Source organism: Budorcas taxicolor, chromosome 11 (assembly GCF_023091745.1).
Source record: "Budorcas taxicolor isolate Tak-1 chromosome 11, Takin1.1, whole genome shotgun sequence".
In the NCBI taxonomy this organism is placed as follows: Eukaryota; Metazoa; Chordata; class Mammalia; order Artiodactyla; family Bovidae; genus Budorcas; species Budorcas taxicolor.
In genome coordinates this window covers 68,035,188-68,107,276 of record NC_068920.1, presented here as the reverse complement: position 1 = coordinate 68,107,276, position 72,089 = coordinate 68,035,188, and positions in this window count along the sequence as shown.

Below are 72,089 nucleotides of genomic sequence, written 5' to 3'. Positions count from 1 at the left end.
ATTGTATTCCAGTAATTGCCAGTGGCTTTCCAAATGGAAACCGAATGATCTTAGTACAATTACACTCAGGAGAGTACACAGAACAGCCTCCAGTTCTACATTATAGCACTTTAACAATGCTGATATTAAGTATCTTTCTTTATTTTAAGGAAAAGAAAAGATTAAAAAGGTCAATCTGGATTTTAAAAATATTAAAAAGTAGTGTTCAAATGGTATACAGTATTCCTCATCAACTCTGGATGACTTTCTTATTTAAGTTGTGTTAGGATATTGCAGTTTGGAACATTCAGAAAGGTGAAATGAAGTTTCTCTCTCTACCCCTTTCGTTAACTAATATCAATATTTTCCTTTCCTGCACATGTCCCTCTCTATCCCCTCTTAGCTATAGAAGGCAGAGTTTTAAAGTGATGGGAGAAGGGTCAGGTGGTAGAAGACTTCAGAAAATGAGCTATACGCTGAGTTTTCACTTTCCTCCCAGCAGCCCGATCATGTTTGATTCCTTTCTTCATACTTCCTGGCTATTTCTCCTAGCATGTTCTGTGCATTAGCTACTAGCCTTAGGAGAGAGCCATTTGTTTTCATAAGGGTTAATTCTGATTTCATACATCATCTTGCTAATTCTCAGGACTATGGGTTAACAGGCAAGCAGGCTCTGATCTTCTAACCATCTCTGCAGTCAGTTCTAATTTATTAGAAGCAAATATTTCGCATATTATAAGAAGCCTATTTTGCCTATTTTTGCAAACCTTAGTAATATACTACCCCCTTTCTCTTGGCAGCCGTTTGGCAGACAGCCTCTCCACCGTGGGGCTCCATGGTGAAGGTTTCAATAAAGCCGGCTGTCTCCTCCCCTCTAGTGGTTACCAGCCCGTCTTGCAGGGGAGGAAAGCAGAAGCCGTAGAGGATGCTCAGAGGGACGTGTGTGCAATTCTTTTGGTTCAAAGAGAAAAGGGAAAAAGTGGGAACCCAAGCAGCCTATCACTGCAGAAAATGGAACTTATCAAGCATTTAAAACAGTATGTTAGTGGCGGCTACAGCTTAATCAACACCAACCTGCTGACATAGATTTGCAATTCGAGCTGGTTATTAGTGATTGCATTAACAGCATGTCACAACTTGAATCTGGTTTAATAAAAGAAGCTGACTGATGCAAGAGAACCATAAACAACATATAATAAGACTTTTCTTCTTCCCCAGCCGGAAACGAAATCTCACATAGCTAGAACAGGAAAGAGCAAGGACGACTCCACTTGCCCTTTGAAGGATTGTCCCAAAGCAGCTTTCAACTCACTCCCGGGGAACTTTATACTAGGCCAGCACAGAAGCCTCTCTGTAGAAACACCGTCCAAGACAATATCAACCAAATTAGTGGCAAACTCCTCTGCATGTTACATCAGTTGTGTTGGCACATTCCAAGCGATAATGGCCTTTGTCATATCATTACTTTAAAACCCATGAAACTTAGGCGCACTCCATCCCCTTAGGATTGTTTCTGAACTCAGAGTTGCCTAGACAATTGAGAAATGAAAGTGTTAGCTGTTCAGTCATCTCCGACTCTTTGTGACCTCGTGAACTATAGCCTACCAGGCTCCTTTGTCCGTGGAACTCTCCAGGCAAGAATACTGGGGTGGGTAGCCACTCTCTTCTCCAGGGGATCTTCCCAACTCAGGGATTGAACCTGAGTCTCCTGCACTGCAGGCAGATTCTTTACCATCTGAGTCTCCAGGGAAGCCCCTTTAGACACTTATTTGAAAGTAAATGTATTGAATCTGACACAGAAATTCAAAGGATGTACCTTCTTGCTTCCTACAAAAATATATGAATGCTAGGACTTTAAGAGTTGTAAAGCCTTAAAAGGCTACATTTAGAAGACCCCCTATATCCAGTGCAACACACGAGTATAATTACTTCTACTGAATTTAACTCTTCTGCTGTTCTAGAAATGTTTTGCTATTTTTCATTAGAAAAGAAATATTAAGTCTTCTTCTGGGCTTATATCATATCCCAATACACTGGTTTTCACACAATAAGAGGGATGACAAATATGGACCACACACTACCTGGAATTTCTTGGCTTAGGGATCCCACACAATGGATCAGATTCTTTGGTAAAGGGAAGAGAGAAATGGACACAGGACTTACCTATTTAGAAAAGTCCAGTTCCTCTTCTTTTTAGGAACAGACACATTGGAGAATTAGTTTACATAACTATTTAAGCAACTGAAGAGAATTCAGTTATCTATATAAGGAAGACTTTTATTATTGGTTAAAGCAGAGTGATACTCTTTAACGTATATTTAAGATTTATCTTATTAAAATTGATTTAGGTATATATTGCCATGAAATGGAGAACATCAAGGGTTTTTTCCACAGTGTCATGAACAATATGTAACTATAAGCTACAAATAAGGTAGAATTTTCTCTCTACAGAGTCATCAGAATCCTAGTCTGAAATCTGTCCAAATGTCTACAGGTGGCTAACTAGGGGAAAACGGAGTGCACTTATCTCCCGCTCCACTGAGAAAGATCCTACAGGGGCTGACCTGATCTCATCAGAGACTGAAGTAAGGCAGTTCCTTGGGGATAAAATTAGATCTGAGTGAATCTCAGAGTTGAAGCTTGGGGAGATAAAATAAATCAGATATAGAAAGATGCACATGATCTGTCACAATAGACATTTCTTTCTTTTATAGAAAGGAAATCAATAAGAAATCTGAATAATGATCATTTCCTCGCTAACACAGATATAGAGTTAGAATAATCATTTTGTCTCATTTTGCTTTCAGTGGGTTTTTATGTTCATGACCTGATGATGGCTTGCAGAACCTTAAAATACAGATGAGGAGACAGTGGCTCAGAGAGATGAGTGACCCGCCTGAAACAAATGGTAACAGAAATTCCTCTCTGTTTTGTCTTGCTAAGAAAGGAGCAAAATCGAATGGTGACAGAATGTAGCTCACATCCCAGGTTTCTACTGCTGTTTTCTGCCACAAGAAGCAGCTTGAGTCTCCACAAGTCAGATTATGGTTATCTGAGGTAGATTTTTAATTGCAAGAATTTTCCAATACCCAATAGACAGGCAGAATTGTATCAACTGGTGAATGAGCAGAAAATATAAACACATTTTAATATTTTTCTTAGCAAAACAAAATAGAAAGGGATTTCTGAAATAATCCTCCTGAATTTGAAAGGAGAAAAAAATTTTAAGTTAATTTCTATTAACTATAGATTTGAATAAACTACATTTTCTTTCCACCATCATTTATCAAGAGAAATTGACTGTAAATGTGACTTCACTTGCTTGATCTTTAAGGGTGTGTTAGTTGCTCAGTTGTGTGTGACTCTCTGCGACCACATGGGCTGTAGTCTGCCAGGCTCCCCTGTCCATGGGATTTCCCAGACAAGAATACTGGAATGGGTAGCCATTTCCTTCTCCAGGGTATCTTCCCTACCCAGGGATTGAGTATATTAAATTGATTTTTCCTCATTTTCTTAATCTGTGCAATAAAGTTATGTTGTTCTGAAATTTCTCTATTTCTCTTTTTGTAATAGAAGAAAGGAACCGTTGTGGGTAACAGAAAAGCACGTATTTGGGAAAATTAATGAATGAACCCCGTTACTACTTGTGACACCTTAATTCGAAGTTGTCTAATCCAACACATCCAATATGGACCTGGCTTTATCTCTATCCTTTTTGGAAGTAGATTTCGCCTTTCTCCGAAGTAAACAGTTGAGCCTTAACTTTAGATTGGGAGTTTATCAGAGAACATGATTAAATGTATTCTACACTTTGGAAGTTAGACAAGGCTGTGGTCCTAGTGTGATAAGATGCTCAAGGTGATGTTCAAGCTGGTTTTAGAAAAGGCAGAGGAACCAGAGATCAAATTGCCAACATCCGCTGGATCATCGAAAAAGCAAGAGAGTTCCAGAAAAAACATCTATTTCTGCTTTATTGACTATGCCAAAGCCTTTGACTGTGTGGATCACAATAAACTGTGGAAAATTCTGAAAGAGGTGGGAATACCAGACCACCTGACCTGCCTCTTGAGAAATCTGTATGCAGGTCAGGAAGCAACAGTTAGAAGTGGACATGGAACAACAGACTGGTTCCAAATAGGAAAAGGTGTACATCAAGGCTGTATATTGTCACCCTGCTTATTTAACTTATATGCAGAATACATCATGAGAAACGCTGGACTGGAAGAAACAAAAGCTGGAATCAAGATTGCCGGCAGAAATATCAATAACCTCAGATATGCAGATGACACCATCCTTATGGCAGAAAGTGAAGAGGAATTAAAAAGCCTCTTGGTGAAAGTGAAAGAGGAGAGTGAAAAAGTTGGCTTAAAGCTCAACATTCAGAAAATGAAGATCATGGCATCTGGTCCCATCACTTCATGGGAAATAGATGGGAAAACAGTGGAAACAGTGTCAGACTTGATTTTTTTGGGCTCCAAAATCACTGCAGATGGTGATTGCAGCCATGAAATTAAAAGACACTTACTCCTTGGAAAAAAAGTTATGACCAACCTAGATAGTATATTCAAAAGCAGAGATTACTTTGCCAACTAAGGTCCATCTAGTCAAGGCTATGGTTTTTCCTGCGGTCATGTATGGATGTGAGAGTTGGACTGTGAAGAAGGCTGAGTGCCGAAGAATTGATGATTTTGAACTGTGGTGTTGGAGAAGACTCTTGAGAGTCCCTTGGACTGCAAGGAGATCCAACCAGTCCATTCTGAAGGAGATCAGCCCTGGGATTTCTTTGGAAGGAATGATGCTAAGGCTGAAACTCCAGTACTTTGACCACCTCATGCAAAGAGTTGACTCATTGGAAAAGACTCGGATGCTGGGAGGGATTGGGGGCAGGAGGAGAAGGGGATGATCCAGGATGAGATGGCTGGATGGCATCACGGACTCGATGGACGTGAGTCTGAGTGAACTCCGGGAGATGGTGATGGACAGGGAGGCCTGGCGTGCTGCGATTCATGGGGTCCGCAAAGAGTCGGACACGACTGAGCGACTGAACTGAACTGAACTGAACTGACACTTTGGGAATCTGCTTCTGTCTCAAATGTATTTGCTCAACTAATATTTACTTAGTGTCAGGTGATGGGGTCCATAACTGGAGATGTAGTGATGAACCAAAAGAAAATAATTGTTCACATGGAGACTACAATTTACAGGGAAGAGTCAAATAATCACACAAGTTCAAATGGAGATGTTTTACAAAGGGAACATGGAGGGAAGGGAGGACAGAGAATAGTGATATGAGGTCTTATAGAGGTGGAGAAGTATTCAAGCGTCCTGCAATATTAGTGAAATATAAGCTCAAGAAGTATTGAAATCCTCCAGATGAGTAGAAATTCGTTAGGAGAGGTGTGTTTGCCTCTGTATGTCTGGGAGGGAAGGGAGAGAGAGAGAGAGAGAGAGAGAGAGAGAGAGAGAGAGAGAGAGGAGGGAGAGAGAGGGGAGAGGAGTGGGGAGAGACGGGAGAGAGAAAGGGGGGAGAGAGAGAGGAGAGAGAGGGGAGAGAGAGAGAGAGAGGTGGCATGTGCATGTGCTCAGTGCCATCAGCTGGATTCTCCAGGCAAACTGGAGTGGGTTTCTACATCTTCCTCCAGGGGATCTTCTTGACTCAGGGATTGAACCCATGTTTCCTGAAAAAGCTGGCTTAAAACTCAACGTTCAAACAATGAAGATTATGGCATCCAGTCCCACCATTTCATGGCAAATAGATGGGGAAAATACGGAAACAGTGACAGACTCTATTTTGGGGGGGGCTCCAAAATCACTGCAAATGGTGACTGCAGACGTGAAATTAAAAGATGCCTGCTCCTTGGAAGAAAAGTTATGACCAACCTAGACAGCAAATTAAAAAGCAGAGACATTACTTTGCTGACAAAGGTCCATACAGTCAAACCTGTGGTTTTTCCAGTAGTCATGTATGGATGTGAGAGCTGAACCATAAAGAAGGCTGAGCACCAAAGAACTGATGCTTTTGAACTGTGGTGTCAGAGAAGACTCTTGAGAATCCCCTGGACTGCAAGGAGATCACACCAGTCAATTCTAAAGGAAATCAAACCTGAAAATTCATGGGAAGGTCTGATGCTGAAGCTGAAACGCCAATACTTTGGCCAACTGATACAAAGAGCAAACTCAAGGAAAGGATCTGGATGCTGGGAAAGATTGAAGGCAGGAGGAGAAGGGGACAACAGATGATGAGATGGTTGGATGGCATCATCAACTCAATAGACATGAGTTTGAGCAAACTCTGGGAGATGGTGAAAGACAGCAAAGCTGGCATGCTGCAGTCTGTGGGGTCTCAAACATGACTGGGTGACTGAACAATATGTTTTATGATATTGTGTTAGCTTCTGCTGTAGAAGGAAGTGAATCATCTATGTGTATGCATATAGCCCCTTCTTCATCAGACTCCTTCCCACCCCATACCCTACCCCTCTAGGTCATCACAGAGCAGCGAGCTGAGCTCCCTACACTATACAGCAGCTTCCCGCTGGCTGTTTTATGCAAGGTAGTGTACATTTGTCAATCCCAATCTCCCAATTCATCCCACTCCGCTCAGCACAGACACATGTTCACACACCTGTTTCCCTCAGTCTGCACCTCTATTCCTACCCTGCAAATAGGTTCGCCTGTACCATTTTTCTGGACTACTCATATATGTATTAACATATGATATTTGCTGTTTTTTTAAAAGCCATTTAAAACTTACAGAGAATTTTTGCCTGCATTTGATCTTATAACAACCCTGCAAGGTGGTCAGGATGGACACAATTTCTCTCTGCAAAAAAGACAAATGCATGGAGTAACTGAGATGGTGAGCCACGGTACCAAACTTGTACCAATATGCTCTTCACCACATAATAATGTTCTCAAAGTAGACATCTAATTCGTATAAACTGCAAAGAAAATGCACTAAAAGGAGATGGCTTTCTTGTAAAGGAGATTTTTTTTCTTTATTTTGATAGATTTATTGTTTTGCCATCTCCACATTCTGCAGCTTGGCCTGGTGTAAAGATTAATGAGAGAATGTTTATTAAATATTTTTCAAAGAGTCACTGGAAAGTCTACATGAGTTCAAAGCTTCTATTTGTTTTCATCATCGCATTGTGGTTTGGGGCCATCTAAGCTTGACTTGGATGTTTTCACTTCAAAAGATTGGGTGTGTATGATTTTTCTGATGCAAATTAAAAAAAAAAAGATTAAAAGTTGTCTAATGTCTAGAACCTGGTTTAAATTATTTAGACAGAAAGGGAAACCCAAAATGTTCATCTCACATTCAGATTTTGAAGTTAACCTCCATCTAATTTCATACAAATAATCCACCACGTACATCAAAATATGCTTACCACATTTTAGTGAAGTGCACTTTTTGGATAAAAATGCCAGAATAATGGAATATTGTAAAAATCTAAGAGGTAACTATAGTTATAGAAATATTGGCTGAGACTGTTGTGTGGCTGTCATAAAAAATTGTTTCACTTTCATTCATTCACTTGGAAATAAGAACTTAGAACTTCTAAAGTACATTGTGTCTGGATCAGAGGGAGAGTTCAACATTAAATTCACTCACTTCTCTTAGAGTCCTGACCTATAGTGTGGCACTCAGAAATCAAGATCCAGGCGCTAGGCGTCCTCATTGCTCTTGGAATGACATTTCTTCTAGGCTCTGTCATCGTACTGAAAGCAAAATATATACACATATGTACAGCCAGTCACTCATATACATCCACACCTATATATCTACATGTATTTACTGAAATAGAAGACGATGAGTTAACACCGATACCTCTATTGGGATGAATATCTCAGTGTTCATTCTAGGTTTTACTCTTTGTGTGCAACTGCCTTTTCAAAGAGTGAGAAAACTGGTGTTATTCTCCTTGATATACTCATTTGATCTGAAAGTGAAAGTGTTAGTCATTCAGTCGTGTCCAACTCTATACAACCCCAGGGAGAGCCTGCCAGGCTCCTCTACCCATGGAATCCTCCAGGCAAGACTACTGGAGTGGTTTGCCATTCCTTTCTCCAGGGGATCTTCCCAACGCAGGGACTGAACCCAGGTCTCCTGCATTGCAGGCAGATTCTTTACCATCTGAGCCACCAGGGAAGCCCCATTTGATCTATGTCCCTGTATCCAACTCATTCATCTCCACCGTGTCCATGTCTCTCCTTTCCGTACTCAGACATGCTAGCTGGTTTATTCCCCCAATTCCTTCCTTGCTCTCTGGGTGCCAGTCTTAGGCTACTCAAGCGTCAACACCCTCTGTCATCATCAACATCTTTAAACAAGTTAAGAATTATAATTTGGGATGTTGAGCATGGCGAGTGAAGTGAAATCGCTCAGTCGTGTCCGACTCTTTGCGACCCCATGGATTGTAGCCTGCCAGGCTCCTCTATACATGGAATTCTCCAGGCAAGAATACTGGAGTGGGTTGCCATTTCCTTCTCCAGGGGATCTTCCTGACCCAGGGATTGAACCTGGGTCTCCTGCATTGTAGTCAGACGCTTTACCATCTGAGCCACCAGGGAAGTCAGCAGGTTTCCTAAACTGAACGGAGAAGAAACTGGCACCCGCAACCCCAGTAAAACATTTAAGACAAATATTCAGGCAAGTGTGTGCTGCGTTTGGTCACTCAGCCGTGTCGGACTCTTTGCGACCTCATGCACTGTAGCCCATCAGACTCCTCAGTCTATGGCGATTCTCCAGGCAAGAATACTGGAGTGGGTTGCCATGCTCTCCTCCAGGGAATCTTCCCAACCCAGGGATTGAACCGAGGTCTCCCACAATGCAGGCAGATTCTTTACTGTCTGAGCCACCAGGGAAGCCCATTCAGGCAAGAAGTAATAAAAACAGAAAGGTGAGGGGGACAGGTTTAGGATACATATATCTGATGAAATATTCCTAAGAATAGTGAAGGTGATGCAGGGATGGATGAAAATACTAAGGTTTGTAATTTGAGAGATAAAGTGAATTTCTTATAACTGTGGATATAGGATACAGTTAAAACCATCATTCATTTGCTAGGATTTTGATTTAGAGATGGAAAGAAGAAAATGACCGGTTTAGATTTAGATATGCTGGGTGTTAAATATTGGCAAGAAAGTGTTTTCTGTCACAGAGAACCAGATAGAACCCTGGATGTGTTGAGAGGAGGAATAAATGAATGAGAGAAATGTCTTGTGTCAAAAGGAAAGAGAGTGTTTTAGTTTTGCCCATTTGAGTTTTCCTCATTGTTAATGTTGGTTTATTTGTGGTTTTCATGACTGAATTTCTTCCTTCATGTAAAGATGGCTGTAGAGTATCCTCTCTACATCCAACAGGATGCTTTTCTCTCACTCTCCCTAAGCCTATTCCATCTTCATTTACTGCCTCTCTCAGGGGTGGCTAAGGAGCCAGATTTGAAGGTGGGGCAGAAGGAAAAAGGACAAGACGACGAGAGACATTCTAGTTACATTTTTCCTTTTCCAGTCCTGTATGTTTCCACTTCTATCCATTTCCCTGTTGTTGCTGTAACACATTATCAACATCACAAACTTTGAGTCTTATAAACACATTAACACGGGTCTTCTGAGCTAAAATCAAGGTGTTGGCAGAGTTTCAGTCCTTCTGGGGCCTCTAAGGGAGGGTCTGTTCCCTTGCTTTTCCTGGTTTCTGCAGATCACTCACATTCCCTGGCTTGTGGCCCCCTCCTCCATTTTCAACGTGTGTCTCTCCAACTTCTGCTGCCTTTGCACATCTCATCTCTATGATGACCCTCATGCCCTCCTCTTACGAGGGTCCTAATTATTACATGAGGCCCAATTGGATGATCCAGGATAACCTCTCCTTTCAATATATTTAAGTGAATCGTATCTCTCTTTTACCTGTAAGGTCCCATTTTCACTGGTCTTGATGATAGAAAGTGGGATTCTTTGGGAAGCACCAGTATGCTGTCTGTTAACTGCACTTGGCATCGTGAAAAAGTACTCTGAACAAATACTTAGCACTGAGCCACTCAGTACTTCAAGTGCAATTGAACAAATACTTAGCACTGAGCCACTCAGTACTTCAAGTGCAATTGAACAAATACTTAGCACTGAGCCACTCAGTACTTCAAGTGCAATTTCTCTTTGAATCCTCAAAATACGTCTATGTGACAGGCAACATTATTACGTGTTATCTTACAGATAAAGACACACAGAGTTTACGTGACTTGCCGATATTTGTACAGCTAGTAAATACTAGAACTCAGAAACTCACCCAGACGTGTGACTTAAAAAGCTATACTTACAAAGAATGGCTATAGATACTGACATCACTGACTCAATGGGTGTTAGGTTGGGCAAACTGAGGAAGATAGTGGTGGAAAGAGAAGCCTTCAGTTCAGTTCAGTTCAGTCGCTCAGTCGTGTCCGACTCTTTGCGACCCCATGAATCGCAGCACACCAGGCCTCCCTGTTCATCACCATCTCCTGGAGTTCACTCACTCGTGTCCATCGAGTCCGTGACGCCATCCAGCCATCTCATCCTGGGTCATGCGGTCCCATCACTTCATGGGAAATAGATGGGGAAACAGTGGAAACAGTGTCAGACTTGATTTTTTGGGGCTCCAGAATCACTGCAGATGGTGACTGCAGCCATGAAATTAAAAGACGCTTACTCCTTGGAAGAAAAGTTATGACCAACCTAGATAGCTTATTCAAAAGCAGAGACATTACTTTGCCTACTAAGGTCCGTCTAGTCAAGGCTATGGTTTTTCCTGTGGTCATGTATGGATGTGAGAGTTGGACTATGAAGAAGGCTGAGCGCCAAAGAATTGATGCTTTTGAAGTGTGGTGTTGGAGAAGACTCTTGAGAGTCCCTTGGACTGCAAGGAGATCCAACCAGTCCATTCTGAAGGAGATCAGCCCTGGGATTTCTTTGGAAGGAATGATGCTAAAGCTGAAACTCCAGTACTTTGGCCACCTCATGTGAAGAGTTGACTCATTGGAAAAGACTCGGATGCTGGGAGGGATTGGGGGCAGGAGGAGAAGGGGACGACCTGCAATTCATGGGGTTGCAAAGAGTCAGACATGACTTAGCAACTGAACAACAGCATAGATACTAGAAACAGGAAGTGTTATATTTATTTGCACACTACAGATAATGATTAAAATATTTAAAGAAATCATAGGAGAACAATTTGCATTGTTGCATATGACAGAAACCAACACAACATTGCAAATTTTAAAACAACAAACAGATTAACTTTTAAAAAGCAGAGAGATGGTAGCAGAAGAGTGACTGGGAGCTTTCTGGGTGCAACTTGCAGGATCTTGCTCCTGGACAGTAATTCTGATTACCCGTGGAAGTAAGCCTCTGATGTGTATAGTGGGCATGGCTATTATAACTCAGACGATGAAAAACCTGCAGAAAACAAGGAGTCACACATATGGTAAAAGGAAAGAGCATAAGACGGTAGACCTTAGAACAAACAAGGGAAAGAGGGAGTATAGCTTGGAGATCGCAAAAAAGGGGAAATTGGAGATGATGCTCTTCTTGGCACTGCAAGTAGTCAGTCAGTCAGTTCAGTCGCTCAGTCATGTCGCAGCCCCAAAGACTGCAGCACGCCAGGCTTCCATGTCCATCACCAACTCCTGGAACTTGCTCCAACTCATGTACATCAAGTTGGTGATGCCATCCAACCATCTCATCCTCTGCCATCTGCTTCTCCTCCTGCCTTCAATCTTTCCCAGCATCAGGGTCTTTTCTAATAAGTCAGGTGTTTGCATCAGGTGGCCAAAAAATTGGAGTTTCAGCTTTAGCATCAGTCCTTTCAATGAATATTCAGGACTGATTTCTTTTAGGATGGTCTAGTGTGATCTCCTTGCATTCCAAGGATTCTCAAGAGTCTTCTGCAACACCACAGTTCAAACACATCAATTCTTCAGTGCTCAGCTTTCTTTATAGTTCAACTCTCACATCCATACATGACTACTGGAAAAAACTATAGCTTTGACAAGATGGGCCTTTGTTGGCAAAGTAGTGTCTCTGATTTTTAATATGCTTTCTAGGTTGGTCATAGCTTTTCTTCAAAGTAACAAGCATCTTTTAATTTCATGGCTGCAGTCACCATCTGCAGTGTTTCTGGAGCCCCCCAAAATAAAGTCTGACACTGTTTCCACTGTTTCCCCATCTATTTCCCATGAACTGATGGAACCAGATGCCATGATCTTAGTTTTCTGAATGTTGAGCTTTAAGCCAGCTTTTTCATTCTCCTCTTTCCCTTGCATCAAGAGGCTCTTAGTTCCTCTTCACTTTCTGCCATAAGGGTGGTGTCATCTGCCTATCTGAGGTTATTGATAATTCTCCCAGCAATCTTGATTCCAGCTTGATCCCAGCTGCAAGCCATTCCTGACCCTAACATTCGTGTAACTGGGTGTAATGATTTAGGAACAGAATGGCTGACAGTGGTGGATGGATTCTCCAGGGAGGCAATATTGTCAAAGATAACTTTTAAAGTTCCACTTACTTCTTTCCATGTATGAGACATGAACAAATTAAAAAAATATTCTTTATTTGTTGTTCTGAGAATCTACTCTCTTGCTTAGGTATGATAATAGTTGGAATTTCTGAAATTAAGCTCATTATTTCTTTCTCTCATCAGAACACACCAACATGTTAATGAGATAGATGTGAAAAGAAACCAAAACATAACTGGAAACAAAAGATGGTTTTCAGTTTGCTTCTCCCTTTAATGACCCGAACTCCTGATTTCTCAGAGGGGACAGAACATCCTTTCCTGCACACAGATAACTTCAGGGAGAAATAGATGTCTGTACCCATTACAAACTCTTCTGTAAGCAGAACTCTTGGGCAAGCCAAGTGACATTTATTGAATCCCTACTATATAGCACACAGGTTACTGTGCCTGTGTGTGTGATTAGCCACTCTTTGTGACCCTGTGGACTGTGGCCCTCTAGGCTCCTTTGTCCATGGGGATTCTGCAGGTAAGAATACTAGATTGGGTTGCCATGCCCTCTCCAAGGGCCCTTCCCAACCCAGGGATGGAATGCAGGTCTCCTGCACTGCAGGCAGATTACTGTAGTGTATGCAAATTTCCTTTCTTTCAACGCTATGAGTTCTTTGGTGATTTCAACCTGGTAAAACACCATGGCTTTCCAGATGGCGTTAGTGGTAAAGAAGCTGCCTGTCAGTGCAAGAGACATAAGAGACACGGGTCTGATCCCTGGGTTTGGGAGATCCCTTGGCATAGGAAGTGGCAACCCATTCCAGCATTCTTGCCTGAAGAATCCCATGGACAGGGGAGCCTGCTGGGCTATAGTCCATGGGGTCGCAAAGAGTCAAACATGATTGAGCACAAATCACCATCCTCTGATGTGCTTGTTGGATTTCCTGAAACTTAAATTGGGTATTTTCTGAGAACGGTCACTGAGTAGGCCAAAGCTGAATGACTGAGATCATCAGGACTAATGTTACCCAGGGCTTTAGTCAGTATTTACGCTTGGCTTCAATTCATACGTTTTGGATACTGTAGAATAACATAGAACAGCATTAGCATTAGGGACTTCTCTGGAGGCTTAGACTCCATGCTCCTAATGCAGAGGGCCAGGGTTCGATCACTGCTCAGGGATCTATTAATAGATCCCATATGCTACAGATAAGAGTTCAAATGTGGTAACAACAACAACAACAACAAAAGGCACATGTCTCAGTGAAGATCAAAGAGCCGGTGTGCCGCAGCTAAGAGCTGGGGCAGCCAAATTAAAAAGAAATGTTTTTAAAGGACAAGAACTAGCCTCTGATACGCCTTAACTGTATCTGGCTGATTGACTCTTTTCTGTACATTCTTTCATCACTCAGCTTTGGGACTATGAGCAGATAATATTGCTTCTCTAAGCTCCAGAGCAAAGAATTGGTGCTTTTGAACTGTGGTGTTGGAAAAGACTCTTGAGAGTCCTTTGGACTGCAAGGAGATCAAACCAGTCAGTCCTAAAGGAAATCAGTCCTGAATATTCATTGGAAGGACTGATGCTAAAACTGGACCTCGAATATTTTGGCCACCTTATGCAAAGAACTGACTCATTTGAAAAAGACCCTGATGCTGGGAAAGATTGGAGGTAGGAGGAGAAGGGAATTCAGGGGAAGAGATGGTTGGATGCCATCACCGACTTGATGGACATGAGTTTGAGCAAGCCCGAAGATTTGGTAATGGACAGGGAAGCCTGGCATGCAGCAGTCCATGGGATTGCAAAGAGTCAGACACAACTGAGTGAGTGAACGGGCTGATTAAGCTCCAGGTTCTTCCTAACACTTGTTTCATGAAGATGTTAGCTGGACAAAATTATGTTAACTCCTGTTCACTCTCTCGTCTCCTGTACAAGAAAACTCTGGACAAAGACTTTCGGGAAGAACAGTTTGGAAAAGTATAGTAGATCTGAGCCTACAATTTACCTCCTACTACTGAGCTGTGTATTTTTGAGGATATATGTAATCTCTCTTAGCTTTATTATTGTGTGTCTGTGTGCATGTGAAAGTGATAGAATAATACCTGATATGTAAATTTCATGAGAAGGGAATGGCTACATTTATATCTAAATCTATATCTGAACCTGTGTCTGTATTTCAGGGCTTCCTTGATACCTCATCTGGTAAAGAATCTGCCTGCAATGCAGGAGACCCCTGTTTGATTCCTGGGTCAGGAAGATCCACTGGAGAAGGGATAGGCTACCCACTCCAGTATTCTGGCCTGGAGAATTCCATGGACTGTATAGTCTATGGGGTCGCAAAGAGTAGGACATGATTGAGCAACCTCCACTTTCAAGCTAGAGGCAAATAGTAGCTGGTCAACACATTAACTTTTGCTTCATTTTTATCTGGTCTTCCTGAAGAACACAGTGCCACAGAAAGCTGACTTGTTTTTCAATATAAATATATATTTTTATATATATAAACTTCATCAAGTACATCATTGTTTTTATTGTATGGAGATCAGAAAAAATCTGAAGATGTAACTTCAATGACACCTATTCATTTATACTGAACCATTTTGGATGGTTCTCACAAGCTATGATAAACCTAGACAGCATATTAGAAGCAGAGACAACACTTTGCTGGAAAAGGTGCATATAGTCAAAGCTATGGCTTTTCTAGTAGTCATGTGCAGATGGGAGAGTTGGACCATAAATAAGGCTGAGCCCTGAAGAATTGATGCTTTCAAACTGTGGTGCTTGAGAAGACTCTTGAGAGTCCCTTGGACTGCAAAGAAATCAAACCAGTCAATCTTAAAGGAAATCAACCCTGAATATTTATGGGAAGGACTGATGCTGTAGCTGAAGGTCCAATACTTTGGCCAGATGATGCATAGAGTTGACTCACTGGAAGACACCCTGATGCTGGGAAATATTGATGGCAGGAGGAGAACAGGGCAACAGAGGGTAAGATGGTGAAATGGTATCATTTACTCCATGGACGTGAGTTTTAGCAAGCTCCAGGAGATAGTGAAGGACAGAGAAGCCTGGCCTGCTGCAGTCCATGGGGTCGCAAAGAGCCAGACATAACTGAGTGGCTGAACAACAACACAATGCTCTACAATCTGGCTTCTTAACTAATCTTTTTTATTCTTTTACCCCTCAACTTACAGCCTCTGCTGCAGCCAGTTCTGTTTCCTCCTGGAATCCGATATCTGTAGAGGATGCTGGCTGACCTTGGCACAGTCACTGCCCTGGCTAGAAGTGGTCTCTTCTTTCCCTGAGCGGGAGATGTGTCTAAACTGCTCTTTGCTGACTACATAAGACCTAATCGATTTCCCTTCTTCAGGACCACTTCAGATTTTGAGTCTACGTCACATAAGTTAACACTTAATGATACTGTAAAAGTGGGGTGAAAGGAGAGGTCCGGACAGAAATTCCATTTGCTTCAGAGATACAGCAAGTTAGAGAAAGAGGAGAGAAACTGATTTCTGTTAAGGGTGGCCTACCCCACCAGAAACAGGCCAATCAACCATGCGATTTTTATTCATGTTTCCTTTCCATTTCCTGAGGGCAAATCTGTACATATATATATATATATATATATATATATATATATATATATATATATTCATTCTACCCCTTTGATGATGCCAGGTAGTAAGGAGCCATAAATCACTAGTGACATGCTGGAACCAAGCTTTTTAGGGGGGGAAGAAGAATGACTGGAAGATTATTTTCAGCAATATCCACAAAATAAGGTCACTGCTGAGAAAAACCTAGAAAAAAAGAGGGACACGTTTGTCAGATTATATTTCAAGGGATGCTGTTCAAGAATGAAAAGGGAAAATACCAGAGTATTTTTAGTATCTGACATCATCTGATTGGATTAAAAAACAACTGACACAGGTTTCATTTTCTAAATATTTCTCCTGTGTATATTATAAAGAAAGCTAAAAACTTACGAGGCTTTTCAAAAGTAAACATAAGATAATCTAAACATCCTGCTTAATTGCTTTTTTCCTATTTGGGAAGAAGTCTAATACATTGAAAAATCACAGATTCTGAAATGTTCAGTTCAGTCGCTCGGTCATGTCTGACTCTGCAACACCATGGACTTCAGCACTCCAGGCTTCCCCGTCCATCACCAGCTCCTGGAGCTCCATTTCCATCCAGTTGGTGATGCCGTCCAACCATCTCATCCTCTGTTGCCCCCTTCTCCTCCTGCCTTCAATCTTTCCCAGCATCAGGTCTTTTCCAAAGAGTCAGTTCTTCGTATCAGGTGGCCATGTTAGCTTTTCCATGTTATGCTGTCTGACCTAGACTAAAAATTCAATTTCACTAAATCTCAATTTTCTCACTATTAAATGGGGATAATAATATCCAACTATTATTATTCAGGACTGGTCTGGAGAAAGCAGAAAACTGAGTCTATGGTCTGGTGCTTTAGTAAAAATCAAATACATGTCAGTTCTTTCTCCTGTTGCATGTGTGCTGGGTTGCTCAGTCACGTCCAACTATTTCAACCCTGTGGACTGTAACCCACCAGACTCCTCTGTCCACGGGATTCTCCAGGCAAGAATACTGGAGAGGGTGCCATTTCCTTCTCCAGGGGATCTTCCCCACCCAGGGACTGAAACCGTGTTTCCTACATTTCCTACACATGCAGATGGGTTATTTACCACTAGTGCCACCTGGGAAGCCTCCTCTCCTTGTTGGGATTCTATGTGTTTATTTTGGTGATGCAGTGCTCATAGAAAATTTAGAAATCTAATATTTTAGAAGAACTCATTATTAGAATCCATTATTCAGGATTGGCATTAGAACAAGAAATATTATTTTGATTATTATTGACCATTGATGTAGTTTTTAAAAGCAAATTATTTCAACAATGCATAGATCATTCACAGAATAAGAGAGACATCACACAATAGAAGCAAAAAAAAAAAAAAAATTCTGTAAGGGACACTAAAGTACAGACTTTTCCATCCTTTCTATGAAAGTATGCCCCAGGAAATGACCATATGACATCCTGACATCCATCAAATTTAAAAATATAGACACATAAACACACACGATACACAAAGGTACAAAACTAATCACTATGCAATATCTGAGTAAGATTTCAAATAATAGTTATTAGTGGACCTTGAGTCATCAGTGATTCCAGTAGAAATGGTTTAAGTAACAAAGCACGTCAACAATTATTGAGCTGCAATTCTGTATGCAGAATATATTGTGCAACACTGAAGACAGGCAAGTTTTTAATTAGCTTCTTACGGAGAAAATTACAGATTCACATGCAGGTGTAAGAAATAATGCAGAGAGCTTCCCTGGTGGCTCAGTGGTAGAGAATCTGCCTGACAATGCAGGAGACATGGGTTCGATCCTTGGTCAGGGAAGATCCCACATGCCACAGAGCAACTAAACCCACGCACCACAACTGTTGACCCAGCACTCTGAAGTCTGGGAGCTGCACCTACTGGGCCCACATACCACAACCGCTGAAGCCTGTGCCCCTAGATTCTGCTCTGCAAAAAGAGAAGCTGTTCAACCTGTTCGTGCAACACAGTTAGAAACTAGCCCCTGCTAGCCACAACTAGAGAGAAGCTCATGAGGCTGCAGGGACCCAGCACAACCATACAGACATATACAAATAAAAATACACAAATGAATAAATCTTTTAAAAGAGAAACAATGCAGATGTATTCCATTTAATCTTATTGCTTCCCCTATTGGTAACCTTTGGCAAAACTACAATAAAGTATCAAAACTAAGATATGGACATTGATAGTCGAAATACAGCATGTTTTCATCACCATAAGAATCTCTTAAGATGCTTTGTTATAACCAGACCCACCTCTATCCACCTCTGCTCCATGCTTAACTCTCTTGCTGCTGCTAAGTCACTTCAGTCGTGTCCAACTCCGTGCGACCCCATAGACGGCAGCCCACCAGGCTCCTCCGTCCCTGGGATTCTCCAGGCAAGAACACTGGAGTGGGTTGCCATTTCCTTCTCCAATGCAAGAAAGTGAAAAGTGAAAGTGAAGTCGCTCAGTCGTGTCCAACCCTCAGTGACCCCATGGACTGCAGCCTTCTAGGCTCCTCCGTCCATGGGATTTTCCAGGCAAGAGTACTGGAGTGGGGTGCCATTGCCTTCTCCGGCTTAACTCTCTTACCCACTAATCTACTCCATATCTACAACTTGCCATTTTGAGAATGTTGCAAAAATTGAATTATTCAGCATGCAAACTTTTGGGATTAGCTTTTATCACTCTGCATAACTCTTCCTTTTTATTGCTGAATATAATTGCAAACTACGAATGTATCAAACTTTGTTTAACCATTCACCCACCAAGATACATGCACTGTTTCCAACTTGGGATGTAATGAATTGAGTTGATATAAATATTCTTGTATAGCTAGTTATTCACAGACTTCCCTGGTGGCTCAGTGGTAAAGAACCCACCTGCCAATGCAGGAGATGCGGGTTCAGTCCCTGGGTCAGGAAGATCCTCTGATGAAGGAAATGGAAGCCACTCCAGTATTCTTCCCTGGAGAATCCCATGGACAGAGGAGCCTGATGGAGTACGGTCCAAAAGAGTCAGACACAACTGTGACTAAACCACAAATTGTTTTTCTTGTGAACATAAGCCTTAATTTCTTTGGATGAATGACTAGTAATTCAGTTACACACACACACACACACACACACACACATATGTGTACATATATATACACACACATATATATGTTTCCCTGTTTTTTTCCATTTTTCTGGGTAGATTTTTTGAACAATTTTTAGAACTCTGTTTTGATTTATCTATTGTACTTTTGATTGTACCTCTTTGAAGAGTTCTTTTTAGTGATTTCTCCATATTAAATATGTAAGTCTCATCATAATCTTCTAGTATCATTACTTTAGCAGTTCATATGAAGTATAAAAACATTACCTCACTTTATGTTTCTTTACCCTCTGCTGTTGGTATTTTAATTGTCTTAAATATGTCCTCCACATACATTTAGAACCATGTCAGACAATGTTATGATTTTCACTTCAATCATCAAATATAATTTAGAAATCTCAAAAGAAAGAAAATCCAATGTATTTTCCCATATTTTTTTGGTTCACTGTTTTCTCTCATCTTCTCAGTGTTCCAAGGTTCCTTTTTAAAAATCATTTCTTTTCTGTTTATAGGACACCCTGTAGTTGCTTTAGGGTATGTCTTCTGTCAACATATTCTCTTAGTTACCCTTCATTTGATATTGTTTTGATTTTCCCTTCATTCATGAAGGATATTTTTGCTGGGTATAGCATTTGGGTTGACAGTTCTTTGCTTCTGGCACCTTAGAAATGGTAGGTCACTTCCTCTGCCCTCCATGGTTTCTGATGAGAAATTTGTTGTAATTCTAATAATTTTTTTCCAGCAGATGAGATGTTGTTTTTCTCTGGGTGCTTTCAAGGTTTTTTCTTTGTCTTTAGTTTTCAGAAGCTTAATTATGATGTGTCTTGGTATGTATCCCACTTTGGATTGCTTCAGCTTCTTAAATCTGCATGTTTATTTGTCTTGGCATATTGGAGAGAAGTTTACATTCATTCACTCAAGTACTTTTCAGTCCCAAATTCTTCTCCTTCTGGAACTCTGAGGATACAAATGTTCAATTTTTTTTTTTTTTTTTTTTGGCTTTCTAGTCTTCCCCTTTCCTGGCCCAATGGTTAAACAGAGACTCGATTTTTGTTGGGGCATTTTTGTCTGAGGCTGCTGTGTTTTCAGGGTTGTTGGCACTTTCAGTTCCATGTCTGGTATATATGCAGCAGAAAGAAAAATTCACGGACTTTGACCACCAAGATTTTTCTCTGGTCACTAAACAGTCTGCTTCACTCTCTCCACCTTTTAGAGTCTTCTTTTGTTTGTTTTACATATAGCGTCTGAATTTAAGCTGTACTAAAGTTTCACTACTCCATTTTCCCAGAAGATGAATTCAAGACATATATTTAAACAAGGGAAATTTTGTTCCTTTCTTTGGAAGGTAGCATTTATTTAGAGAGACATAATGTATACACTTCGAGTATCACTAAAGCCTGCTGGAATCTTGCAGTATGTACTCAGTATGTCTTACAATTCTTTGCCAGAGTTCCCTCTGAGTTATTGCATGTAGCAAAAAATTTGTCTGTTTGCATTATTATGTAGGATCTTATTGTGTGAATTCATTGCAATTCATCTGTCCATTCTACTGTCAATGAATTTTTGGGTTATATCTCTTTGTGATTCTAGAAAAATTTTGCTATAAAAATTTTTCATATTTTTCCTTGTGAATATTTGTATCCTTCTCTATTAGGCTCATATCTAGGACTGGAATTGCTTGTCTATAGAATTGATACTTTTGAACTGTGGTGTTGGAGAAGACTCTTGAGAGTCCCTTGGACTGTGAGGAGATCCAACCAGTCCATTCTGAAGGAGATCAACCCTGGGATTTCTTTGGAAGAAATGATGCTAAAGTTGAAACTCCAGTACTTTGGCCACCTCATGAGAAGAGTTGACTAATTGGAAAAGACTCTGATGCTGAGAGGGACTGGGGGCAGGAGGAGAAGGGGATGACAGAGGATGAGATGGCTGGATGGCATCACAGACTCGATGGACGTGAGTCTGAGTGAACTCCGGGAGATGGTGATGAACCGGGAGGCCTGGTGTGCTGCGATTCATGGGGTCGCAAAGAGTTGGACACAACTGAGCGACTGAACTGAACTGAACACTTTAAATAGATACTGCCAAATAGTTTGCCTAATTGATTGTATCAATGTATAGCCTTACCTGGCTCACCTGATGGCTCAGTGGTAAAGAATCTGCCTTGCAATGCAGGAAGCGCAGGAGACACTGGTTCTGTCCCTGGATCTGGAAGATCTCCTGGAGGAGGGAATGGCAACCCACTCCAGTGTTCTTTCCTGGAGAATCCCATGGACAGAGGAGTGTGGTGGGCTACAGTCCATAGGGTTGCAAGAAGTTGGACATTACTGAGCTGATTGAACAGACATGCATAGTCTTACCAGTACCTTTCGGGAGTTCTAGTATTCCCCATTTTTCATTTCAACTATTTTAACCATCCTGCTGATTTTCTTGTAATTTATTTGGCACTCTTCTGCTGGTTAAATAAACTGATCATCTTTTCACATGCCACTGGTAAGCAAAACACAAGAACTATATTAAGAGTAAGGGGACCTCTTATTAAGCATAAAATTTAAAAGAACGCATAACATTGAATGGTACTGAGAGCAGTTAAACCACTTGCTGGCAATTTTAGATTTATTGAGCAATGGGTTATTACCATTGCTGTCTGTTCAGTCACTTCAGTCCTGTCTGATTCTTTGCGACTTGTGGATTGTAGCCAGCCAGGCTCCTCTATCCATAAGATTCTCCAGGCAAGAATACCGAAGTGAGTTGCGGTGCCCTCTTCCACGGGAAAGGTGCCCTTCCCTACCCAGGAATTGAACCCATATCTCCAACATCTCCTGCATTGAGGGCAGGTTTTTTACCCACTGAGCTACCTGGGAAGAGGGTTATTATGAGTTTCCTTTTAAGACTTACTTTAAGAAGTAAGGGCAGAGGATGAGGACTTCTGGGAGAATGTCTGATGCCAGATATTCAGGAGAGAGACTGAAACCAAAGCTAGAAAGTTAGATTCAGGTATGTATTGAAGTGGCTGTCTCAGCCCCTAGTCACGCTGGAGAGCGGAAATGGAGAACTTTCCTCTACAAGACACAAATAGGTTATGACCTAGGCAAGAAATCAAAATGAAAAATACACTACTGTGTCTTCACTTAGTCAACAAATATTGATTGTGCTTCTCCTAGAAGCAGGTCTGGACCACCGTGGGAAGTAAGACAGATGAATGTCTATCCTCATGAGCATTACTGGCCTATATAGGTAGTATCATCATATTGTAAGAAGCACTTTTTTTTTTCCTTTGTGTAGGTTACATTTTGTTTATTTTGCTTTGGCTTCCTCTTTGCCTTTTTTTTCCCCTCAGTCATACTTCAATCTCCCAGCCAGACCTTGCTGACTCCACAGAAAAGTAAACAAAAGAAATGCGCATTTTTGGCTAGAGCACCTTTCCTTTGATGCCATCAAGGTGATTCAAAGCTTGTTGACTGATCAGCACACACGGCCAGCGAGTGGAAAACATCTCCAGGTATCGGTGAAGGTATTGACCTACTCTTCCCAAGTGGGGGTCCTCTTCTTTCACTAAAACTTATAGATTATCTAGGCTTGTCTGTGTTCAGGGAAATGACAATTTTCTTCAGGGTAAGTATTAGACAGTACAATTAGGGGTATCATTGTCAGGAACATAAAGCTAGAACAATACCCAGAGGTTTGTCAAAATATTATGTAAAGGACACTGTTTTCTGGTTTGTCTTTTTTTTTTTTTTTTCTATTGGCATGTGTGTGTTTTTTTAAATGCTTTTATTTTTTAAATTTTTTAAATTTTTTTACTTTATAATGCTGTATTGGTTTTGCCATACATTGACATGAATCTGCCATAGGTGTACATGAGTTCCCAAACCTGAACCCCCTCGCACCACCCTCCCCATATCATCTCTCTGGGTCATCCCCGTGCACCAGCCCCAAGCATCCTGTATCCCACATTGAACCTAGACTAACGATTCGTTTCTTACATGATCGTATACGTGTTTCAATGCCATTCTCCCAAATCATCCCACCCTCTCCCTCTCCCTCAGAGTCCAAAAGTCTGTTCTATACGTCTCTGTCTCTTTTGCTGTCTCACATACAGGGTTATCATTACCATCTTTCTAAATTCCATATATATGTGTTAGTATACTGTATTGGTGTTTTTCTTTCTGGCTTACTTCACTCTGTATAATCGGCTCCAGTTTCATCTACCTCATCAGAACGGATTAAAATGTATTCTTTTTAATGGCTGAGTAATACTCCCTTGTGTATATGTACCGCAGCTTTCTTATCCATTCGTCTGCTGATGGACATCTAGGTTGCTTCCATGTCCTGGCTATTATAAACAGTGCTGCAGTGAACATTGGGGTACACGTGTCTCTTTCACTTCTGGTTTCCTCAGCGTGTATGCCCAGCAGTGGGATTGTGTCTTTGGTGCTAAAATAAAATCAAAGCGTTAAGGAAGAAATTCTAAGCTTGGGGTGGACAAACAGATTTTGTTATATTTGAAATATATGCAGTAATTATGTGTGCATGCCTGCGTGTGTATGTCTATGAATTTATGATAGTATGTGTGCATTTTAAAAAACTCTGTTTGCTTTTGGCTGTGCTGGTTCTTCCTAGCCATGCGGGCTTTCCCTTAGTTACGGCCAGTGGGGGCTGCTCTTTGGTTGCAGTGCCCAGGCTCCCCACTGCTGTGGCTGCTCGTGTTGTAGAGCGCAGGCTGCAAGGTGTGCGGGTTTCAGTGGTTGGGGCTCCTGGGTTTAGCTGCTCCTCTGCATGTGGGATACTCCTGCATGCTCACGTCTCCTGCGTTGGCAGGCGGATTCCTTACCACTGAGCCACCAGAGAAACACCTGTATGTGTGCATTTTTAAAGGAAAAAAGCTCTCACTAGATTTCTTAAGGGAGATCTCTAACACTTAAACAATGCAAACCACTGAGAGAGGACAAAGATTGGGAATAATGGTGAGTTGCTAGTGGTGAAAGCTTTCACATAATGAGTAACACTTAGGAAGAAAATCATACACAGTGACGGATGTGTGTTCTCCTGAACCCTCTTTATTTTCAAAGGCATGTACTTATTTCCTCTGGACCCAATAGTTTTTCTAGAGTACCAGTTTTTATGTTATTCTCTATGTTCACTTGTTCATTTTCTTTTAATTACTAAATAGGTGTAGTGAATTGCAATCACAAATTGTAGCCTGAAAAATATTTAGCTTGGGATATCTTGAGACAGTTTTTCATCCATCGCCTGATTCATTTTTTCATGAAAGTGTGAGAAGCAGTGTTCTCCACAGGATAGAAACATATTAGTCCTACCTTATTTATTATCTTACTTGAATTTGCTATACCCTTATTTTTTGTTGTCAATCTGTCAAAATCTGAGACCAGTATATTGAAATATCCTACTAACATTGGATTTAATCCTACTAACATTGGATTTATGTCAGCTTACTGTTTTGTGTGTTTACTTGCTATAAGTTATCTTGTCTGCATTGCCTGAGCTCCTTCTGGGAGGTTCCTTCTTCCTTTTCATTGGATTGTTCATCAGAGCTGTGACCTCACATTGCTACACAATAGACTACCACTGAATGACCCATTTCAAGAGGAAACATCAAGAATGGGAAGCATGTGAGCTGATCTCTCAGAATAGGGCACCAACAAATGAGAACAGACGCTAGACATGAACAGCCAATGAGATCTGACTAATACATAATGGCAGAGTTTCTGTCCTGCCCTCCAGTTGTCCATGGGCAATTTTGTTCAATGCATCTTCACTCAGTGCCGTTTTGAGGGCTGTTCTTATTGCTACTACACCCTTCTGTGAGATCATGGGATGTAGAGGCTTATAAGAGAGAAGCTGGCTTAAACCAGCTCCCATCATGTGGAGAGGGCTAGGCAGAATGAAAGAAGATGCAAAAGCTGAGATAAAACAGGAAGAAGAAAGCATATGGGGTTAAGATCCAAGGAAAGAAGGAAAGTGAAAGAAAAAAGACGACTTGTGATACTATCTGAGCAGTTCAATCCATTCACGTCTGCTACCTATGTATCTTAAAGTCAGGAATCAATAAATTTTCTACTAGTGTTAACTAGCTTGAATTTATTTATGTCCCTTGAAATCCCAGCCTTGTCTAATTTAGTTAAACACTTTCAGATACTTCAAATATCCTGTGAATATAGAAAGTGCTCTTGTACACATTACCCATGCACTACAAATGTTTCTGTTTTTCATAAACAATGCATAGTCATTGTGATCAGAATTATTTTGAATGTCTTCTTTATGTATCCTCACTTTTCTTGGAGGTACGTATTCTAAAAATTGCATGCATGAATCCAGTGCATGTTCCATTTATTTATTTTTTTTAATTAATTAAGTTGCAGCACACCAGCTTAGTTGCCCAAGGCATGTGGAATCTTCCCAGACCAGGGATGGAACCCATGCCACCTGCACAGCAAGGTGGATTCTTTATCACTGGGCCACCAGTGAAGTTCTCCAGTGCATGTCTTATGTTTTAAAACTAATGTATTCAGTTCAGTTCAGTTCAGTTCAGCTGCTCAGGCATGTTCAACTCTTTGCAACCTCATGAATTGCAGCACGCCAGGCCTCCCTGTCCATCACCAGCTCCTGGAGTTGACGCACTCACATCCATCTAGTCCGTGATGCCATCTAACTATCTCATCCTCTGTCGTCCCCTTCTCCTCCTGCCCCCAATCCCTCCCAGCATCAGAGTCTTTTCCAATGAGTCAACTCTTCACATGAGGTGGCCAAAGTACTGGAGTTTCAGCTTTAGCATCATTTCTTCCAAAGATATCCCAGGGCTGATCTCCTTCAGAATGGACTGGTTGGATCTCCTTGCAGTCCAAGGGACTCTCAAGAGTCTTCTCCAACACCACAGTTCAAAAGCGTCAATTCTTCGGCGCTCAGCCTTCTTCACAGTCCAACTCTCACATCCATACATGACCACAGGAAAAACCATAGCCTTGACTAGATGGACCTTAGTCGGCAAAGTAATGTCTCTTGCTTTTGAATATGCTATCTAAGTTGGTCATAACTTTTCTTCCAAGGAGTAAGTGTGTTTTAATTTCATGGCTGCAATCACCATCTGCAGTGATTTTGGAGCCCAAAAAAATCAAGTCTGACACTGTTTCTACTGTTTCGCCATCTATTTCCCATGAAGTGATGGGACCAGATGCCATGATCTTCGTGCTCTGAATGTTGAGCTTTAAGCCAACTTTTTCACTCTCCTCTTTCACTTTCATCAAGAGGCTTTTTAATTCCTCTTCACTTTCTGCCATAAGGGTGGTGTCATCTGCATATCTGAGGTTATTGATACATCTGCTGGCAATCTTGATTCCAGCTTGTGTTTCTTCCAGTCCAGTGTTTCTCATGATGTACTCTGCATAGAAGTTAAACAAGCAGGGTGACAATATACAGCCTTGACGTACTCCTTTTCCTATTTGGAACCAGTCTGTTGCTCCATGTCCAGTTCTACCTGTTGCATCCTGACCTGCATACAGATTTCTCCAGAGGCAGGTTAGGTGGTTTGGTATTCCCATCTCTTTCAGAATTTTCCACACTTTATTGTGATCCACACAGTCAAAGGCTTTGGCATAGTCAATAAAACAGAATTAAATGTTTTTCTGGAACTCTCTTGCTTTTTCCATGATCCAGCGGATGTTGGCAATTTGATCTCTGGTTCCTCTGCCTTTTCTAAAATCAGCTTGAACATCAGGAAGTTCACAGTTCACGTATTGCTGAAGCCTGGCTTGGAGAATTTTGAGCATTACTTTACTAGCATGTGAGATGAGTGCAATTGTGCAGTAATTTGAGCATTCTTTGGCATTGCCTTTCTTTGGGATTGGAATGAAAACTGACCTTTTCCAGTCCTGAGGCCACTGCTGAGTTTTCCAAATTCGCTGGCATATCGAGTGCAGCACTTTCACAGCATCGTCTTTCAGGATCTGAAATAGCTCAACTGGAATTCCATCATCTCCACTAGCTTTGTTCGTAGTGACGCTTTCTAAGGCCCACTTGACTTTACATTCAAGGATGTCTGGCTCTAGATGAGTGATCACACCAACCTGATTATCTGGGTCATGAAGATCTTTTTTGTACAGTTCTTCTGTGTATTCTTGCCACCTCTTCTTAATATCTTCTGCTTCTGTTGAGTCCATACCATTTCTGTCCTTTATTGAGCCCATCTTTGCATGAAATGTTCCCTTGGTATCTCTAATTTTCTTGAAGAGATCTCTAGTCTCTCCCATTCTGTTCTTTTCCTCTATTTCTTTGCATTGATTGCTGAAAAAGGCTTTTTAATCTCTTCTTGCTATTCTTTGGAACTCTGCATTCAGATGCTTATATCTTTCCTTTTCTCCTTTGCTTTTTGCCTGTCTTCTTTTCACAGCTATTTGTAAGGCCTCCCCAGACAGCCTTTTTGCTTTTTTGCATTTCTTTTGCATGGGGATGGTCTTGATCCCTGTCTCCTGTACAATGTCACGAACCTCATTCCATAGTTCATCAGGCATTCTATCTATCAGATCTAGGACCTTAAATTTATTTCTCACTTCCACTGTATAATCATAAGGGATTTGATTTAGGCCATACCTGAATGGTCTAGCGGTTTTCCCTACTTTCTTCAATTTAAGTCTGAATTTCATAATTAGGAGTTCATGATCTGACCCACAGTCAGCTCCTGGTCTTGTTTTTGTTGACTGTATAGAGCTTCTCCATCTTTGCCTGCAAAGAATATAATCAATCTGATTTCAGTGTTGACCATCTATTGATGTCCATGTGTAGAGTCTTCTCTTGTGTTGTTGGAAGAGGGTGTGTGTATGATCAGTGCATTTTCTTGGCAAAACTCTATTAGTCTTTGCCCTGGTTCAATCTGCATTCCAAGGCCAAATTTGCCTGTTACTCCAGGTGTTTCTTGAGTTCCTACTTTTGCATTCCAGTCCCCTATAATGAAAAGGACATCTTTTTTGGGTGTTAGTTCTAAAAGGTCTTGTAGGTCTTCATAGAACCGTTCAACTTCAGCTTCTTCAGTGTTAGTGGTTAGGGCATAGACTTGGATTACTGTGATATTGAATGGTTTGACTTGGAAATGCACAGAGATCATTCTGTCATTTTTCTGATTGCATCCAAGTACTGCCTTTTGGGCTCTTTTGTTGACCATGATGGCGATTCCATTTCTTCTGAGGGATTCCTGCCTGCAGTAGTAGATATAATGGTCATCTGAGTTCAGTTCACCCATTCCACTGGAGAAGGGAATGGCAGACCACTGCAGTGTTCTTGCCTTGAGAACCCCATGAACAGTATGAAAAGGCAAAATGATAGGATACTGAAAGAGGAACTCCCCATGTCAGTAGGTGCCCAGTATGCTACTGGAGATCAGTGCAGAAATAACTCCAGAAAGAATGAAGGGATGGAACCAAAGCAAAAACAATACCCAGCTGTGGATGTGACTGGTGACAGAAGCAAGGTCTGATGCTGTAAAGAGCAATATTGCATAGGAACCTGGAATGTCAGGTCCATGAATCAAGGCAAATTGGAAGTTGTCAAACAAGAGATGGCAAGAGTGAACATCGACATTCTAGGAATCAGCGAACTAACTCATAGAACAAACAAAACATTTGGTATCATATTGAAATAATGCAGGTACTACTTAAATCATTCTTGTATCATTGTTCAGCTGCTAAGTTGTGTCCGACTCTGCAACCCAATGGACTGCGACACATCAGGTTTCCCTGTCCTTCACTATCTCCCAGAGTTTCCTCAAACTCATATCCATTGAGTCAGTGATGCCATCCAACCATCTCATCCTCTGTCGCCCCCTTCTTACCTGTATGTTATTTGAAATATAATACTAGAAATAGTTTCCCTTAAGAGTTTGAGACTGCCATTCAGATTCTTTCTAAATCTGGCAATTTTTCTCACTGAGTTAATGATCTGAACCTGAGTAGACACAAACAGATGGCTGACGTTGATGGAAGCATGATACCTATGAAGTTTTATTTTTCAGTTTTGGCCAGTGGGGAGGCCATTCAAATTCAGCTGGTCACTGCACTTTTAAAAGGAAGTTCAGTCCCTCACTGGACAAAAGCTATACTTCAGCTACAGAGTCAAGGGAGTAATAGTAAATTCTTCATTTTTCAGGAATGAGTTTTTCAGGGGAAAAAAAAAAAAAGCAGATAATAAGGGACCAGTGTATCTAGTTTACAGACTCAGACGTTTGCTCTTCCCTGTGTTTAACTGCACTGCATGGGAGTCACATAACATCAGGATCTATAGAGAGTTCTTAATATATACAAAAGCATTATGGTAACAGGCAGCAGGCATTTCTGTTTGTTTGTTTTTTGTTTTTTTGTAAGGAGTTCTTGCAGACCAGAAAACTGACAACTCTGCAGTTCAGTTCCGTTCAGTTCAGTCGCCCAGTCGTGTCCGACTCTTTGCGACCCCATGAATCGCAGCACGCCAGGCCTCCCTGTCCATCACCAACTCCCAGAGTTCACTCAGACTCACGTCCATTGAGTCCGTGATGCCATCCAGCCATCTCATCCTGGATCATCCCCTTCTCCTCCTGCCCCCAATCCCTCCCAGCATCAGAGTCTTTTCCAATGAGTCAACTCTTCACATGAGGTGGCCAAAGTACTGGCTAAAGTTTCAGCTTTAGCATCATTCCCTCCAAAGAAATCCCAGGGCTGATCTCCTTCAGAATGGACTGGTTGAATCTCCTTGCAGTCCAAGGGACTCTCAAGAGTCTTCTCCAACACCGCAGTTCAAAAGCATCAATTCTTCGGTGCCTCAGCCTTCTTCACAGTCCAACTCTCACATCCATACATGACTACTGGAAAAACCATAGCCTTGACTAGATGGACCTTAGTCGGCAAAGTAATGTCTCTGCTTTTGAATATGCTGCAGCTTAATAAGAAATAGGAATAAAAATTTAAAAATGGAATACACAAAAACATAAGTTATCCCTTTCTCCTTCCTCACAACTTTAATTTTATACCTATGCCATATGCTAAAATGGAAGAAAAGCTATGACAAACCTAAACAGTGCATTAAAACGCATAGACATCACTTTGCTAACAAAGGTCTGTATAGTCAGAGCTATGGTTTTTCCAGTAGTTGTGGATGAATGTGAGAGTTGGATCACAAAGAAGGCTGAGTGCTGAAGACGTGATGCTTTTGAATTGTGGTCCTAGAGAAGACTCTTGAGAGTTCCTTGTACAGCAAGAAGATCAAAGCAGTCAATCCTAAAGGAAATGAATCTTGAATATTCATGGGAAGGACTGATGCTGAAGTTGCAGCTCCAATACTTTGGCCATCTGATGTGAAGAGCTGGCATTGGAAGAGATGCTGATGCTGGGAAAGACTGAAGACAGGACAGAAAGGGACAGCAGAAGATGAGACGGTTGGATGCCATCACCAACTCAATGGACATGATTTTGAGCAAACTCAGAGATGGTGAAGGACAGGGAAGCCTGCCATGGTGCAGTCTATGGGGTTTCAAAGAGTCAGACACAAGTTAGTGACTGAAAAACAGCAACAAATTGTCCTGAGTTTTATCTTTACTAACTGACTTATCCTGATTTCCTTCAAATCAATCAGGAAATGAATAGCGTTTTAAAAGGATTTCAGGAATAGATTTTTTGGTACAAAAAAGAGTCAATAATGTTTCAATTAAGAAGAGGGATTTTTTTTTCATTTTGTTCACATCTTTGGCAAGCAGCAAACTAGGCTAATGTCTCTCCTGTTGTAATTTGTCTTGAACATTTTGAAGGAACAACAAAAACTGATAAAGAGTTTACTTGAGTCTGACCCACAGTAAAGCAAATGGCTAGAGGAAGCAGGTCCCAGAAATTTCTGTTTTACCTTTTCAATACCATCAAAACCCATCATATTGACCACTTATCAGTAAGAGTTTGTTGCGTGTATATGCTATTGTTTACAGAGTTAGAACTTCCGATTATACTTGGTAACACTTAGTAACTATTTCATTGGTCCCTGGAAGGTCTTCAGAGGGAAGAAGATGTCTGATCTCTGAGTCAGCCTCCAAAAACCCCTACTGCATCCAGTGCACTATTTTCAAGCCTGATGAGAACATTCTGGAAACATTAAAATAGACAACTATATTTTAAGAGGTTCTTGTTTAGCGAGTATGAAGTGAGGCTTTCTTTCCATCGTTTTGATTCAGTCAGGCACCCACAAATATATACTTCCTGTTTCCATCTTCCCAGCAATTATGTTACCATTCAAAGTCAAGTTCTTATTGCCTTCTAAAACTGTTCATCAACTGTTTTAATCCACTGAATTTTTTAGTGTCTTCTTTCCTTCAGAATGTCCATAATTGAAAACAAAGATGCATTCATTTATTGAATAAATATTTAATAAGAATATACTATGTGCCAGCTACCATGATAAAGGCTAATTTTATTATGTTGATTAGAACAGACATGGACCCTGACCCCAGGAAGTTCACACAAATAAATATCCAATTATAAATTCCAACCACTCATGTAAAGGAAAACACACGGTGCGCAGCAGATCGGCTTATTAAAACAGGAAAAATAAGGAAAGACGCTCATGAACAGTTAATATTTTAACTGAGATCTCAAGGCTGAGTGATCATAGAGGCAGAGATGGGAGTCAGGGAAGGAATTCAGGGACAAGGGGAGCTGAAATAGAAAAGAATTTGACTGATTGAAGGAATTGAAAGAAAGTAGTAAGATTGAAGGACATTGGACAAAAAGGAGAGACATACACAGAGAGTATGGAGATGGCAAGGGTCAGACCATGGAAAGTTTAGGTGTTCTCATGTGCACAAGGGGAAGTCTTTCAGTCATTTTAATAAAATAATGATACAATCCACTTTGGGTTTGAAACAGGCCCCTCAGATGGCTGTGATGAGGTCGGATAAGACAATAAGACTTCGGCAAAGGAGGAGGCCTGTGTTGTTCAGTCGCTAAGTTGAGTTCGCCTCTTTGCAACCCCATGGGCCGCAGCATGCCAGGCTTCCCTGTCCTTCACATTTAGGCACAAGACCTATTTTCAAATAGCCTACAGTATAACAGAGAAGACCATCATGTAAAAAGTTAACAGTGGGGTACTTGTGTCTTTTTGAATCATGTTTTTCTCAGGGTATATGCCCAAGAGTGGGACTGCTGGGTCATATGGTAGTTTTATTCCTCGTTTTTTTAACCTCCATACTGTCTTCGATGCTGGCTGGATCATTTTAAATCCCCACCAACAGTGCAAGAGGATTCCCTCTACTCCATATCCTCTTCAGCATTTATTGTTTGTAGATTTTTTTTTGGATGATGGCCATTATAACCAGTGTGAAGCGATACCTCACTGTAGTTTTGATTTGCATTTCTCTAATAATGAGAGGTTTTGAGCATCTTTTCATGTAATATCTAGTGGAAAGTTGTTGCACAGCACAGGGAACTCAACTCAGAACTCTGTGTGGACCCAGAGGGGTGGGATGAGGGTAAGGTGGGAGGGAAGCTCAAGAGGGAAGGAACGTATGTATACGCTGATTTATGTTGTTGTACAGCAGAAACCAAAACTAAAAGCAATTATCCTCCAATCAAAAGTAAATTTAAAAATAAAAAGTTAATTTCAACATAATGTGGGAAAGATCTGGTAAAAGGTGGGATGTCAGAAGTTCCCACGAAGTGGAAACAGACTTTGCAAATTCTGCCAGAAACCAAGGACCTTGCAAGGGCACTGGAGAAACTGAGACAGCCTCTGGAGCTTTCTAGTTGCCAACACACTTGTTTTCTGGGTCATTCATTCGTGTGCTCATTTGTGTCTGATTCTGCCACACCATGGACTGTAGCCCACCAGGCTCCCCCGTCCCTGGGATTCTCCAGGCAACAACACTGGAGTGGGTTGCCATTTCCTTCTCCAACGCATCAAAGTGAAAAGTGAAAGTGAAGTCGCTCAGTCGTGTCCGACTCTTCGAGACCCCATGGACTGCAGCCTACCAGGCTCCTCTGTCCATAGGATTTTCCAGGCGAGAGTACTGGAGTGGGTCACATTAATGCTACTTATCTATAATTATGAATGAATTATTACAGAAAATCCATATGGTAGGTACAATTTAGTTCTTTAAGTCATTTAGCAATTTTTTGTATTGCAGCATTTTGTTGGTGAAATTTAGGGTTTGTAGATTATTAAAACTGTGAATTCAGGTATGAAGACCAACATATTTTTTTTAAGTTGTTAGAAAGAATGACAGCCTCAAAACCTATTGCTTTAGTTACAAAATTTTAAAAAAGAAAAATCATATTTGATTATCTGTGCTTAGATAATTTCATTTTCATTTTTGTCTCTTGTCTCTATGGTTTAATTTTAGTATTTTCCACTTGTAATTATACCAAGATAAATGCATGCACATTCAGTGGCTCAGTCATGTTTGACTGCTGCCCCACGGACTATAGCGCACCAGGCTTCTCTGTCCATGGAATTCTCCAGGCAAAAATACTGAAATGGGTTGTCATTTCCTCCCCCAGGGGATCTTCCTGACCCAGGGATCAAACCCATGTCTCCTGTGTCTTCTGCACTGGCAGGTGAGTCCTTTACCACTGAGCCCCCTGGGAAGCCTTAGTGAGTGAAAGTCGCTCAGTTGTGTCCGACCCTTTGCGACCCCATGGACTACACAGTCCATGCAATTCTCCAGGCCAGAATACTGGAGTGGAGCCTTTCCCTTCTCCCAGATCTCCAGCACTGCAGGTGGGTTCTTTACCAACCGAGCCAGAAGGGAAGCCCAAGAAGTGGGAAGCCTTAAACAAATTTAATTCATTAGCTTGAGTTCTGAGAAAAGGCTCCTCCTTGTCATTCTCTAAAAGCTCTTTTATTCTGCTCCCACTGTGCTTCCAAGTTATTCTGAAAATAATTTTGAATAATTTCAGTTGTTTGTGAAAAGATCTGACTTTAAAATAAAGAAACCTTGAAAAAGTGAATTAAAAAATAAATTGAAGGTTCACAAATGCTTAATAAAATAAACTCTTTCCACATAGTATATCAACGTAGTTTCTTTAATTTTGTTTTATTTTAAATTGGAGGATAATTACTTTGCAATATAGTGTTAGTCTCTGCCACACATCAAGGTGAATCACCATAGGTATACGTATGTCCCCTCCCTCCTGAGCCCCCCTCCCACCTCCCTCTCCATCCCACCCCTCTAGGTTGTCACAGAGCACTGCCCTTATGCTCCCTGTGTCTTACAGCAGATTTCCACTGGCTATCTATTTCACATGTGTACATTTCAATGCTCCTCTCTCAATTTGTCCCACCCTCTCCTTCCCTCAACTGTGTTCAAATTTAAATTTCATTTTCAACTAAACAAAGCATGTTGGTTTTTATCATTAACGCTACTGCTATTGACTAATATAATCACCAAAGGAAGATCATATTTAAGGATATTTAAAATGTATACCAATTCAATATCAGAAAAAAGTGAAGCACTTTTGTTTATTTTACTAGCACACATAAGGACCATGAAACAAAATAGTTTGAAGAAAATTAAGCAACACAGTTTTCAGCTGAAGTTGTATTTATTTATTTCACTTTGCCTTCAATATTTTCTTAATATATTATGCTATTTAGATTTCTAAAATACAAATGAAAAATGTAGCCTTATGATGTGAGGAGCATTATTGAGACATTTAATAAACTGTTTTTCATATCAAAAGATAGATTTGAAGGCTTAAAATCTAATGCCTTAAGTTGGTCATCTTTCATATGTGCACTGTTCCCTATAAAAATGTGAACGTCATTAGGAAGAGACCTCCCTCCTAAGAACAGGTGAACTTCACCAAAGACACAAGTAGGAAAATGGAGAAAAGAAGGTGGAGAAACGGGGAATCCAACAAAGTCCCCCCATCATGTCCCTTAATTAACTGTAGACACTTCTTCCTTAGAATTGACAAAACTTTAATCACCACTTCTCAAACACATGTGGGATGTGTGTGTATACTCAGTTGTGTCTGACTCTTTTGCAACCCCGTGGACAGCCCCCAGGCTCCTCTGTCCATGGGATTTTCCAGGCAAGAAGACCGAAGTGGGTTGCTATTTCCTTCCCCAAGGGATCTTCTCGACCCAGGGATCAAACCTGTGTCTCTTGCACTAGCAAGCAGATTCTTTACCATTATCACCACCTGGGAAGCATGTGAAGATACCGAAAATTATATGCACTTAGAGACAAACGTGTCTAGTCAAGGCTATGGTTTTTCCAGTAGTCATGTATGGACACAAGAGTTGGACTATAAGGAAAGCTGAGCACTGAAGAATTGATGCTTTTGAACTGTGGTGTTGGAGAAGACTCTTGAGAGTCTCTTGGACTGAAAGGAGATCACACCAGTCAATCTGAAAGGAAAGCAGTCCTGAATATTCTTTGGAAGGGCTGATGCTGAACCTGAAACTCCAATACTTTGGCCACTTGATGTGAAGAACTGACTCACTGGAAAAGACCCTGATGCTGGGAAAGATTGAAGACAGGAGGAGAAGGGGAAGACAGAGGATGAGATGGTTGGATTCCATCACTGACTCAACGGACATGAGTTTGAGCAAGTCCAGGAGTTGGTGATGAACAGGGAAGCCTGGCGTACTACAGTCAGGGGTCACAAAAAGTTGGACATGGCTGAGAAACTGAACTGAACTGAGAGGCAAATGAATGAATGAATGAATTACTCTTCCATGAGGATGGCATGTAACTCTTCTTTTGCAGGGTACTTCTTAGATGATTGCAAACTTTATCGTCTTCAATTCTTTGCTAAAATGCATATGTTTCAACATGGATTAATGCACTCCATCTTTGTTAAATTTTTCACAATAAAATTTGGTCATCTTAACCAAGCCTAGGAAAGAAAGCTCCAACTAGTTATCCTGCCCATCTACCTGTTACCTGAATGTACCTTCCAACTCTCCTGTTTTTTCTTCACATTGTTCATCGGCTCAACCACAAATGTTTCCTTAATCCATCATAGGGTGGATGAATGATTACTAAAAGGAGAGTATTTTGAGGGGCATTTTGAAGTTTTGTTTTCTTTTTGCTTTTCCCTCATTCAAGAAGATATACAGTACATTTGAAAAAGAAAATGCTTATAAATTATTTTCTTGGACTTTTAAATGTTCTGAATAAAGATAGAGATCTGAGAAAGTTGTGACAGTTTTCACATTATCTGATAAGCTGTCTCTCTGCATTTGGTAAAGAAGCTATACAAATTTACACAGATAGATAAGTGGATAAATAAAATATCACAGTGTGATTTTGTTGTCGTTGTTCAGTCGCTAAGTCGTGTCCAATACTTTGCAACCCCATGGCCTGCAGCATGCCAGGCTTCCCTATCCTTCACTGTCTCCTAGAGTTTGCTCAAACATTGAGTCAGGTATGCTACTTCAGGTATTTCAAGTCTTTTTCCAAACTGACCTCAGGCCCTGACATCTAAAGTACAGTGCTCAGAAGTAAGTAGCTGCTCACTAAATATTTTCTGATTAATGATAAATGTATGCTTCAAAAATTAACAAGTAATATGTAAACGTAAGGTGTTTTGGTTTGATTTTTTTGTCATGCCTCGTGGCAAGCAGGATCTTAATTCCCCAAACTGGGGTTGAACTCACACTCAGATTCTTAACCATCAGACTGCCAGAGAAGTCCCTAAGGTGGTTTTAATGTACATTTTTATCATGATAATAATTATGATTACAATCACAGATTGTATCAACTAGACGGGAAAACAATAATATTGCCATCTTACTAGTATAGGAGATAATTGGTATTGGTGTAAATGAAATACTCATATGTAAGCATGTTCCATTGTTTTGCTTTATCTTAAAATTAGACATGATTAAAATAATGAGTGGTTTAATAGAAGTCCTGATTCTAAAGAAAAAAATCCAGTACAAACACAAAAAACAACATATAATTCTGTAACAGCATTGGATCTCAGCAAGAAGAGGCGTTCTTACATGTTTGGACAGAAAACAGCACTTCATTTATAATGTTTTTATTTAAATAATCTTGAATTCAAATGAAACCTTTGGCCCTGCTAGTAATTAAACAGCAGTGCTTTACACTAGTCTTATTCTAAACATACAGACAGAGAAAAACACTTCACAAATAAAAGTATACACAAGCCGCAGTGTTTGATTCCATTAGGGAGAACACCTGCAAAGTTTTTACTTCCCCATTTATGCTTTTCTTAGTGGGCTGAAGTGTGATCGTATTCCTGTCCCCATATGTGAACGAGAGATTAGTCCCAACTAAAACACTCAGGATACTCAGCTACATGGGACCCGTGGAGGAGGCTAGCTTAGCTGGTGGAGAGCTGGCAGGAGAGACAGTGAGCAACTTGACCACTTGGGGCACCAAGACAGAAGGGCCTTCATGAGGCTAAATGCACCCTGTGCTTTTGTCTCCCACAGGGTGGAAGAAAGGTCACTGCTCGGGGTGGCCCTATTCAATCTCATGCAGCTAGTGGAACCCCCTGAGTCGATAGCTTGCAGGAAGAAGGAGTGTTGAAGCCTTCTTAGCCTGGAGGTACAGGGCTTCCTCCGCGGCTCAGTGGTGAAGAATCTGCCTGCGATGTAGGAGACCGCAGGAGATGTGGGTTTGATCCCCGGATTGGGAAGATCCCTTGAAGAAGGATGTGGCAACCCATGCTATATTCTTGCTCATAAAATCCCATGGACAGAGGAGCCTGGTGGTTTATAATCCATGGGGTTGCAAAGAGTTGCCCACGACTGACCACGTAGGCATGCGTGCGCGCACATGTGCACACACACGTGCACGCACACACACACACATACACACACATCTATATATCTTGAGGTACAGGACATAGAGGTATGCACACTTTTGTTTTTCTCCTTGTGAGATGGGGTTTATATTTTGCACTTTCATCCTCAGAAACTTATTCTTGTCGAGGTTCAAAAGAAATGAGAGAAACAGCTGTATGAATTTCCCCCCAATAGCGTGGATGAGCATTCCATTAATAAATGGATTGCCCAGAGCAAAAAGGCTGCTTAAGATCACATGACAGCAGTGTCCTTTGACCTGGAAGTGCTTGCTTAGTGTCAACGTCATCACAGCTTACATGGGATGAATACAAGGTGGAGACAGAGCCTCAGAATTTAGGTTTCTGAAGCTGGGAAATGGAAATAAGGATGTTTGTAGTGTAAAACCTCTAAGATTGTATCATTCTTAATTTTTGTTGTATTTTGTGAACTAAATTCCTTTCATCACAAAGATACTAAAATTTAGATTTAAAATAAGACAGCTAAACTCAGAAACAGCTCCTTGCAAGCACAACCCTGGCGTCTCTCACAGGCTTTTCTGTCTTTATCCCCTGCAACAGGTAAGTCTCCAAGTCATAGTCACAGAGGACTACAGTCAGCTTCTGTCTAAGCCCAATAATTTATTCTACTTGCAGTTAGCAGAGTAATTTTCTCACTTAATCAGATTCCCCATTTCCTGCTTAAAATTTTCCAGTGGATTTTCATTTATATTATTATATAAATTGAAAAAAATATATTTTTTTTTCACTCTGCCCCTGCTTACGTCTATTGCCTTACTTTTTGGTACTTTATCTTAATCTCCTGGTCTTCAACTAATCTTTACAGCTGTCCACGTGAAAGTGTACTGTGTGAAATTCATTTACTCAAGTTCCTTTAACATTTCTATGTTTTTGCACATACTGAGTCCTTTAACGTATGGGCTATTTTCAATCCTGGCTGTGGAATAGAATTTTATTTTTTTTTAAAGGATTTATACCAGGATTTCTAATTAATTTATTCAGGGATGAACATGGGCACTGGAGCTTTTTTATACTCCTGGATTCTTAGCTGCATTTACAATTGAGACTTCCTCCTTTAAATATTTATATCTCCAAGTTCACCAGGGAATCTCTGATGGTTCAGTGGTAAAGAAGACTCCAGTTCAATCCCTAGGTCAGGAAGATTCCCTGGAGGAGGAAATGGCAACCCATTTCAGTATTCTTGTCTGGGAAATCCCACGGCCAGAGGAGTCTGGCAGGCTACAGTCCATAGTGCCTCAAAGAATCAGACACAACTGAAGCAACTTAGCATAGCACAGACCGTATGGTATAAGTAGAGGACAGCAAGAGAAGCAGTGTTATGGAGGTGTCTCCTGCAATGATCCAGGTAACCAAAGGAGGAAGACTGAACAGAGATGTTGGCAGCAGTGATGGAGAGAAACACCTGTGTTTGAAATATATTTAAGAGGCAGGTAGATGGATCAGGAAGATCCCCTGGAGGAGGAAATTGCAACCCATTCCAGTATTCTTGCCTGGGAAATCCCATGGACAGAGGAGCCTGGCGGGCTACAGTCCATGGGGTCACAAAAGAGTCAGACACAACTTAGCGAAAAACCATCACCACCAGAAGCCACAGGAATCATTTCTCGAAAGAAAAGGAATTTGGACAATGTTCTTTATGTAATGAGGAGTCCCTGCAAGTTTTTGTTCAGAAGAGACTGAGGTGGTGTCGTTCATTTGAGCTAAATTGATTGGATGAGACTCTCAAGACAGGCGAACGTGTTAAAAGGTTATTGCAATAGATCAAGCAGTAAGAATATCAATGTATCAAGGTGCACAGCGAGAAAAACAGGAAAACAAAAGCATAAGAGCAAAGCCTGAATTTAATTTTATTTAGTTAAAAAATGAGTACGGAAATAAAATTGATTTTTAAAAGCCCTTCCCCATGTATTTTATTAATTTAATAATATCTGGGCTCAATAAAAGTAATTTTATTAGCTTTATTGTTTGCAAGCCCAGAATCAACTGACATTTTGCACACAGACTGGTTCATTTGATTGATTTCAGTCTCAGTATAGATGAGCAAACATCAAGCCCTAATGACCACATGTGATTAATTCCCAATTTATTCACTTTGATAGTATTTGTCAAATGCCAGAAGGGTACTTTTATTTTTTGGTACTAAGAAAATATATATGCAGGACCACAGGCATAAAATTTTCCTCTTCATCCTAGGTTTGAAGAAATATGCAACCAGCCAAAAAGACATCATTTTGTAGAGATCCATAAAAATCCTGTAATTCATTAGACTAGAAGTCAGCAGTCTCCAGATTTTTAGAGCATGAGGACCTCCTGATATACTAGTTTTTATTTTGTTATTTTTCTCATTTAATCTTTAATATCTGAATTTTATGAGGGCAGTTCCCTCATCCTTCATTCAACAAATACTTACTGTGCCTGACTCAGTCACGTCTGACTCTTTGTGACCCGTGGACTGTAGCTCACCAAGCTCCTCTGTCCATGGGGTTCTCCAGGCAAGAATACTGGAGCGGGTTGCCATTTCCTTCTCCAGGGGATCTTCCCAACCCAGGGGTCGAACCTGGGTCTCCCGCATTGCAGGCAGACGCTTTAACCTCTGAGCCACCAGGGAAGCCCCAACTCATATTTAATGACCGTTTTTTTTGTTTGTTTTTAATGTCAGGATCTGTGCTGGGCTTTCAGGATATAAAAATGAATAAAATAAACAAAAATGCTTGCCTGGTTAAAATTTACATTCTAGTTCTCAGTTAAGATTTGGTGGGTGTGTGAAATAAGAGAATCCCTTTCAATCAATCTTCTTGATGAGAAAGTTAATATAGGAGAATATTTCAGAACCATTATTTCAACTCAATGTCTATAAAACTAAGGAAATACAGCTTAAGAAAATGACCACAACAGAAGCTGAGTGTATTTTCTCAGTCCTTTATAGTATGCTTTCTCTGCAACGTTATGCTTTACAATTACATGGATGACATCACTGAGATGAAGTCAATAAAAAATCTTTTTACATTTATTCTAAATCTTTTGTATATAACTCTGTGGTATGCACACACAAAAAATAGGCTTTGTAGTCATTGAGTCACCTCTTTATTGCATGACTAAATTTTGTATTTTATTATCTTACCTATTTTATGTTACATATTGTAAAAATAAAAATACTAGTAATTTATGTTTTATTTCATCTTTTTATCCTGCAGAGTAGCAGCTTGGGTAAAAAAAAAAAAGTATAAGTTAATCCTGAGCTATTTTTGTGTCTGACAAAAATATTCCCAGGTTTGACAAAGCTCATAAAACCGTATTTTCTGAGCAAAGCATTATCTGGATAGATTTTGCACCAGATGTAAATAGAATTAATTAATCATATGAAAAATAAAATACATAATTTTTATATCCAAAATATGCATCTAGAATGTTTAAAGAAACTTAACAACTCAATAGTTAATACATGGCTAAAAACCCAATTAAATGTGGCAATTATTCACACATATATTACTGCAAAGAATGTGAACAAATAGCCAGTGAACATGGGAAAATGCTCAACAACTTTATTCTTAAGAAAAATGCAAGTTAAAGACATAATGTGATGTCATAACACTTACTAAAATGTCTACAATTTAAAATGCTGACAATACTAAATGTTGACTAGGATATAGTGCAACTGCAATTCTCTTACATCATTGCTGAAAGTGTAAAACAATAGAACTACTTGGTAATCAGTGGACCATTTCTATTATGCTAAATATACGCTTATGTTAAGCCAGTACCACCACTCCAGATAAAGTAAAGCATATGTCTGCAACACCTTGCACAAAAAAATTTTAAGCAATTTAATTCATAATATAAAAATTGAAACAACACAAATATTTGTCACTTGATAAATGCATAAACTCTTTCATATAATGGGATAATAGTAATAAAAAGAAATACATTTCTGATACGTGTAGCAACATGAATGAATTTCTTTAAAAAGTTACATTGAAATAAGTAGTCAGAAAAACAAAGACAAAACAAAATCTTATTGTGAAATCCCATTTATGTGAAATTCTGTAAAAACAGATCCATAGTGATGGCCAGTTGATCAATGAGATTCTGGGGTTGGATATGGGGGACAACTGGGGATTATCACATAGATATCTGTCATGGTGGTACAAACGTTTTATGTCTTCATTTTGTGGTGATGATTACATTGTATATATTCACTTGTCAGATCTCTAAAATCAGCTAGATAATCTCGATTTATTTAAGTAGTTATTTATTTAACTGTTTGAGACATCAGATAGCTATCAATACAATGAAGACAAGACACACTCAGTGAAAGTGAAAGTCCATCAGTCATGTCCGACTCTTTGCAACCCCATGGACTATACAGTCCATGAAATTCTCCAGGCCAGAATACAGGAGTAAGTAGCCTTTCCCTTCTGCAGGAGATCATCCCAACCCAGGGATTGAATCCAGGTCTCCCACAATGCAGGCAGATTCTTTATCAGCTGAGTCACTAGGGAAGCCCAAGAATACTGGAGTGGGTAGCCTATCCCTCTCCAAAGGATCTTCCCAACCCAGGAATCGAACCAGGGTCTTTTGCATTGCAGGCAGATTCTTTATCAACTGAACTACCAGGGAAGCCCAAAGACATTCAAATCAAAGGACAAAAAATCAGTCAAGCAAGTGGAGCCCAATATTTCATAATACTTCATTCTTTGATGCATTCAATAATTTTAAAACTATGGATGTGAGATAGAAAAACGGAGCCGGAAACAGCTTACAAGCAACTAAGTAAGCGGAGTAGGACCCTGAGCAGTTTCTAAAGAAGGAGATGAGGTTTGAATTTCAGGTTTCATCAAGTAGGAAGAGCTGATAAACATCACAGGCTATAATACATAATCCTAAAAAAAAAAAATAGGAATTAGATAAATCCTAGTGAGAGCAGTCCTTTTAAAGATTTAAACCTTGTCACATCAACTCAATCTCAGATGAATTTTGCTAGCCATGATGTCTGATAAAATAAAAAGTATAAATACACTCTCTGTGAGGGAAGACAAAGTTATCCAGTGCCTCTAACTAAATCTATAATGTTTTACACACAATGAAAGGCATTAAAAAAAAATAGCCAAGCATGGGGGGAAAAGTGAAGCTACAGAAAAACATGTATAAGGTAATTCACACTTTGGGGTCATCAGCCTCATTCTCTAAATGACTATGATGAATCAATATGTTTAAGAAACAAAACAAAAAATGGCGAATTTAGGGAAAATTCAAGTGGAAATTCTGCATCTGCAATGAACTGTGGTAGACAGAATTCTAGAGGGCTCCATGACATTTTCCATCTCTCATTATTCCTGCAGTGATGTTAGGTTACATGGCAAAGGGATGTAATTAAATTACTAATTAGCTGATGTTACAATAAGAAGATTATCCAGGTGGGACTAGTCTAACCACATGGACAGTTTAAAAACAATTTTCTTTGTCAGTAGTAGAAGAGGAAGACAGACGTTCAAATCGTAACATTCAGAATTTAAGTTACTGTTCCTGGCTCTGAACTTGGAAGGAGCCACATATCAAAGAATATGGGTGACTTAGGATCTGAAAGCCCCCATCTGCTGGCCAGAAAGGAAACCGGGACCTCTGTCCTCCAACTGCAAGCAGCTGAACTCAAAACCTGAATGAATTTGGAATCAGATTCTTCTCCAGAGCCTGCGGATGAGAGCTCAGTGCCAACACCTTGATTTTGACCCAATGAGACCCTAAACAGAGAATCCAATCAAAACCACCTGGAGTTTCAGCCTACAGAACTGAGAGCTCATACATGCAGGTCGTGTCAAGGATCTAAGTGTGTACATGAATAGAATGTAAATAAATTTACAATGGTATGAATCTAATGATGATTAAATATTAGCTTGATAGAGCTCTAAAAATAACAGAGTCTAGATGATAAACAAGAAGATGGATACAATGAAAATTCAGACAAAATCACACAAGAAAAAAAATGACAGAAAACACAGACATGACCTGAACATGTGGGAAACACAGTTGCAATCCCACTTGAAGAGGAAGCAGAGAAAGAAACAAGCAATTGGCAAAGACTGAGTGCTCAAGAATTTTCCAAAACTTATGAGATGAATTACATAGCCAGGAAAATATCTTTCAAAGTGAAAACATTTTAAATTTTCAAACTATTTTCACATAAAGAAAATTTGATGATTCATTCATGGAGAGAGAGCTTGCATAGATATACTAATTTCCAACAAATATATTTTAAGACATAATCATAAAGGATAAAATGATATGCTTGATAACAATTAACAATAACAATTCAAGTTTCAATACACAAGATGAACCTATTCTAAAGTTATATATAATTAAACACATATCATCAAAGTATTGAAAGTGAAAATTGCCAGAGTAAAAGTATAGACAAAAACCACATGATGGGTTATTTTAGCAAATCTGTCCCAGTGATGCAACAAATAGGAGAAGGCGATGGCACCCCACTCCAGTACTCTTGCCTAGAAAATCCCACGGGCGGAGGAGCCTGGTAGGCTGCAGTCCATGGGGTCGCGAAGAGTCGGCATGACTGAGCGACTTCACTTTCACTTTTCACTTTCATACACTGGAGAAGGAAATGGCAACCTACTGCAGTGTTGTTGTCTGGAGAATCCCAGGGACGGGGGAGCCTGATGGGCTGCCGTCTATGGGGTCACATAGAGTTGGACACGACTGAAGTGACTTAGCAGCAGCAGATGCAACAAAAAAGCAGATGAAAAATTATTAAGCAGAAATTTGAGCATTGTCTGCTTATTTAACTTATATACAGAGTACATCATGAGAAACGCTGGGCTGGAAGAAGCACAAGCTGGAATCAAGATTGCCTGGAGAAATATCAATAACCTCAGATATGCAGATGACACCACCCTTATGGCAGAAAGTGAAGAGGAACTAAAAAGCCTCTTGATGAGAGTGAAAGAGGAGAGTGAAAAAGTTGGCTTAAAGCTCAACATTCAGAAAACGAAGATCATGGCACCTGGTCCCATCACTTCATGGCAAATAGATGGGAAACAGTGGAAACAGGGTCAGACTTTATTTTTGAGGGATCCAAAATCACTGCAGAAGGTGATTGTAGCCATGAAATTAAAAGATGCTTCCTCCTTGGAAGGAAAGTTATGACCAACCTAGATAACATATTCAAAAGCAGAAACATCACTTTGCCGACAAAGGTCCATCTAGTCAAGGCTATGGTTTTTTCAGTGGTCATGTATAGATATGAAAGTTGGACTGTGAAGAAAGCTGAGCGCCAAAGAATTGATGCTTTTGAACTGTGGTGTTGGAGAAGATGGTTGAGAGTCCCTTGGACTGAAGGAAATCCAACCAGTCCATTATAAAGGAAATCATTCCTGGGTGTTCATTGGAAAGACTGATGCTAAAGCTGAAACTCCAATACTTTGGCCACCACGTGAGAAGAGTTGACTCATTGGAAAAGACTCTGATGCTGGGAGGGATTGGGGGCAGGAGGAGAAGGGGACGACAGAGGATGAGATGGCTGGATGGCATCACCAACTCGATGGACATGAGTTTGAGTGAACTCCGGGAGTTGGTGATGGACAGGGAGGCCTGGCATGCTGTGTTTCATGGGGTCGCAAAGAGTCGGACACGACTGAGCGACTGAACAGAACTGAACTGAACTGTATCAACAAATGTAACCTAACTGACTATATTTAAAAATAACATCACAAGAAATACATAGTATATATCACTGTACCATTTATTAAAATTGATCATATGCTAACTCCATAAAAGAGCAAATGCCAGAGGAAATAAACTATGTAAGCTGTGGTCAGTTTACTTAAACAAGACATCAGTGACAACCAGCTATTTTATTTAAAACTCTCAAAGTTCTAGAAATTAGGTAATATTCATTCATTAAATAAGAAATAAAAATAAAAATTTGAATTATAAGAAATATTTCATATCAATTTTGTGATGCTATTACAATATATACAAAGTTATTTTTGAATGCATATATTAGAAAAGAACAAAGCTGATAATAAATTATTTATTTCAAGTAGTCAGATATACACCACAACTTAAAAGAAGGAAATAAATAATAAAATTAGAGTAAACATTAATGAAATAGAGACCATTTTCCAATACAGTGAATAAGAAAGACTTTGAAAATACTAAGAATTATTAAACAGTTGGCATGGCTGATCCAGATAGAGGGAAAACATCACCAGCAGTCTTCATCAGCAATGAAAAAGGGTCTGATAGATTCTGTAAATATTCTGAAATTAATTTGAAAATCAATCATTACAACATTAAGTTTGAAAACCTGAGAATTAGTTATTTTCTTAGAAATTTGCATGTTGCCCAAACTGAAATTTTGGTAAAACTAAAGATTTTAAGTCCTTTAACTGGGGGACAGAAATAGGTAAACAAGCCACAAATCTTAATTGCCTCTGTTAGCAGAATCACAGAGCAAGTTGAGTGTGTCCTACCAGGTCTTCTATGTAGAGCTGACAATATTGATTGGGGAGGGGAGGGAAGTCCATCTGGCTAGACTCAGAAAATTCTGAAAATCTTGAACCTCTGAATTGCACTGAGCTTAACTGGTGGTTCAGATGGTTAAAAAATCACCCGCAATTCAGAAGACTGGGTTCCATCCCTGGATCGGGAAAATCCCCTGGAGGAGGGAATGGCAACCCAGTCTAGTATTCTTGCTGGGGGAACTCCATGGACAGAGGAGTTCACCTCTTTTTGGAGGTAAAGACCATATGTTGTTGTTGTTTGGTCATTAAGTCATGTACAACTCTATGATTCCATAGCCGATAGTCCCCTAGGCTCCTCTGTCCATGGGATTTCCCAGGCAAGAATATTAGAATGGGTTACCCTTTCCTTCTCCAGGGGATCTTTCCAGGCCACAGACCAAACCCAGGTCTCCTGCATTGGCAGATGGATTCTTTATACTGAGCCAACGGGGAAATTCTAAAGACCTTATTGTTGTCCTTGTTCAGTTGCTCACTCGTGTCCGACTATTTGCGACCTCATGGACTGCAGCACGCCAGCCTACCCTGTCCTTCACCATCTTCCAGAGTTTGCTCAAATTCATGTCCATTGAGTTGGTGATGCCCTCCAACCATCTTGTTCTCTGTAATCCTCTTCTCCTCTTACCTTCAATCTTTTCCAGTATCAAGGTCTTTTCCAGTGAGTTGGCTCTTTGCATCAGGAGCTTCAGCTTCAGCATCAGTGCATATTCAATACTGATTTCTTTTAGGATTGATTGGTTTGATTTTCTTGCAGTCCAAGGGACTCTCAAGAGTATTCTCCAACATCACAGTTCAAAAACATCAATTCTTTGGTGCTCAATCTTCTTTATGGTCCAACTCTCACATCCAAATGTGACTACTGAAAAAACCACAGCTTTGACTATATGGATCTTTGTCGGCAAAGTAATGTCTCTGCTTTTTATGTCGTCTAGGTTTGTTATTGCTTTTCTTCCAGGAGCAAGCATCCTTTAATTTCATGGCCACAGTCACCATCTGCAGTGATTTTGGAGCCCAAAGAAAGTCTGTCACTGTTTCCATTTTTCCCTTCATTTTGTCATGAAGTGATGGGACTGGATGCCATGATTTTAGTTTTTTGAATGTTGAGTTTTAAGCCAACTTTTTCACTCTTCTCTTTCACCTTCATTAAGAGGCTCTATATGAATCAGTTTCTTGCAAAAGCAAGCCCATCCTCCTCAAGGTTCATAATCAGTCTGTTTTTTTGACTTCAGCTCGATAACCATAATCAGAGATATTGCCAGGGAAACACACACAAAATAATTACAAAATCTTGACAATTTGAGCTGGATATGTAACAGCAATGTATGGAATGTGTTTGAAGGCTGTAAAATCCAAAACGATGGAATATGAAGTAGGATCACATTGCATTTGATAACAAAAATGTCCTTATTTGAGTTTCTAGGCATTGTGTGCGCTAGCTAAAGAAAGAGAAACTGGTTGGAAAAGGAATTCACAGATACCAACTACAGGCTAATTCATAGTTCTAGAAATCAGAACAAGTCCCTATTTTTAAGTATGTATTTTTATATATTAACCAATCCCTCCCTATTTTTTCTACTTCTTTTACTATTTTAACAACAATGAATAATGGTGGTGGTATTTAATTTTATAACCAGGCTTGTCTGGTGTCTGAGTGGTAAAGAATCCACCTACCAATGCAGGGATGTGGGTTTGATCCTGGGACAGGAAGATCCCCTGGAGGAGGGCATGGCAACCCACTCCAGTATTCTTGCCTGGGAAATCCCATGGACAGAGGATCCTGGCGGGCTACAGTCAATGGGGTTGCAAAGAGTTGGACATGACTGATGAGACTTAGTACTTTTCTAATAAAATAAGAACTGTTTAAGTGTTAGATATACATATATAACAATATTCATGAATCTGTGTGTGTGTATATATATAATAAATAACTACTGTGTATTGTATTACAAACACTGTATAGCATTTGTTAAACAAATACTAATTCCTTAACAAATTAAAAGGTATCCCAATAAAGCACAGGATTGTTTCACTGAATACTCTCTGAATGGACATTTACTGAGTCTCCTACCTCTTAGGTATTTCAACTTGCGCTGCATATTCTGTAAGAGTTTATCCTCCTGGGACAAAGAATAGCAAGCATTCCACTCTCACATGATGTTGTCTTGATATACAACATTTAAGTTATAGCTAAATTATACTACTGATGAGGATCCCTTAGGGGTAATTTCAATTTTTGCTTTATCTTACTATTTCCTTCTTTATTGACAGAGTTTGAAGGCTGGGAACAACTGATTGAAAAAGGCATTTTCGATAACTTTTACTTAGATGCTTTGTTAAACCCAGTTTAAGTCCTGTTTACGTTGCAAATCTGAACCAGAAGACTCCATCAGACTGGAACTTCCTGACGCAGTGAGCATCAGGTAGCTCTCTGCCTTGCTTTCAGCACATCAGTACTCCATATGCTTTAAGAATGTCACCGAAATCTGGCAGCAATTTTGAAAGGCTCTTGACATGTTGTTTGGTGTCGTTCTCCAGTAGGAAGTGCCTGGGGTTGTGGCTGAAAGAAGGGGGAGACTGTGGCAATGAAGAAACACAAAAGCCTAACAAAAATGACTGGAATATGTAAAAGGTTTCTAGAAAGTAACAGATGTAGATGCTTTATGACGAGGAGTGGGATCGAGAGAGAAAGAGAAGAGAGCTCATAGAACACAAGAATCCCCAAATAACTGTTGATTGGATGCTCTTTAAATTCAACTGAAAAACAAAATGCCACATTTCAGATGGGCATATTAAACTGTGAGGTTCGTTCTCTTAGAAACCTTTTGAAAATTCAACTGGAAAACAGTGTAGAAAATGTGCCGGCCAAACCACTGACTTGCATATCGTCAGTGACTTGAAATAGGTGGAGTGACTTGAAATGCCATCCTTCTCCATCACCTGCAGTGTTGGCTCATTTGCAAGGACCTCAATTCTCTATCCCATTTAGCCATCCTCAATAGCACACGTGCCACACCCTAGTGTATTTGAATAGTAGTTACTAGTATGTCTGCTGAGTCACTAGCCAAGTCGTTGGCTGTTTTGTCACCACTAAACACAGAGCAGAAAATCTTCTTTCAAATCAAGGTTAGGCAACTGCAGAGGGCTATTGGTTCAGCAACGAGATGTTTGCTAAGGGATTGTGATTACTGGGAATGGAAGTGGGGAAGCATCCAAAGTTAATTTACTATTCATAAGCCCTGAAAACCATGGACCCTGGTTCTCTCCCGAAATGCTCTCCAATGACCATCAGCACTGGTGTAATGTCAATATCTACTCTTTACCAATATTTTGAAAGGCTGGTCTTCAGTTACAAAATCTTGTTCAAGATTCTGCATATCAAATTCTTTTCATGATAGGATGTTCTGTAAAGATCAATATATCTACATTATATGCTCAGCAATATTTGCATAATTTATGCCAGGCCATTGCCTAGGTATTGATTGGTGCTTACACTCGCTTATATTATTTTATTTGGATCATCAGTCTTGAATCTAGGCCTCTTTTTCAGTGTTATATTGTCCCCAGGATGTCATATAGATAATATAGCACATAGCCAATATTATTTTGTGGTTGTTGTTGATTTGCTCAGTTGTGTCTGACTCTTTTGCAACCCCACGGACTGGAGCCCACCAGGCCCCTCTATTCGTGGGATTTCCTAGGTAAGAATACTAGAGTTGGTTGCTCTTTCCTTCTCCAGGGCATCTTCCAGATCCAGGGATTGAACCCATGTCTCCTGCACTGACAGCAGATTCTTCACCATTTGAGCCACCTGGGAAGCACAGTCAGTATTATTACTATTTATTTGTATGGATTTGATCATCTTTGGGGAGGTGCAGACTTATGCATCATTTGTGCTTCCTTCTTGAAGCTTTTTATGAATGAATTCAAGTTTGGAATGCTAAAACTACTTAAACATGTTTGAGTCTGACCAATCTTTCCTAACACACTAAGTTTGAATATATGTGTACAGAGAGCAAGTAGTTATGAATACACACTGAGGAAAGAAAATGGCATTTCACAAAGTTTGCTATGCAAATAGAAAGGTCATTCTGGATGGAATTCCTATTAGTCTTTCACACCTTATTTCCAGGTTTCCATTTCCTTGACTAGGTTTCATCATCTGAGTTTGTAAGCCAGAATCTCTCAGGAAAAAAAAAAAAAAGAAGAACAAAAAAAGTTTCTAGTAAGTGATTATAGATATTCACTTTTTAAAAAATATTAGAACTAAGGATATTGAAAGAATTTGATAGATAAAAATCAAGTAATATTGGTTTTCTTCAAGGAAAAAGCTGAATTTTACTTCAATCTGAGACTCCTAAAAATCCCTTGGAAAGCAAGGAGATCAAACCAGTAAATCTAAAGGAAATCAACACTGAATATTCATTGGAAGGACTGATGCTAAAGCTGAAACTCCAATCTTTGGCCACCTGATGGGAAGAGCGAACTCATTGGAAAAAAACCTTGATGCTGGGAAAGATTGAGGCAGGAGGAGAAGGGGGCAGCAGAGGATGAGACGGTTGGATGGCATCACAACTCAATGGACTTGAGTTGGGTAAACTCAGGGAGATTGTGAAGGACAGGGAAGTGGAGTCTGGCATGCTGCAGTCCACGTGGCTGCAAAGAGTTGGACACAACCTAGCAACTGAGCAAGAACAAAGAAAGTAAGAATTTTATTTTAAACATAGCATACAAACAATAGCATAATGTATACAGTCTTCAAAAATGGCATTTTTTTTTCCTGGTAACTCCCAGAGTTAACTATGAAATGAATATGTGTTTTAAAATGCGGACTGCTATTATTGAGAAAATTGTATTCTAAATGGTCTTCGTGAAAAATTTGACTCAGTAATATGAGTTAACATAAAACACTGTATTCAAAAAGTACTATGATGTTGTAGCTGAGAGTAGAGGTTCCAGCTGAAGTCAAAGCAACTGATATTTTATTAAAATGACTATATATCACATGTCCCAGAAAACAGAGGAATGATTGTAAAATGTTTCGTATAAGAATTTGAAATTAAAGAGATGTCACTAATACTGGAATGAATAAGGAATACAAATTCAATGGAACTAAATAAAATTTTAAATATCTAAAATGATAAAATTATATTAAATTTAGAAAATGCAGATCTGAAAGAGGGAATAAAATATGTATATGCTAAAAACTTGGTGGGGCTTTGAAGAGTGGTTAATATTAGATGACAATTATTATGATTTAGGTATGCAATAAATTGCCTCATGTTTGTACTCCAGATCAGTTTTTTTTTTTTTTGGCCATTCCATACCACATGTGGGTTCTCAGTTCCCTGATCAAGAGCTGAATCTGCACCCCCTACATTGGAAGTGTGGAGTTTTAGCCACTGGACTGCCAAGAAAGTACCCCCAGGTTAGTTTTGAAGGTAAAAGGATGTATAATGCATTTAACTTTTTTTTGATGCTTCCCTATAGAATGGACATCAATATTTCAACAGGTGATTCAATAGTCGTTCCCAAGAAACCAAGAAAACGAATTACTTAGACCAAAGAAGGACATTTAAAATATCTATATGAGAGAAAGAAAACAATGATTTAAATAGAGAAATGAACTGGTTAAAATTTACCAAAGCAATGAATAATAAAACAAACAAAAGGAGAAAATATGTTTAACACGAAGCTAGTGAGAATGTAATGGATTCCTCAAAAGTTACATTATTTAGAGGGACATTATCTGGTTTTTTTTTTTAAAAAATTGAAAATGTGAGGAATAACTGGTTAATAGAGAATATAACTTAGTAATTAATCTAGGCTAAAGTCTAGATACCTCTGAGGATGAAACTGATTTAAGATGATGTAGGTATCTACATTTTTGTTTGTTTATATATGTATTTTAAGAATATCTACTCTCTTAAAATCTACTACAAATAATATATTGTCTCAGGAGCTATAATCCCAAACCAAAAGTCACTCAGTCGGGTCCAACTCTTTGAGACTTCATGGGTAATACAGTCCATGGAATTCTCCAGGCCAGAATACTGGAGTGGGTAGTCTTTTCTTCTCCAGGGGATCTTCCCAACCCAGGGATTGAACCCAGGTCTCCCTCATTGCAGGCAGATTCTTTACCAGCTGAGCCACCAGAGAAGCCCGAGAATACTGGAGTGGGTAGCCTATCACTTCTCCAGGGGATTTTCCCAACCAGGAATCAAACAGGGGTCTCCTGCATTGCAGGAGGATTCTTTACCAGCTGAATTACCTGGAAAGCTGAAGATTACCATTAAAGGGTCTTTTTCAAATTCTCTGGATTTACTGTTGTATATATTTGTATCTCAAGCATCTCCCACAATGATGAGCACCTTGTTGTTTAGTCTTGTCTGACTTTCTCGCGACCCAGGGACTGCAGCCCTCCAGGCTCCTCTGTCCACGGGATTTCCCAGGCAAGAATACTGGAGTGGAGTGCCATTTCCTCTCCTGGGTGTCTTCCGACCCAGTGATTGAACCACCATCACTTGCATCTCTTGCGTATTCTTTACCACTAGCACCACTTAGGAGCCCCTAGTAGGTCTTAATCACAGTTTGTGGAATGAATGAATATATTTATAAATGTAGACGTGGATGACTATTTTGGAGCTTCATTCTGGTAAAGAAGTATTAAAAACAACCATTAAAAACAGTTTAAGGCCCTGGGCCTTGTGCGGTAGAAGATACAAGGAATGTCTTCTACCAAGAAAAAGCTTAAAATCTAGTCAAGAAGAGGACAGGGCTAAAAGAATATACAAAATAAACTAAACTCTTGTTAATAAAGTCAGTGAACACCAGGCAAGGGCAATGAGAATAGAGGTGTGGCGTTTCATGGAGCAGATAAAATTTTAAATTACCCGATGGTTTGATCAGAGCTTTATTTTAGTTATCTTGATATCTAGAGAAGAATCATATAAAATAAAAAGTGGAAGCCACAACAAATTAAAGGAAGAAGCATTAATTTAGTTTTCAATTTAGAAATTCTCACTTGAAGGGAAGTGTCTAGGTCAAAGAGGTGAACATTGGTAAATCAACCTGTTCAAGGATATTCAGCTATTTGTTATCAGGGTGTAGAAAGCTGAGGTGAAAGCCCTTCAGGCCCATCTATAGTGAAATGACACTCAGAAAATGAAAACACACTTGGAGCAGCCCAGAAAGAAACTGAGCTCCACAGTGTATTCATCATCTAAGGTTCTTCCCTGCCTCTGCAGAGGCAGCTCCTGTCATCCCAAATGCAGTCTACTTCATTCTTTTTAATGAATCTCACGTTTCCGTAAAGAATTAAGGTCAATTTTCCCAAAATGTGTGTCTGAAACCATTAGTTCTACCCTTGGACCAATACACGTGAGAAATGTATTGCCAGAAGTATAGATTACTGATGCTTTCATTATTAATTTGATATAGATCTATATGTCTCTCCACCTGAGGCTTTTATGTTGGAAATTAAAGCATTTCAGCATCAAGATATCATAAACATTGTTTCTCAAAATAATAGAGCACATGTGATTAATTTTATGTCAGGACATAAGGCGTGTACAAAAAAATATGTTGTTTTATTTCATCCGCTGCTTAACTGTTTCAGGATGAACACATTTGTAAAGCCTTTGCTATAGAGAATGAAAAACACTGAACATTCAATATTTGACTTCAGATATCTAGCGTGAAATCAGGTGATTCTATAATGTCAAGATAAACTTTTACTTATTTTTTACGCAGATACCACAATGAGTGAGTGAGTGAATGAAGTCACTCAGTCGTGTCCGACTCTTTGCGACCCCATGAACTGTAGCCCACCAGGCTCCTCCATCCATGGGATTTTCCGGCAAGAATACTGGAGTGGGTTGCCATTGCCTTCTCCATAATACTTACTTTTAAACGAAAAGGTTAAAAAAACTGCACATGTGGCCAGCATACCTATGAGACTTCTCAAATGTCTTATATTTGTACGGATGTTGTGCTAATATTTGATAAATGTTGCAACACACTGTAATAATTGTAAAGTAAGCATTAGCTTCATGCTCCTTTATTTCCAAGATAAATTTGAACAGGTATTTTCTTATTTATAGTAATGGACAAACACTGTTCAGTGGTATCTCTTCTATGCATCTTTATTCATGCAGTGTTCCTCTAACTGCTCTGGAAAGAAACATCTCAACATTATGTTTTGTTAGGAATTAAGTCGTTTCTGATGGACCAATCCCTTACCACTACCAAAAAGAAGGAAAAAGGGGAGCGAAAAATGAAGAAGTAGAAAAACAACTGTGTGCATGTCAACAAGTGCCTGACAATCAAGATTAATAAACAAACCAGAAGCCTGCAGGAGAACATTCCCCGCTCTTGCCAATTCATAGATGAATAGAATCAATGCTTGAGAAAATTTCCCTGGAGGGTACAGGGTGGAATTTGGAAACTGTAAAAGGAGCGCTGAAAATGAGAAGAGCAGATGGAAGCTATTAAATCAGAATAACATTGCCTCTCACAAAGACTCAAATCAAATGTCATGAACTTCTAATACTGACAACACAGGCAGGCAGCACAGTTATCTTTGGACTTTAAAAATATATATATGCAATATTACACTATAAATAGTCATAAATGTCTGCCTCAGCAAAGTGCCACGCACCTAACAGGTACACAGTAAAGATTTTTTTGATGATGATGGTGTTGTCTTAATTTTAATAGAGTCACGTGTTTTAATAGAGACATTTCTAGAGTTAGAAATGTTAAAGAATAAAGATTACCAGAGGACTTGGCATACTTTTGATGTAAAAATGTCAAAATCCTCAAATAAGAAACATATTAAATATTTGAAGTATAAAAAGTATTTAATTCTTTAGAAATTATACCATTTTAAAGAAAGAAGATTTGATGCTTTGAGATAATTTCTTGTTTTTACTACATCATCAGTGATTCCTATTTCTTTATCAGAAATGATCAAAGGCTCTTGGCACATGCTTCCCACCTGGACTCCCTCCTTGACCTCTATATCCTGGAGGGAGCATTTTAACGCCTTAGGAAGGCATGAAACTACCTAGAGATTTGCAAATCAGTTTCTTCAAATAGGGCACATGAGTCTGCAGGTCACGTTGATGGACTTGTCCAGTCTCCTTCTGCAGCCATGTGGTTCCTTGATCTCCCAGCGAGCAGCTGCCAGTGCAATTGTGAGCACAGATGAAGGTCTAGCAACCCCTTGCCTGCCTCCCCCACCTACTTCACTTCCTCCCGCAGACACTTTTAAGTGACTGCTCTTGATTTTCAAACCTATTTGGAACTATATTCCATCTTAGATATTGTCTAAGAAATCCCATATAATGATCAATTATCTGTACTCGGCATCATCTTTATTTTTGCATTGCTTCCTGTACCAGCAACTCAGGCAACATGAACATGATCCCACATAACTAGTCAATTAAATTTCTGGACAAAGAAGAAGGAGGAGGAAGAGGAGGAGAAGATGAGGAAGGAGAGAAAAACGTTACAGCCCTTGCTCAATGTTATGTGGTAGCTTGGACTGTGAGGGGAGTTGGGGGAGAATGGCTACATGTATATATCTAGTATGTCCCTTCGCTGTCCACCTGAATTTATCACAGCATTGTTATGGGCTATACCCTGATACAAAATTAAAAGTTCAAAAGAAAAGAATGTTATTCCTTATTGATAGCAATAATAAATAAAATATTAAGATTTTTATTCTTTTTTTTTTTAAAGTTTTGATGATTCTACAAAGATCTTGGGAGAATCTACACACTTATCTAAAGAAAGTATTTATAGGGTATCTTTTAATCCCAGAATCACAAAAATGTTTACTTCAGGGGAATCACCTAATTTTCATGATCTTCCTGATAAATATTTTTCTCCCTGTATAAGACTGGGCTGTGTTTCATAGCTGACATACAGCTTATTATGTCGCTCCAGGCTTGATGGAATTTTCTAGGATCTCAAAAGCATGAATAATTCCTTGGTTCAGGAAGTATTAAAATCATGGATTTAAATGATAGTTCTGCTTAAAATGTAGAAGACAGTTGCAAATGGATCAGGTATGAAGCTATGTGACTAAAACTGTAGATTTTCTCTCTCTCTTTTTTTATTCAAGATCATTATTACCCAAGACTTCTGTAAATATGGAACGACTGCCTAAGTTCTCTGCAGCCCAGTGCCTTGTTGCACCTTGTGGGGACCAGTGTCAGCCAAGCTCCACTGTTAACCTGATGTGATTTGAGCAAACTAATATCATTTTTTATCTCCTGGTGTCATCATTGTAAACTTTTTCTTCTATAGTTGGAGGGAATCAATTATTCTATAAGAGGGTTCAACTTGCAATAATCAATATATTAATTTATTTAGAAGTATTCTTACATACAGACTTCACCAAAATTTATTCCAGATAAGATTGCATTTATTATTTTAAGCTTATTTTATTTGTTTGATTATATTAACTTGGCTTGATACAAGAAACACAATGACTCACAAACACTTGCAAATATTACTTGTTTGCAAGGCTTCTAAATGCTTTACTCTCATTGTTTAATAAGAAGAATAAATTTAGAATTGATTAGTCAGAGGAAATACAGAAACAGTATTTTAAGAGATAAAAGAAAGACTCTAAAATTTGGACTTGACTCACTGTTTAGCTCAGTGCCTTTACTGATTCATGAATTTAATCAATGCGTTTTCAGTACGGCAGTGTGCCAAGAATTGACAGCGTTGTGATGATGGTAAGAGGTGAAACCCTAGGGAGATCGTTACTGTGTTGTGGCAGAGCCATGCACTGGTGGAGCCGGGACACAGAGAACTAGCCCTGCTCAGGTCTTAAGACCTGGGTGTGGCTGCGGGTGCGATCAGGAAAGTCTTCAATTAACCTGGGTCTGGATGAACAAGCTGGGATCAAGCAAGCAAGCTGCTGGAGATAAAGGCTCAGCCATTGCAAGCAGAAAAATTCAAGCCCTGCCGTTTAACCTTGCTGTTATAGCGCAGAGAAGTTATTTCTCTGAGCCTGTTTCTTAAACATAAAATGACTATAATAATAGCACTTAGCTCCTAATATTTCTGGCAGGATTAAATGAGTTAACATACTATAAAGTGCTTGGAAGAGCATCTCAGGCATCATAAGTGAAGTACAGTGAAAGCGAAAGTGAAGTCGCTCAGTCCTGTCTGACTCTTTGTGACTCGTGGACTGTAGCCCACCAAGCTCCTCCGTCCATGGGATTCTCCAGGCAACAATACTGGAGTGGGTTGCAATTTCCTTCTCCAGGAGATCTTCCCGACCCAGGGATCGAACCCAGGTCTCCCACATTGCAGGCAGACGCTTAAGTATAAGTGTTCACTAATGCTATCACGTACAGGAGCCTTGTATGCCAGTGAACAATAGTACAATTCAGTAGACAGGAATGAGGCGAGAAGAGTTAGTGGAAAACAGATCCTGGGAGAACATACGAGGAACGTCAAGTTACAGAGTGTAGACATTTGAACCTTAGAGAGATGAGCTAGGTTGTAGTGAGCGAGGTGTTGTTAGAACTGGAGGCAAGCAGTAAAGCAGAAAGAAGGGTTCTATAACAGGGTCCTCAGTGGTCTGGAGACACCCGTAACATCAAATGAGATGGAGATGGAGATGGTAGGATAAACATAGAGACTTTCTCTTAATTTTAAACATCAGCTAAATATAAGTTTCCATGTCTCAGATCAAACTGCCATATCACATTTATTAGATATTAATACTAAATACTATGTGTTCACTTTTTTTCGACATTGTAAATTATTCTTATGGGTTTTGCTTGGGAGAATTTGACACAGAAAACAATATAGGTGTCATATATGCAATGTATGAAATGCAAGAATAAAGTAGTCCGTTCATTCAGTCAGTTCAGTTGCTCAGTCGTGTCCGACTCTTTGCGACCCCATGAATCGCAGCACGCCAGGCCTCCCTGTCCATCACCAGTTCCCGGAGTTCACTCAGACTCACGTCCATCGAGTCCGTGATGCCATCCAGCCATCTCATCCTCTGTCGTCCCCTTCTCCTCCTGCCCCCAATCCCTCCCAGCATCAGAGTCTTTTCCAATGAGTCAACTCTTCCCATGAGGTGGCCAAAGTACTGGAGTTTCAGCTTTAGCATCATTCCTTCCAAAGGACACCCAGGGCTGATCTCCTTCAGAATGGACTGGTTGGATCTCCTTGCAGTCCAAGGGACTCTCAAGAGTCTTCTCCAACACCACAGTTAAAAAGCGTCAATTCTTTGGTGCTCAGCCTTCCTCACAGTCCAACTCTCACATCCATACATGACCACTGGAAAAACCTAGCCTTGACTAGCCGGACCTTAGTCGGCAAAGTAATGTCTCTGCTTTTGAATATGCTATCTAGGTTGGTCATAACTTTTCTTAACACTTCTGAAAAGCTCAATTGAATCTTATTAACACTGTTGATGAACTCATAGCCTTCCCCAGCTAAATCCTACAATCCTATTTGCCCTCAAAAGGTAAACATCCTAAATTTAATAATAACTGCTTCTGTTTATGGATTTACCATACGTGATGATATCCCTAAGTAATGCAGTATTAATTCTTACTTTTTTGTAATGAAGCAAATTTTGTAACTTGTTAACTTTTTTCAACATCTAAGACTCATCTTTGCTGCGGGGGGGGGGGGGGGGGGGGGGGGGGGGGGCGGGGGGGGGGTGAGGGTGTGGTTCTACTTTACTCATTTTCACTGCTAGAAAAATTTAGGCTTTTATGTATCCAGTTGGAGAAGGAAATGGCAACCCACTCCAGTGTTCTTGCCTGGAGAATCCCAGGGACGGGGGAGCCTGGTGGGCTGCCGTCCATGGGGTCGCACAGTCGGACCCGACTGAAGCGACGCAGCAGCAGCAGCATGTATCCAGTGAATGAGTGAGTTATTTTTGGTCTCACCAACAATGTTGTTATAACTGTTTTCTTTCATGTTAAGCAATAAGGGTGTGGGAGTCAACTTGATAATACCAATTTGTTTCCACAGAGGTTATGTTAGTTTTCACTCCCTCTGGCAGCAGAGTTCCTGTTTTTTCCACACCTTAGGCTCAGATGGTAAAGGATCTGACTCCAGTACAGGAGAGGGTGTTTGATCCCTGGTTGGGGAGATCCTCTGGAGAGACAGGCAACCCACTCCAGTATTCTTGCCTGGAGAATTCCGTGGACAGTGGAGCCTGGTGGACTACAGTCTATATGGTCACAAAGAGCTGGACATGACTGAGTGAGTGACTAACACTTTACCAACATTTGGCTTTATTAGACTTTTAATATTTTTTCCTTGACTATCTGGCGGATGTAAATGGTATCTCATTATGACATAATGCACCTGATTAGTAAGGAGATCAAATATCTTTGCATGTGTTTATTGATTCTTCATGCTTCTTCTGTGAAATGCCTATTGTTCTATTTGCTCACTTTTCTATAGATTTTTACATGGATTTATATATTCTGAGAGTTCTTTATATATTTCAAATATTGATTGCTTATATATATGGCTAGCATCCACTCTCAATTTTTTTCCTTTTCTTTTCATTTCCTTTAGTCTTTTAATGAATAAAAGTTCTTGATTTTAACATAATCATCAATCTTTCAAATTAGTATTTCTATTATTTCTTGTGCCTTATGTGTGAACTTTCTCACACTGCATACCTAAAGATATTTCATACTTTCTTCTAGAAGTTGTCATATTTTTCCCTTTAAAATAATTTTAAAGTTATATTTAACTGATATATATCTTCATTATTTTGTAGACTTAGAGATACCAACGGAACATTTCATGCAAAGATGGGCTCGATAAAGGACAGAAATGGTATGGACCTAACAGAAGCAGAAGATATTAAGAAGAGGTGGCAAGAATACACAGAAGAACTGTACAAAAAAGATCTTCATGACCAAGATAATCACAATGGTGTGATCACTCACCTAGAGCCAGACATTCTGGAATGTGAAGTCAAGCGGGCCTTAGAAAGCATCACTATGAACAGAGCTAGTGGAGATGATGGAATTCCCGTGAAGTTATTTCAAATCCTGAAAGATGATGCTGTGAAAGTGCTGCATTCAATATGCCAGCAAATTTGGAAAACTCAGCAGTGGCCTCAGGACTGGAAAAGGTCAGTTTTCATTCCAATTCCAAAGAAAGGCAATGCCAAAGAATGCTCAAACTACCACACAATTGCACTCATCTCACATGCTAGTAAAGTAATGCTCAAAATTCTCCAAGCCAGGGTTCAGCAATATGTGAACCGTGAACTTCCAGATGTTCAACCTGGTTTTAGAAAAGGCAGAGGAACCAATGATCAAATTGCCAATATCCTCTGGATCATGGAAAAAGCAAGAGAGTTCCAGAAAAACATCATTTCTGCTTTATTGACTATGCCAAAGCCTTTGACTGTGTGGATCACAACAAACTGTGGAAAATTCTGAAAGAGATGGGAATACCAGACCTCCTGACCTGCCTCTTGAGAAATCTGTATGCAGGTCAGGAAGCATCAGTTAGAATTGGACATGGAACAACAGACTGGTTCCAAATAGGAAAAGGAGTATGTCAAGGCTGTATATAGTCACCCTGCTTATTTAACTTCTATGCAGAGGACATCATGAGAAACGCTGGGCTGGAAGAGGCACAAGCTGGAATCAAGATTGCCAGTAGAAATATCAGTAACCTCAGATATGCAGATGATACCACCCTTAAGGCAGAAAGTGAAGAGGAACTAAAAAGCCTCTTGATGAAAGTGAAAGAGGAGAGTGAAAAAGTTGGCTTAAAACTCAACATTCAGAAAACAAAGATCATGGCATCTGGTCCCATCACTTCATGGGAAATAGATGGGCGAACAGTGGAAACAGGGTCAGACTTTATTTTGGGGGGGCTCCAAAATCACTGCAGATGGTGACTGCAGCCATGAAATTAAAAGACGCTTACTCCTTGGGAGGAAATTTATGACCAACCTAGATAGCATATTGAAAAGCAGAGACATTACTTTGCCAACAAAGGTCTGTCTAGTCAAGGCTATTGTTTTTCCAGTAGTCATGTATGGATATGAAAGTTGGACTGTGAAGAAAGCTGAGTGCCGAAGAATTGATGCTTTTGAACTGTGGTGTTGGAGAAGACTCTTGAGAGTCCCATGGACTGCAAGGAGATCCAACCAGTCCATTCTGAAGGAGATCAGCCCTGGGTGTTCTTTGGAAGGAATGATGCTAAAGCTGAAACTCCAGTACTTTGGCTACCTCATGCAAAGAGTTGACTCATTGGAAAAGACTCTGATGCTGGGAGGGATTAGGGGCAGGAGGAGAAGGGGACGACCCAGGATGAGATGGCTATATGGCATCACCGACTCCATGGATGTGAGTTTGAGTGAACTCCGGGAACTGGTGATGGACAGGGAGGCCTGGCGTGCTGCGATTCATGGGGTCGCAAAGAGTCGGACACAACTGAGCAATTGAACTGAACTGACTGAAGATGTGCTAGAAGATTCCCAGGCGGCTCAGTGGTAAATAATCTGCCTGCCAGTGCAAGAGATACAGAGACACAAGTTCAATCCCTGGGTAAGGAAAATCTCTGAGGAAGAAATGGCAGCTCATCTCCAGGATTCTTGGTGGGAAAATCTCATAGGCAGATGAGCCTGGTGGGCTAGTTTGTGAGGTTGCAAAGAGTTGGATATGACTGAGCATGCACACAAGTACATACACACTGTATACTATAACTGGAATTTGGAACACCAAAATAAACTTTAATAAAACAAAATAAAATGATACAAAGGGCAGTATGTGTCACTTAAAGAAGACTACTGAGGAAAATATATTAATACTAATCATATCTAGAGCTTATATGGTACTTTTTAAAGACTTTTTAATATGGACCATTTTTTTCAAGTCTTTATTGAATTTGTTAAAATATTGTTTGTTTTATGTTTTAGAGTTTGGCCATGAGGCATGTGGAACCTTAGCTCCAGGACCAGGAAGTGAACCCACACCCCCTACCTTGCAAGGCGAAGCCTTAACACTGGACCACCAGGGAAGTCCGTATGGTACTTTATTAATTAAATGGTTCTTCACATAACCCGAGATCCACCGTATGCCATTTCTAAATGCATATCACATAGTGCTAATCTCATTTATAACCCTCAATATTTTCTACTACTGTCCAAAACAGAATTTAAACTCCTACTCACCTGCACAATCCCTGATAACGTAGCCCTTATAGCCCTCCAGATATTGCTGTGCCCATTAGCCCTCTTGCCTATTTTCCAGACATACTGAACTGCCGGGAATTCAGTGTGCCATCTCATCTCTTGTCCTCTGTTCTACTATGAATGTGATAGTTCAGTTAGGAAGCTGCTGCAATTTGAGACAATGATATACAACGACTTGCTAATTTATAGGCAAGATGTTATGATGAGAAGATTATCTGAGAATTATGATGAAAACAGATTCTATAGAACTTATAGTAGACATATTCAAATGAATGAGAGAGAGACTGGATAAGAGCTGGTTTCATCATTTTCATAGAACAGACTTCCATACTATGAGATGTTTGTTGAATGAATTAATAAAATGTCAGTAATAATAAAAACAGCTCTTTGATTTTGGCAGTTCAGTTCCTTGGCTATCAATATTGTTGAGATTGCTTATCCCTATGGGTATTTTTTTTTCACTGTTATTCCTTGTCAGCAATTCCTGGTAGCTTAGATGGCAAAGAATCTACCTGGAATACAAGAGACACAGGTTCAATTCCTGGGTCAGGAAGATCCCCTGGAGATCAGAATGGCAACCCACTCCAGTATTCTTACTGGAGAATCCTATGGACAGAGGAGCCTGGCGCACTACAGTCCACAGGGTCACAAAGAGTCACGGGGTCACCACTGAGTGACTAACATGCACACATATATAATCATCTTCAAAAATTCAGTGTTTATAACAAAAAAATAACAGAATTTTTAACAGAATTTTCAGTAAGTTCATTCTATACTTATGACCAAAACTAATAATTTTTTAAAGAAAGTTCTTGATTGTAGTCTTTATCATTCAAAGTATTTATTGGATCTTAATATGCAATTAAAATATATTTAAAACTACATTTTACTTAGTCACAGGCAACAAATGGTTTTAATGAAAGAAGAATATCAAGGTATAAGTACAATTTTAGCTCATGATTTCAATAAAGAATCTAATTGTTGTAAACATTATCCAGTACTTACACTTGAGTGCAATTCTTTAGGTGAATCATGTACTTGGAAATTTGAACTAATAAAATGTATTCTTATTCCAAATTCCTATAAAATTATTTGCACAGAAAATCTTCCAATTTCCTTCATGCAATTTTTCTGTGCATGGGAAACTCCCTCTCAAATTATCTGTGCAGAAACTTATTCTAGTCTCACCACATTTACGATGACATTTGCGCCCCATGCTTCTTGTAATCAATGGTAGCCCCTGTCCTTCTTGCACTTAGTAACTGACTGAGCTCGACTGGTAACTCATTCTTGAGGCCACAGACTTTTTTCTGATCAATACCTGCCCAAGGATCTGTGAGGTCAAATTCCCAATTTTTCTTGCTAAAGAGCTGTGTGTGCATGCTAAGTTGCTTCTTGCTAAGTCTGATTCTTTGTGACCCCATGGACTGTAGCCCATCAGGCTCCTCTGTCCATGGGATTTTGGAGTGGGTTGACGTGCCCTTCTCCAAGGGATCTTCCCCACCCAGGGATCAAACCCGAGTCTCTTTGGTGCCTTGCACTGGCAGGTGGATTCTTTAGAGCTCGGGCAACCTGGGAAGCCCGTTAAAGAACTTCTTCTAGGCAAAGTCACTGCTCTGGGCTACTGGCCTCTTGCTCACTTCCTTTATTTGGGAATCACTGGATCTCTGCCTTCAAGCCCCAGGCACGCAGGCCCTGCTGGGCAGCATTACCACCTTCGTCACAGTGTCTTTATTCCAGCAAAGACCCCACCACCATTCACCTCCATCCATACCACAGCCCCTGCTCAGATGCCCACTGAGAGCTGGTGTGGCCAGGGCCTCTGTGTAAACTCATGTTTTGCCTTTCTTCCGGTTCTCAATTCCTTTCTGTACAGTCCAGCTGTTCCCCTAACTTTCCAACACATCTCCTAAGTGTACATGCAGAATGTTAGAAACTGCATGGGTTTTGTGGGTGTACTTCCTTCCGTGACCTCCTTAGCCTCAATTTTCTCAGGACTTTATGTGAGAATTAGCATCTTGTCAAGAACAAACATGGGATTCCCTGGTGGCTCAGCGGTCAAGAATCTGCCTGTGAGGCAGAAGGCGCAGGAGACGCCGCAGGTTCCATCCCAGGGTCAGGAAGACTCCCTGGAGGAGGGCATGGCAACCCACTCCAAAATCCCATGGACAGAGGAGCCTGGGGGCTACAGTCCATGTGTCTGCAAAGAGTCAGACATGACTGAGTAACACTTTGACCACTTTTAGCAACTTATAGAATCAACAACCTTAAATTCAGAATGTATAGTGTAAATAAAGCCTCATTTTCTGCTGGTTTTTGCTTGTTAATATTAGGGAAGATGGGGTTGTTCTAGAAAGTGAGACCCAAAAGATTTTTTTAACTCCACATGTATTAATTCATGAAAGATAGAATGAGTGTCTACACTGTTCTGAGAGCCTTAGTTTTGAATCTTATCAACAGTACTTGAGAGGAGCAGAATTATTATATCCATTTTTCTTTCTTTATTAATTTTTTTAGACTAAAACTCATGTTATTTTCTGCCGTACACCAAACCTAGAGTATAGAGTAGAGTTCCCTGAGCTATACAGTAGGTCCTAATTTGTTGCCTATTTTACATATGATGGTGTGTGCTAAGTCGCTTCAGTCATGTCTCACTTTGTGCAACCCTATGAACTGTAACCTTCCAGGTTCTTCTGTCCATGGGATTCTCCAAGGCAAGAATACCTGAGTGGGTTGCCATGCCCTCCTCCAGGGGATCTTCCTGAACAAGGGATCGAACCAGTGGTGTCTCCTACATCTTCTTCATCACAGATGGATTCTTTACCCCTGAACCACTTGGGAAGCCCCATATATAATGGTGTGTATATGTTAATCTCAATCTCCCAACTTACCCCTCCCTTCTTCTGCATAACCCCACCATCATGCTTGTTTTCTACATCTGTGACTGTATTTCTGTTTTGTAAATCAGTTCATTTGTATCTTTATTTTTCAGATTCCACAGATAAGCGATATCCTAGGATATCTGTCTTGCTCTGCCTGACTTCTTCACTCAGTATGACAATTCTAGGTCCATCCATGCTGCTGCAAATGGCATTATTTAGTTTACTCATTTTCCAATCGGGCTAATATGCACTTAGAGAAATGTTGCAGCTTGTCTGAGTTCATGTTCCCCATGAGTGGTGGAGCTGGAATTTCAATTCCAACAGCCCGATTCCAAAGTTGAGATCAGTACTAATATGCTGCACTGGCTCCAGGTTAAAGACAGAATCTTTGTCCTTAGGCAGTTGATCGTCTTGACTATAAAGACAAAGCTGTCAGTTGGGTCTGACCTGTGATGTGGGAGGTGGTGGAGAGATTTGAGTGCATAGTGTCAGAGTAGACAGAAAGGGTGCTTAGGCTGAGACTGGGAAAGTGATGAGAAGTAACTCAACCCGGAAAACACACATTTGAGGATAGCACTGAAGGAGGGGAAAAAGAGAGAAAATATGGGTCATTCCGAAGATATTTTCTCCAACTATGTGGAATGTACATATTTTCCCCCCATAGATTGAGAGTGCCAAGAATGAAGGTTATAAACTGAGGGGGAAAAGTTTTTTTGGAACAAAAATAGGACATATTTTTTCTTTCTTCCAAAATAACTTCTACTAATTTCCTATTCTTTTTTTTTTTTTTCCTTTTTTTTAAAATCTAATGTTCTGACACTTTCTAAACTATTAATGTCAGGTCTAGAAAGGCAATGCACTCCATCATTTTCCCCCCACTGCAGGCTGGAAGCAAAGGGTAATGTTTATAGAAAGTGATAAAATCCTGCAAATGAGGATTCAGCTTCAAATTACCATCTTGCCCTTAACTATCATGCTGCTTCTGTTATTCTAAAGCAGGTAAATGTTGGCTGCAGATGCAAGCTCAAAGTCATCACTTCAAACCACACTGTTAGTGCATGGATTTCATTTGCAAAAAGTTGTCGTGTCCCTTCATGCTTGGAAACCTAGAACATGCTCTGCATTCACTCTGTGGCAGTTGCCTTTACATTTTAACAGCACGCCATACACCAAGGAGGTGCGTCCTGGGCACACGCTTACATATATGAATAAATAATGTTAAAGCTAATAAGATCTCAGAGAGAAAATGATGATTGTCTTTAATCACTAACCTTAAGCAGCAGCGAACCATATTATCAAACACCTTCATTTCTCATAAAACTATCTATCACACACAATATAGACCTGATGAAAAAGAAGGTGGAAGTAATCAGGACAGAATGCCAATTACCTCATTACTTGTCATAGCACATTGTAACTGGAAATTGCTTCTTTCAGGTTCTGTTTGCTCAGGCAATTACAATAAACTCTCTGCTTGACATGTTGTTTGCACAGATGTAGTGCATTAATAAACATGAGGGCTAATCTGAATTATTGAACCAGCCACAATAATTCCAACAAAGGATTTATAATAAGTCCAAGAAAGCTGAGGTATCACTGGAATTCCCTGTAAGCAACACTGACATACTTTATCACATGTAAAATCCTCAAATTTAATGTACGGTACTGAAATAAGTCCCATAGGTATTTTGTATTTTCTGGGGCTCTAAGTCCTAAGCAACTGCCATTATGGAGGCGCCTCCAGACTGCCAAGGTAAGTGGCAACATCCCAGGCTTAGAGGAATTACTCTATTTGTTGTGTAGTGCGCAGATCTTAAGCCCCTTTAACCTAATTTTTCTAAAATCTGATTTGATGTAGAAAAAAAAATGTGCTCCAGTATGAAATGTCTCAGAGCACCATGGAAAACGTACGATGGTCCAAGGGATAGGATGAGGGACAGTGGGCTGTCTCTCCTGCTCCCGGTGCTAGAAGAGCATCTTGCGAAGGGAGGATGCCTCCTTGAGAACAAGTTATCAATCGCGGCCAAAATGCTGAATCATCTTTTAGCACAGAGCTCAAGTAAAGATGACTTCAGCTAAATTTTGTTTGTTTGTTTGTTTCATGAAAGTGAAAGTTGCTCAGTCATTAACGACTCTTTGCGACCCATGGACAACACAACCCTTGGAATTCTCCAGGCCAGAATACTGGAGTGGGGAGTCGTTCTCTTCTCCAGGGATTGAACCCAGGTCCTCTTCATCGCAGGCAGATTCTTTACCAGCTGAGCCACTAGGGAAGCCCCCACCCCACCCCTTTTTTTCATACAAGTTTCTTATTCAGTGAAATCTTGTTAAGGTCAAAAATATATTCACTTAAAAAATGCACCTCATCAATTTCTACCATACAGAGGCTGGATTCTAAAAACAACTTTGCTTTTAGCCAGGCAAGTAATAAATAGAATGAGAATTAGAAGTGTCTTCAGAAGAGAATCTGGTGCACCGAGCATAATGATTTCACTTGGTTAGTAATGCTCTGCAGTATGACTGAGACCAGGTTCCTAGACTTTGCAGGTTAGGGCAGGACAGAGCTAGAAAGCCTCCTCCAGATATTCTTCTTGGAGTTGTAGAAGGGACACGATCCTGTCTGCAAACAACCACAGTAATTCTCAATTCCTAAGCAAAGTCATACTCACAAAGGAGAGTTCCATCGTGTTTCTTCACTCCCCCCTACATTAAGCGAGACTTCCAACTTTCTTCTCAATTTCCTCTTGTGTTCAGTCTTTTTAGGAAATGGCAACCCACTCCAGTATTCTTGTCTGGGGAATCCCATGGACAGAGGAGCCTGGTGGGCTAAAGTCCTTTGGGTCACAGAGTCAGACATGACTTACAGACTACGCAATGGAATCAGTCTCTTTGGAATACCTTATCACTGACTGCATTCTAATATTGACATAGAAGGCTGATTGTAAACCTAAATTATAGTACCAGCAAATAGTCACTCAATTTCAATGTATCTATTTTAAAAAAGGAAACAAGGCTGCCATCCCAGACTCATTTTTCTAGTGAAGAACAGAGTATTTAGAGTGTTGTTCCAACTCTAAACACTGCTCAGATATGAGATATAATACCCAATACTATTTGAGATTATCAATTAATCTCAGAAAATTATTTGGGAGTAGTTTTTGTATCTTTTCCTTGAAATTTATTTTTTTTGAAACTTGAAATTTCTCAAACCTGGGAATTACAAAGTAAAAGAAGTGTGTGGTTCTTTTCCTTAAAGTTGGCTTTTTAAGCTTTGTTCAATAGTTAAATGTAAATTCAACTTTTGCATGTAGGGCTTCTCTTAATTCAAGCCCAAAGATTCATATAAAAAGTAAGAAACTCACTTTATTTTCCTCAGTGCCAAGTTCACGTCCCTCTCTCCTCACACTCACCCTCTCTGCAGCTTGAGTCACTCACCCCACCCCCATTTTCAGGAAATGCTGCTTGGCTGGGACAAAAAGTACCCTTTACATGGCTTAAAAAGAAAATGTGAATCAAGATATCTCAAAGACTAATGGGATATATTAAAGCAATTCAATTATTTTAATCACTTTCATATATCATGAAATTATGTAGAACAATTTCATTCAAGTGTTATGATCACTGTTGAGACTACAATTGTGAATTGTTACACCAGCAAATATTGAGGAACATGAGTGCTGGTGAAGTTCTTTTGCAGAGTATGCAAGTGAGGACCAGAATGACACCAGGAGGGAAATTTCCATCATAATCAACTTATTCATTCCATAATAACCTCCTTAGGAATCAAGCTTCAGGATTATAATGTTCTATGATTAGTTTCAGTCCAAAGTTAATGTTGTTCTTTGACTTAGTGTTTGCTTTACTCAAGTTATAACACTGTCACATAGAGGGAGAATACTTTTAATTATAAAATAATTATAGAAATAAATTGAATAAAATAAATGAACAATAGGTTAAAGGAAGATGAATTAGACCATTTACATACTATACAGAATAAGTCTTATTTCAAAGACAAGATACATATGAAGGTTAAAAGTAAGGAAGGTCAGGTTCTATAAAACAAAAATTACTTTTTAGTTAATTTTAACCATATTATTCCCAGCACCATAAAGAAGAATTTTCTGTGTTACTTTTAACTTATTGAAAGGAATGGGTACACAGTTGCATACACTTATATGTACATACATGGTGGGGATGATGGAGGTCCTCTGATTATTTATCAAAGATTATATTTTGCTCAAGTTAATATTCAAAAGCAAAAGTATAAACTATATCATTTTTTAATGTAATACTATCAATAGCACAACTTAAATCAGAGAAAATCAAAGCTCAGAAAAGCCTGTTTTTACCCCGCTATTAACTAATGCAATGTATAATTTAAGCATATATATAATTAGAGCATGTTGATAAGATTATAAATAATAAAATTCCATATAATATGTACAATTTTGAAGATGAGAGCATAATCTCTCTTTATATGTGATATCAGAAATAGTATTTATCCATATCTGGGTTAAAATTATATAATGATATTAATCTATATGTAAATATTTTAATTTTGTGCTGTATAAAAATATAAGCCTAAATTAATAGTAATAAATATATAGCTGAGTAATTTGTAAAAGTAAGCTATGACTGAAACCCATGAGAAGTTATACACAAGTAGCAAAATAAAAAATAGAGCACTTTCTCATCCATGCTAGTTCAATTTTAATCCCAGTGATAATAATGGAATATGAGAGGATTCATTCATTTCCTACGAAATAAATCAAATATTGATTTGGTCTGGATCATTTACTTTGTACTTAATCATTGTGAAAACCTTAGGATTTTTGTAAGTGAATTTTCAGAGACACCAATGTCAGCAAATTCATATTATCCTACACATGAATGCATATAATATAATACTTACATATATTTTATGAAAAATATTTTGTATACTCACATATTAATACATGTGCTCTTATAACATTAGTCAACTAAATAATATGTCTTCTTGCCCTTTAAGTTCTAGCTTAAGATAATTAAACAAAAAAAGCATAAATTTTATAGCAGTTGTTTTGAGCTGAAAGAATATTTTGGAAATCAAATTTTATTATCTTAGATCAATTATCTATTAAAACAGTCAAAACTTGAAAACCAAAAAAGTAAGGTGATCAAAACTGGTGAAATATTATAAAACTAGAGGGTGTGCAGTGAGCTGGTGCCAGGAGTTAATCATACATAAGAATTTAAGTGCATGTTGTAGATTATACCCAGGACAGCACCACAGCCTTCATGTTATTTTTATTTCCACTAATTGTAAATATTTTTTCTTTCTATAAACTAATGAACTATCCAAATGAAATGTAAAATTGACATTTTGTTAGCCTAATTCCTTCCTCCACCCTTTCCATTCTGGATTCAATTAACCCCAACATATAAACTTAGAAAATTTACAAAATCACAATGGAGCCCTGTAAAGAAGGCATGGAAGAGGAGACAGAAATTATGTTCCTAAAATCGAAAGAATCTCTCAGTTAAATTCCAAAGTCACTGATGTTTGAGAAAGTTACCTACTTTAGAGAGTTACAAACTCTTTGCTTTAATTCTTTTCATAATACTGTTTTGAAATTGTACTTTATATCACTATCTGATATCATTGGAAGCTATGAGATAAATAAAAACTACACAGAGTAATTTATCAAAGGTTTTTTGTTTTCTAAGATACTATTTTAAGTGTATTTTTCTTCTCAGGAAAAAGAGAACTTCAGATTTCTAAATTAACAATCATTAGAAAAGCTACTAAGGAGGGTACCAGGGAAGTCCTTGGGTTTCTGATTCCTCATTGAGAAATCACAAATTATGTTACAAACTTTCCTTCCTAGTTGCCTGTGTACATTCAAGCACCAGAAAAGTCTCTGATCCTTATAAAATTCATTAACAACATATATTTATGATACATTTGTGAATATCCCATCAATTCTTCCCAATTATGAGGATTATTTACTTTTACATTCTGCAGTTTAAGAGAGTGTTGATGCACCATAATACAGCAAAATAAGTTCAAAACATGACCTCAGCAAGTCATTGGGCTTTATACTTCAACATGAATCTATATCTTTTCTAGGAGAGATTAGCAAACAAAATTTGAAGACAACATTTTTGTCTTTTTCCAAGCCTATCAACAAGCTAATGCTGAATGTGGTTCTTGAATTCTTCTCCCCTCAAAGTGGATGAAGTCAGTCACATGGGTACCACTTTTCTTCAGGATGCTGTATGCACTGCTACTTGTAACTATTTCTCTCTTCCATATCCATTTTCACAGGCTATATCCTCCCAGGAAAGCAAAGCAACTAGCTACAAAATAGCATCTCACAGCTTCTATTTACCTAAGATTTAAAAAATAAATAAAATTTCATTTTTCCTATTATGGAAAGACTCCGAGCAGTCTTCCAAATATGTCTCATAGACTCTGTTTCTATTTTTGTT